Here is a 72,089-nt window from a genome sequence, read left to right as displayed (position 1 = left end):
TTCATATAAAAGAAACAACATTACAGCATTCTTTCAATAACTAAACAAAACTATCACACTGAAGATGAATATAAATTGTATTCGAAATGTGCATATGTGATGTGACGTTTATTATACAAGATTTATAGTGTCGTGAGATACATAGTGAATTTGTATAGTGACGTGATATACTTATAACAGAATTAAATGGTAATATTTGAAAAATTTATCCTTGCCATAATACGGACAAAAAGTTTAGAGATCAACTGTACCTGATTCATCTGGAGAAGGGCTCCATCACCATGAGTCAACTGAAAACGATTAAATCGTTATTTCACATAATCATCGAATGGCAAAAGTATAAACCGGTACATCGGGATGTCACACAGTGCACGAACTGTTTGAACTACGGCCATGGAGCGAGGAATTGCCACATGAAAAGTCGGTGCGGGAAATGTGCCGAACCACACAATACCAACGATTGCCTACTAGATGACATCGCTGTAAAATGTGATGGGGACCATCCATCTACTAGCAAATCGTGTCCCAAACGTGCTGAGTTCACAAAAATTCGACAACAGGCGTCCCGCAAACAATCAACGCGCAAGAATGTTCCACAGAAGGATGAAGTTAATTTCCCACGGCTCCCATCGAAGAGGGATATTCCGAATTTGCCGCCACTTCCTCGCAGCAATTCAAAAGATTCAGCCGCTGGATCACAAAAAGAATCTTCCTCAAAAATCCCTCCTGGATGGGGCAATAATCAATCACAAGCGAAGGATGACACTGGTGATTTATTTTCTGCTGAACAACTGATCGTCATTTTTGAAACAATGACAACAAAACTACGAAACTGCAGAACGCGGTTAGATCAAATCAACGCCTTAGGCAAATTCATCATCGAATATGCAATATAATGAGTTGGTTATAGTAAATTGGAATGCTTGCTCACTCAGGAGCAAAACTGCTGAATTTTTTTATAAATACGTTTATTTCTTAAGGCAGTTTACATAAGTTTTTCTTCGCCGTAGCATCACTTTTACATAATATTCTTATCCTAATTTAATTCTAACATAGTCACAACGTTTTGAATTTATTAAAACATATTCTCTTATAGCTTAAATATCATCTTAGGTAACTCGTCATTAATTATGAAATCTACTCGGAAATATTATTTGAACCAAACGATTAACTTCTATAAATTATAAAATAAGCTGTTATTTTCAGACATTTTGTTGATAATTTCATAAACTGTTTCGAGTTTGTTTGTATCATTACATAATTTTTATTCTAATTTAGCTATTGGTTGAACTCATGGACGCAGCTGGGATCAGAACTAAGTCTTAAAAGGGGCCTTTATTAAATTGAAACTCCAATTTTCTTTATGAAATGATAAATAAGTTTCATGTATGAAAGGTCACGACAAGCAAGAATGTCTCGAACTGGGATATTGGATAGTCTACCTTGGGTACGCAAAGAATTTATTAGTTGAGATCTGACATCACGATACTCCACGCATGTCCATACGACATGATCAATATCCCGATAACCTTCTCCGCAAGCACAATGATTAGTCTCGGAGAGCCCAATTCGAAGGAGATGTGCATCTAACGTGTAGTGATTGGACATGAGTCTGGACATCACACGAATGAAATCCCTACTCACATCCAGTCCCCTGAACCATGCCTTTGTCGATATTTTCGGAATAATTGAGTGCATCCACCGACCCAGATCATCTCTATCCCAAGATGCTTGCCAGCTGGCAAGTGTTCTTTGGCGAGACGAGCTATAGAATTCGTTGAAAGCAATCGGTCGCTCATAAATTTCACCCTCAATAGCACCACGTTTGGCTAAAATATCGGCTCTTTCATTGCCAGGAATGGAGCAATGAGCCGGGAGCCAGACTATAGTGATTAGATAATTATTGTTCAATATGTCGTTCAGGCACTGTTTTATTTTGCCCAGGAAAAACGGTTCATTTTTGCCAGCAGCGTTTGAGCGAATGGCTTCAATTGCACTCAGACTATCTGTGAAGAGGAAATAATGGTTTGGAGATAATGTGACGATTACACTCAAACTATAATGAACTGCTGCTAGCTCTGCTATATAAACAGATGCAGGTTCTTGAAGCCTAAATGAGGCCGAAACATTATTGTTGAACATACCAAACCCTGTCGCTTCTTCAATTCGCGATCCGTCCGTGTAAAACATTTTCTCAGAGTCAATATGCCTGAACTTACTTGAAAATATTTTTGGGATTTCCGTCGAGCGTAGATGATCCGGGATTCCACGCACTTCACGCTGCATGGATGTATCAAAAAATAAAGTTGAGTCAGGGGCACTTAGGATGCTGACACGGATAGGAATATATCTTGAAGGGTTGATTTCCTGTGACATATGGTTAAAATATACTGTTATAAATTTTGTTTGAGATCGAAGCTCGACTAGTCGTTCGAAATTATTAATTACCATGGGATTCAGCACCTCACATCTTATTAGCAGGCGTGATGAAAGCTCCCAAAATCGATCTTTTAATGGAAGAACTCCCGCCAGAACTTCAAGACTCATTGTATGTGTCGAGTGCATGCAGCCTAAGGCAATTCGCAAACAACGGTACTGAATTCGCTCAAGTTTGATAAAATGAGAGTTTGCAGCGGAACGAAAACAAACGCATCCATATTCCATCACTGAAAGTATCGTTGTTTGATACAATTTTATTAGATCTTGCGGATGAGAACCCCACCAAGATCCTGTTATTGTTCGAAGAAAATTTACTCTTTGTTGGCATTTCGTTATCTGATACCTAATGTGTCCTCCCCACGTGCATTTGGAATCGAACCACACCCCGAGGTATTTAAAAGTTAAAACCTGTTGGATCATTCTTCCCATCATATGGAGCTGAAGCTGCGCGGGGTCATGTTTTCTTGAAAAGACGACTAACTCTGTTTTCTCCGCAGAGAATTCGATACCAAGATGAACAGCCCAAACGGACAAGTTATCTAAGGTATCTTGCAATGGTTTATGCAGATCAATAGCTTTGGGCCCAGTAACTGAAACCACGCCATCATCTGCCAATTGCCTTAGTGTACATGGGGTTACTAGACAGCTGTCAATGTCATTCACGTAAAAATTATAGAGGAGCGGACTGAGGCATGAGCCTTGCGGGAGACCCATGTAGCTAATTCTGAATGTTGCCAAATCGCCATGTGAAAAATACATGCACTTCTCTGACAAAAGGTTGTGCAAATAATTATTTATAACCGCTGGAAGTCCATGTTGGTGGAGCTTGTCTGAAAGAACATCAATGGAAACTGAATCAAATGCTCCTTTAATGTCTAAAAATACAGATGCCATTTGTTGCTTTTGAGCGAAGGCAATTTGGATGTCAGACGAAAGTAATGCAAGGCAATCATTCGTCCCTTTATTTCTACGGAAGCCAAACTGAGTATCTGACAACAAACCGTTCGTCTCGACCCAATTGTCGAGACGTCGCAGAATAATTTTTTCGAACAATTTTCTGATGCAGGACAACATCGCAATGGGTCTATATGAGTTGTGATTGGAAGCTGGTTTCCCCGGCTTTTGAATGGCGATAACTTTCACTTGTCTCCAGTCAGGTGGAACAATATTTTGCTCAAGAAACTTGTTGAACAATTCCAACAAACGTCTTTTTGCGAGGTCGGGCAGATTCTTCACCAAGTTGAATTTAATTCTGTCCAACCCAGGGGCGTTATTGTTACAAGACAAGAGTGCTATAGAAAATTCCATCATTGAAAATGGGTTATTAATAAAACCATTATTTGGAGGAGATTCACGTATAATGCTCTGCGTAGGAACAGAATCTGGGCAAACTTTCCTAGCAAAGTCAAATATCCATCGGTTCGAGTATTCATCACTCTCATTGCCCACGTTACGATTCCTCATTCGTCTGGCCGTATTCCAAAGAGTGCTCATTGAGGTTTCTCTTGACAAACCTTCGACAAAATGTCTCCAATAGCTACATTTTTTGGCTCGAAGTATGCTCTTGTACTTGGTTTCTAAAACCATAAGTTTTTCAAAATTCTGAGGAGTTCCTCCTCCCCGTTTTAGAAACGTCTTGCAAGCATTTTGTTTTGCGAGTTTAGCCTCTGAGCACTCTTTGTCCCACCAGGGGTTGGGAGGCCTTCTGTTAGTCGTTGGCCCAGGAAAGCGTTTAGTTTGGGATTGTTCTGCGGCCTCCAGAATCGAACAAACGAGGAAGTCATATTCTTCAAGTGGAGGGAGCTCTTCCATTGAATTCAAAATACTAGAGATTCTACTTTGGTATTTAATCCAGTCGATATTTTTTGTCAAATCATATGGAATACTAGCTGAATTAGCAATACATTTGTTACAGCTAATTGAGATGATGATTGGTAAATGATCGCTACCGTGTAAATCAGGCAATATTTTCCAGGTGCAATCTAGTCGAATTGATGTTGAGCAAAGAGATAGATCTAATGCACTTGGGCGTGCAGGAGGTCTTGGGATCCGTGTCATGCTACCCATATTTAATACCGTCATGCTAAAATTGTCACAAATGTTTTGTATTAAAGATGATCTGCTATCATTGTAAACGGAACCCCACATCATTCCGTGCGAATTTAAATCCCCCAGAATCAATCGTGGAGCAGGAAGGGCTTCAACCATTTCATTAAGCTGTCGCTGTCCAACTTGTGCTTTTGGAGGAATATAAACCGAAGCTATGCAAATATCTTTGCCTTTAATGTTTATTTGGCAAGCAACAACTTCTATACTAGAAGTTGAAGGGATGTTTAATCTATAAAAGGAACAGCATTTCTTAATTCCCAAAAGCACTCCACCATACGGAGAATCTCTATCGAGACGTATAATGTTAAAATCATTAAAATTTAAGGCTATGTTTGAAGTAAGCCATGTTTCGCATAAAGCAAATACATCACATTTTTGACTATGCAATAAAATTTTAAATGAATCAAGTTTTGGCATGATGCTTCGACAATTCCACTGCAGGACAGTGATTGTAACATTTGCGGCGGGTGATAAATTATCCATCAAAAGATACAAAACCTGAGACAATTGGCCATTGAGCTGATAACTGCTTCAAAAAATTTCTAGCTATTGGAAGGAATGCCATTATGAGGGTCTTTAAGGGTTCAGATATATTGAATGCTGAGAAAATCCATTCAACAATTTCCGAAAACTTCAGTAATCCTGTTGGTGGCTGTGAAATGGAGCCCACAGGATTATTACCTTTTTCTGTGCTAGATCCTGGATTGGTTTGTGAATTTGACAAACCAGGAGGCACAGTCTTTGGTTTTGACTTTTTTTGTTTAACACGGGGATCTTTTTTTGAAGATGAAACTTTAGGTGTCTTTTTTGGTAATTTGGAAGAAGACTTCTTTCTCTTAACTGACCCTTGGGTAGTGATAAACGAATTATCTTCACTATTTTCGTCAGAGTCAGAGTCCTCTGGTTCCTCTAGATTTGAAAACCTGTTTTCGGTTTCCAAAGGGGGGACATCAATGACCGTTTTAAGCATTTCTGCATATGTGCGCTTAGACCGTGCTTTTAAAGAAAGCTTAATTTTGTCTTTGTGCACTTTAAATGCAGTGCATACTGAAATATCCTCATGAGGACTTTCCCCACAATAAATACATTTTTCAATTTCCTTGTTGCAATCATTATCTTTATGAGGTCCTTCACACTTAATACATTTTGGTTTATTACTACAGTAAGTAGCTGTGTGTCCGAATTTTTTGCAGTTCGTACAATTTATTACATTTGGAACAAAAAGCCGAACAGGGAGGCGAATTTTATCGACATAGACATAGGACGGCAACGCAGATCCGGCAAATGTCACTCGAAACGAGTCTGATGGGCGATAAACTTTTTTTCCCTCTTCATAAACTACTGAGTACAGTTGTTTGCACTCCAGTATTTTCACACCCTCAAGCATAGAGTTCTTGAAACGACCAACACCATGCTTGAGTAAATCATCTACCGAAAGACTCGCTTCGGTAACAACACCGTCAATTTCGACATCTTTGGAGGGTATGTAAACTTTATACTCTTTATTGAAATGTTCCGAAGAGACAATATCATTCGCGTGTTTCAAATTATTTACCACAACACGAATTTTATCGTTATTTACTTTTATGATCTCTTTGATTGAAGAGAATCGTGATGTCAAACCTTTAGAAATTTGGTAAATGTTTAATGGCTTTGATATACGTCTAAAAAAGACTATCCAAGGCCCAGAAGAGCTCTCCTGATATTTTTTCGTTCGTGGGGGTATCGGATTCATGCTAGGATTTACGTCCATGGATTCATCCATCACATTAAAATTTTTAATCAAACATTAAAATAAAAAATGAAACCAACACTATACAGTACTCAATCAAAAGGAAAAGAAAAAACTTCTACCTTGAAATTGTTGTCTATCTCCGTTGCACTGCCGTGTAGATCCTCGTTGCTCTAGATGTTCTTGTTGGATGCTGATTGTTGGATGTGATGCTACTGCTACCTGACATCCAGCACCACTCGATTTCCGATATACTTTTGTCTTCGCCAGCTGCAACCAGCGCAGGTCACCGGTGTATACCTGCGTGTTGTATGGCAGTGGAAAGACCGAGTTGTCTTGTCTCCTTCTTCCTTGTGCTCCGCACCGATATGCTTCTGCACCGAAGTGCCTTCGCACCGGTGTGCCTTTGCACTCTCCTGCTTCTGTGTGCCTTTGCACTCTTCTTCTTCAATATGCCTTTGCACTCTCCTGCTCAGCACTTGTGGCTGTATATTGTGGCCTGGGTAGAGCTTGGGAAACGCCCTTTGTTGTTTCCTTCACCAGCTTGGCCCAGCACTAGGGCTCTCTTATGCAGCACGATTTTACGTTTTAACGGCTGCTGCCAACAGGTCTCTACCTGTAGTTCAACCGTTGTCGTATTTAACGCGTGTAAACTAACCAGCGTTATTAAACTGTACGCTTCTATACACAACCTTCTCGGTTGAACGGCTATTACTGAATGAAAACTGCTGAATTGTCCGACTTTCTTCAAGAGAAGAATGCCGATATTGCTATTTTAACTGAAACTCATCTTAAACCTGAAATTTCTATTTTTATTTCCAATTACAGGATTCACAGGCTCGACAGGATAACTACCAGAGGAGGGAGAGTTGCCATTGCCGTTAAACGATCCATTCAGCACAGGCTTCTGTCAGCCTTTAAATTGCAACTCATAGAAGCCATCGGAATTGAGATTACAACGACGATGGGACCCATCATCATCATTGCAGCGTACTGCCCCAAACAAACAAATCTTCGAGATGGTACGTGTGCGACATTGCAGCGAGGTTTGGCTATGCTCACTCGACGACAGAACAAATTCATCATTGCTGGGGACCTGAACGCACGGCACGAGCTGTGGGGAAACAAAAGACAGAATCGAAACGGATTCGTACTTGCCGAAAATTACGAAGCTGGACAATACAACATCTTCGCTCCGGATCAACCAACGCGACTTTCCAAATCGGGAGTTCATTCAATTTTGGATATATTCATCAGCAACATCGCCATAGACAGCTCTCCGGTTGTCTTCTACGAGCTCTCTTCTGACCACTTTCCAGTAATATTGACGTTGGGATCTTCACCAGAAACGGTGCCTATTCACCCTCGGAGGAACTATTATCGCACCGATTGGGTCCAATTTCAACATATCGCCGATAAACTTATTAATATCGATTTACCACTTGATGGAAATCGATGCAGCCCTATCTTCCTTCCAGCATTCAATCACAGTCGCTCGTGATAGGACGGTTCCAGTACAACATATGCCGAGTTCCTCTCTTCAAATCGACAGTGTCACCAAGAAACTCATCCGACTTCGGAATATCTACCGGAGGCAGTATCAACGAACTGGCATCCTAGATAGGAGGACTACTTATAACAACTTAACTAGGATAATCCAGGAACGGATATCTGAGCTTCGCAACAGGAACTTCCAGCAAAAGCTTCGAGAAATTCTCCCACATTCAAAGCCCTTCTGGTCCTTAACGAAGGTGCTTAAGAAAAAACCGAAGCCTATTCCTCCTCTGATGTCACCCCAGGACGCAGCTGAAGGAATACCTTTAATCACACCAGTAGAGAAGGCAAATGCGCTAGGCCAGCAGTTTGTGTGTTCTCACAATTTAGGACTCAACATTGTTAGTCCATATCAAAGAGCCGTTGCTGATAGCGTAGCTGAGGTTGACCAATCAGACAGCTTGGTTCCTGAGGAAAGTAGAGTCACTGCGAATGAGCTGATGGCTTTTGTGAAAAAATCCAAAAATATGAAGGCCCCCGGTTTCGACAACACATTCAACATTGAGCTGAAACATTTGAGTATTCGCTCATTTGTCTTCTTAGCTAAAATTTTTAACAGGTGCTGGGAGCTTGGTTACTTCCCTTCAATGTGGAAGTTAGCTAAAGTTATCCCAGTTTTGAAACCGGGGAAAGATCCTTCCATTTTCAAGAGCTATCGACCCATCAGCTTACTCTCTGCCCTATCCAAGCTGTTTGAAAAGTCAATACAAAGGCGAATTCTTGCTTTCGCAGATGAACAGGATATATTTCTGGAAGAACAGTTTGGGTTCCGGAAAGGAAGATCCACCATCCACCAACTCACAAGGGTTAACAACGTCATCCAGCAAAACAAATCAGTGTCCAAAACGACTGCCATGGCAATATTGGATATTGAAAAGGCATTCGATAATGTGTGGCACGATGGACTGGTGTTCAAACTGCATCGGTATAATTTTCCCATGTATCTTATTAAAATTATCAAAAATTATCTTGCAGATAGAGCATTCCAGGTTTCTCTGAATAATGCACTTTCAGAAAGATTTACTATTCCTGCTGGTGTACCCCAGGGAAGTATCCTAGGTCCCATTCTATACAACATTTTCACATCAGACATCCCACCTCTTCCAGGTGGTGGTGTTCTGTCACAATTTGCTGATGATACTGCCATTCTTTACAAAGGTCGTGTCATTAATGCTCTGAAGAATAAACTACAGACAGGTCTGGACGCTTTAACGGAATATTTTACAAGCTGGAAAATTGTGATCAATGCAGCAAAAACTCAGGTCATCTTGTTTCCACATTCAAGATCTCCAAAACTTGTTCCATCAGACGAATGCAGAATACGATTCGGTGATGAGGTCATTCAATGGTCCGACGAAGTTATCTATCTAGGACTCACCTTTGACAGACATCTGATATTCAGATCACATGTTGACAAAATCGTTCAAAAATGCAGCATACTCATTAGGTCTCTGTATCCGCTGATTTGTAGAATATCTAAACTGTGCCTGAAGAATCAGATGGCTGTCTATAAACAAATCATCTACCCCGCAATTGAATACGCAGTCCCTGTTTGGCGGGGCTGTGCACGAACACACAAACTTAGGCTTCAGCGCATTCAAAGTAAGATCTTAATGATGATTCTAAATCTACCCCCTTGGACAAGGACTAGTGAAGTACATGAGATGGCCTCACTGGATATACTAGAACAAAAATTCGAACAATACTGCACGAAATTTGAAGAGAGGTGCTCAATCTCTGAAATACAAATAATTCAAAATTTGTACGTATTAGGTTAGGGATAGTTATAAGTAGGTAGACATTTTATAAATAATTAAAATAAATATTATGATTAAACATTAGTATGTAAAACAAGAGTAACTAACACACCTAATATTAATAACGAATCGTATGAACAACAAAGATGAAAGGCCAAAGGGTCAAAACACTTGTACTGTAAAATGTTGATGTAATACACAAAAATAAAATCAATAAACAGATATTTATGCAAAAAAAAATAGTTCGTGCTTTCATTTGGACTTGGAGTCTGTTCTTTTTAGAACCATTAACATAATACCAAAGAACTATGCGAAATTTTACTTTTCTGTACTCTATACGGTCCTTTTTTCAACCAGTAGGAGGAAAGCTGGCATAATGATGTGATGTGATGTGAAGTGAAGCCACCATCAGTTCAAGGACTTGCCAGTGGATGCGGGTAGACTTACAGTAGCCCCGATATGACTCATCCATTCACCTTCTTACTATAGCTGTTACCGAAAAGCGAACAAAAAGGGTTGGGCGGATATGTAAGTAGAGTCACTTACTCGTATTCCGCGGGAAAAAAGATGCTTTTCCAACCATAATATCCAGTGCGTGGATGAAGCATATCGCTTACATGCTTGAACCCGCCTGATGGTTTGTTTGAGAAGGGCGCGTCGGACTCATGTCTAACCTTCAGAAGGAAACAAGTTTCCTTCAAGTGACTTGGGCTGGCTATCCACAATCCCTCGTCCAGTCATCGATTCGCCCGATGCCCTGATGCTCCTTCCCTTTACGCCCACATGATAAATGATTTATATTAATAAATACAATGAAACATAGTGTGATGAAATTAATATAACATAAAATCATATAATATAATGCGGTATAATATAATAAAATGTAATATAGTATAATATAATATTTGATAAAATAATATACAAATAATATATAACAGTTAATGTAGAGTGTCAGTTATGCTCTTCTATCTTCGCAACACTGCAGGAAGTAAAGTATTTCTTTTCTAATAACAATAATATCCACATCAATACAAATAATATATAATAAAGGGTGATTTTTTAAGAGCTTGAGAACTTTTTTAAACAATAAAACGCATAAAATTTGCAAAATCTCATCGGTTCTTTATTTTAAACGTTAGATTGGTACATGACATTTACTTTTTGAAGATAATTTCATTTAAATGTTGACCGCGGCTGCGTCTTAGGTGGTCCATTCGGAAAATCCGCTTTTTTATCGACAAATTTTGTTCAGCGATGAGGCTCATTTCTGGTTGAATGGCTACGTAAATAAGCAAAATTGCCGCATTTGGAGTGAAGAGCAACCAGAAGCCGTTCAAGAACTGCCCATGCATCCCGAAAAATGCACTGTTTGGTGTGGTTTGTACGCTGGTGGAATCATTGGACCGTATTTTTTCAAAGATGCTGTTGGACGCAACGTTACAGTGAATGGCGATCGCTATCGTTCGATGCTAACAAACTTTTTGTTGCCAAAAATGGAAGAACTGAACTTGGTTGACATGTGGTTTCAACAAGATGGCGCTACATGCCACACAGCTCGCGATTCTATGGCCATTTTGAGGGAAAACTTCGGAGAACAATTCATCTCAAGAAATGGACCGGTAAGTTGGCCACCAAGATCATGCGATTTGACGCCTTTAGACTATTTTTTGTGGGGCTACGTCAAGTCTAAAGTCTACAGAAATAAGCCAGTAACTATTCCAGCTTTGGAAGACAACATTTCCGAAGAAATTCGGGCTATTCCGGCCGAAATGCTCGAAAAAGTTGCCCAAAATTGGACTTTCCGAATGGACCACCTAAGACGCAGCCGCGGTCAACATTTAAATGAAATTATCTTCAAAAAGTAAATGTCATGTACCAATCTAACGTTTAAAATAAAGAACCGATGAGATTTTGCAAATTTTATGCGTTTTATTGTTTAAAAAAGTTCTCAAGCTCTTAAAAAATCACCCTTTATTATTAATCATAGCAAAATGATAGTAATAACTATGAATGTAATAGTGAAAATAATGTTATAAATAATAATATATAATACAATGAAAAAATGACATGTTGCGATATGCTATGATATATATTACTATGTATAATGGGCTTGAGTTTATAAGCCATTTCGCCCCCTCTCCTACTGCCACCAACACCTTCCATCGACCAATTGTCACCACAGACACACGTGTAGGCATGAGTCAGGAACCTGTGAGTAGCAAGCTCACCTTGTGACGACCTTGATGTTTAGTTGAAGGATTACTTTAAAAGTGATGACTTATAAGGAAAACAATTGTATATGTTGAGCAGTGGTACATGGTACTACTCATAATGAACTTCACAACTAATGACTCGTCGTGAGTGAAACTTCAATTCGATTCGACCTAAGTATATGATAACAGCAAATATCCTTCTACCTAAAAGCATCGAGCAGAGCTCAGTACGAACAAAAAAGTATATCAATTCCCTAATCCAGTCTTCAATTCGTCTGATGCCCTGATGCTTCCTCCCCTTACGTACCCACAACAAATGTTTTTAAAATAATTCAATAGAAGTATATGGTATAATACAACATAATATAATATAATACAATATAATATAACATAATATAATGTAATATAATATAACACAATTCAATATACGATAACATAATTGCTTACAGTGTCACACACACCAGATGGCCTGTCTAGTTGCTCTCGCTCGAATTAATTTAATCTTGCAAAATTTTCATATAATATAATAGTCATGTATATAATATAAACTAGTATACTTAGAAATCTCTTGAAAAGATTCCTAGTTGATCATATAGGGAAAGCTTGTTTAGTTAGAAAACGTGTGTAGTTGATTTGCCAAAAATTTCCATAAAATATCGAATGGCTAAAACACTATCTTAGAAATGCGAATCCACATTTGCTATATTAAATGTGAAAATGTTTAATTTTCAATTTTCAGATGAACCATTGATTTCACGAGAAAATGAAAAGATAATACAGTCTAATGAAAACAAATAAAAATACATCGGTTAAACATATTTCGAATAGACGGCGGTATTTAGTCTAGTGTGTTATGTTTTGATTTCGCGATACGTAAGCATCGTTGATTCAACAAAATATGAAAATTTGGAATGATCTTCACACTCGCAGTTCGTCCGACAACGTAATTATAACACCGTGATCGAACGTCGATTCTGCTGCCTACATTGGAAGATGTCACCGAAAATTTGTTATAGCCACAACTTCAGCTATTTACCGCGAGACGGCGCATCACTACCAAAAAAGCAAAAAGTTTAGCACTCGCGCTTTTGATGGTCAGAAACACGATGGTTATTGTCCCGTATTAAATTTTCGAAATTACGCTAACAAATAAGTAACCTTTGGGACTCCTGACATCTGTCATTAGCACAACACTTTTTCTATCACAATAAGGCCTACCACACTCACTTATTCCTCGGTCAAAAGATTCATCAATCGATTTTGCCAATCGAATAAAACTATAAATAGCACCTGCTTCAATATATCGTACAACTGGTATATTTTTCAGACATTTAGTAGGAGGAAAGCTGGCATAATTAATACAAATGATCAACTAATTGATATTCGAAATTAAAAGGAAAGCGTTTCAGTTATATTCGTATGCACGACACCCATTTATGTCTGTGACATTACACACCCGTACTTTTTTGAAGCAGTTATCAGCTCAATGGTCAATTCTTTCACGATTTGTATCATTTGATGGATAATTTATCATCCACCGCAAATGATTCAATCACTGTCCTGCAGTGGAATTGTCGAAACATCATACCAAAACTTGATTCATTTAATGTTTTATTACATAGTCAAAAATGTGATGTACATATTTACTTTGTGCGAAACATGGCTTACACCAAACATAGCTTGTTTTAACGACTTTAATATTATACGTCTCGATAGAGACTATCCGTATGGTAGAATGCTATTAAGAATTAAGAAATTCTATTCCTTTTATAGATTAAACATTCCTTTGACTTCTAGTATAGAAGTAGTTGCTTGTCAAATAAACAATAAAGGAAAAGACATTTGTATTGCTTCAGTATATATTTCTCCAAGAGCATAAGTTGGACAACGGCTTAATGAAATGGTAGAAGCCCTTCCTGCTCCACGATTCTGGGAGATTTCAATTCTTTAATATATAATATATGCGACAATTTCATCATGACAGTAATAAATATGGGTGTGTCATGATCCCAAGATCTCCTGCACGTAAAAGCGCATTAGATTTATCGCTTTGCTCGACTTTTGTCTGACATCCAAATTGCATTCGCTTAAAAACATCAAATGGCATCTGTATTTTTGGACATAAAAGGAGCATTTGATTCAGTTTTTATCGATGTCCTTTCAGACAAGCTTCACCAACATGGACTTGCAGCGGTTATAAATAATTATTTACACAACCTTTTGTCAGGGAAGCGCATATGTTTTTTACATTAGCTACATGGGACTCCCCCAACAATCAGAATTAGCTACGTGGGTCTCACGCAAGGCTCATGCTTCAGTTCGCTCCTCTATAATTTTCTCGTAAACGACATTGACAGCGTAGTAATCTTGTAACCCCATTCACACTAAGGCAAAGGGCAGATGATGATGGTTTCAGTTACTAGACCCAAAGCTTTAAATCTGCGTAAACCATTCCAAGATACCTTAGATTGTTCTTCTTCCATGAGTTCAACCAATAGCCAGATACTTACTTTGAATGAAAGAGATGAACTGAAAAATTATTTATCAATAAGTTCGGAACATGGACATGTTCATAGCTTATGCGAATCAGTTAGAAACGATAATACAAATAAAGTTTTTTAATTATGTTAAACAATGGAATCTTCAAAGAATTGATATCATTTCATCAAAATTATTCCATAAAATAACATTTATGTACTAGCATTCTGCCAGAGAACAAAAGCAATTGTACCTGATCCTCTATTCAATGAAATGATACATTGTTCGTAAACGTAGATATACCTTATGAAAAAAAAAGATCCCGCGCTTGTCCACTCGATAAACTTTTATTCTCTCAACGTTAGCAACACTTCTATACACATTCTGTCAAATTTTGACGCATATCGTACGATAAGTTTTTGTTTGGCGTCTATACAAAGAAGTTGAAAAATTTTCGTGTGGCGATTTTTATAATGGATGAAAATTTAGAACAACGTGCGTGCATCAAATTTTTTGTTGCAAATGCATTCAAGTGTTCCGAAACGTTGAAAATGTTAGAAAAGGCCTTTGGTGAATCGTGTCTAGAAAAAACACAGGCATACGAGTGGTATAAACGCTTCAAAGGTGGTCGTACAAGCTTGGATCATGATGAGATCCCTGGCCGCCCAACAACATCTGTTACTGAAGAAAACATTGAATCGGGGAAGTAAATCGTGTTGCAAAATCGTTCTGTACCGATTAGAGGGATTGCTGTGTTGTTGGGCATCTCTTATGGATCAGCTGAACACATTTTAACTGATGTTTTGGGTTTGAAACGCGTCGCTTCTCGGCTGGTGACAAAAAAAGCTGAATGTCATTCAAAAACAGCGTCGTGTTGATGTGGCCAAAGAGGCCACATTCATCGAATGCATCATAACTGGTGATGAGGTGTGGATCTATGAATATGACGTCGAAACCGCACAACAATCGACCGAATGGCGCTTCGAAGGCGAGCAGTTGTTCTAAATTTTCATCCATTATAAAAATCGCCTCACGAAAATTTTTCAACTTCTTTGTATAGACGCCAAACAAAAACTAATCGTACGATATGAGTCAAAATTTGACAGAATGGACATTGGACGATTGGACAAGCGCGGGAATTTTAAAATGAAAATTCCGGTTCTTTTTTGATCATAAGGTATTTATATATTTGAATTCTGATTCTAGAACAAGGATATACGGTCCGCCATGTAACTTTTTTTTTCAACAAGCAATAAAACACAAACGGTTCATCCGATTTCAAAATTTATTTTTTCATATTAAAATACAATTCTTCCAGTTAATTGTGGAATATAATTTCATTCAAATGGCTGCCTCGGCATGGCCTTGCAATACGCCATACGGTCGATACAGTTTTTAGTACATTTTCGATTGTGTGCAGCTTTATTTCAGCTATGGCTGCACGAATGTTGTCCTTCAAGGCTTGAATTGTCTCTGGCTTGTCCACATAACATTCATCGTTGACAGTCCCCCAAAGATAATAGTCTAACGGCGTCAAATCACAGCTCCGAGGTGGCCAAACGACATCCGAATTTCGACTAATAATTCGATCTTCGAAGACTGTGCGCAGAAGATCGATCGTAGCGTTGACTGTGTGGCACGGAGCGCCGTCTTGTTGGAACCAAATGGTGTCCAAGACTTTCTCTTCAAGTAACGGGAAGAACCAATCGCTAATCATGGCGCGGATTCTGACGGCGGCTCCTGTCTCATTTTCGAAGAAAAATGGCCCAGTGATGCCGCCAGATGCGACAATTTTGCTTATTAACATACCCGCCGAGATGAAAATGTGCCTCATCCATTTTCATAAGTAATTTTCGCATTCCGCAACATTACCATGATTTTCAAAGTAAAACTGCACTATTTTCACGCGTTTCTCAAGCGTATACACAACCATTTTCATTCATCGGAAGGATAAAACTAAGTTTCTGTCAAATCAGAAGTGACATTAAGGTTACCAATGTCGAAATAAACGCTAGTTCAATGGCGTTAGATGGCGGACCCTGTATATGGGCATTCCACGCAAAATCAGCCACCCAATTTTTTTTTCATTTAACTATTTTTTTAGTTGAAGAACTCGAAAATATTTCACACGTATTTTTTTATTTCAATATGGTACGTGGAATTTTCGAGATATGTAAATTTCACGTTTACAAAAAAGAGCCTTTTTCAACTGCATATACTGTAAAATCTGATAAAGATACAAAAATTCGTCCAAGACATGAAATGTGCGTATTTTCCAATTTCAAATCTTTTAATTCCGAGAACCACTCAAACCACTTCAGCCCAGAAGAACCAAACGATAGGACCAACCAGAAACCGCCCGGATCCCCAGACGCCGGGGATCTCAGAATAATTAATACCACACTAGACGACTTGGTTTTACAGAACAATTAACAAGCAAGGATAAACAACAGACTCGAAGGAATAACGGCAACCGTAAACAAACTCATCGAACAACAGCCGATAGAAATTCGTATAATAGCCCTGACAGTTCAAAATTCCATCGTAACAGACCTTGCCTCTTATTTTATTAAAAGCGGCAACAATCTATACAAAAACAAAAAAAAACCTGTTTTAATCCACCATCCATCCAATGATGCCTTTCTCATATAAATCATACCATCATATATAATACTGTTATAATCTTCAAAATAATTTTCTTCGATTCCTAAAAACAATAACCGAAATCGGTTTGTTTGACCGTCTGCTGATAAAAAACTATTAATTGGAGAAGATTTGAGGTCGATTTAGAAAACTTTTTACGGTTTTTCGTCCTTTTCAGTGATGGTATACAATTTTTAACACACTTTACCCTATATTTCCGGATCCGCATGAAATTCAGGAATTACGTATGGGACCACAGGACCTTTCATTTGAACCTAAGTTTATGAAAATCGGTCGCGCCATCTATGAGAAAAGCTAGAAAACATATTTTCATTTTTTTGCACATTTTACCCCATAACTCCGGAACCGGAAGTCGGATCCAAATAATATTCAGGAATTTTGTATGGGACTACAAGACCTTTCATTTGAACCCAAGTCTGTGAAAATCGGTTCATCCATCTCTGAGAAAAGTTAGTGCACTTATTTTCACAATTTTTTGCACATTTTACCCCATAATTCCCGAACCGGAAGTCGGATTCAAATAATATTCAGGAATTTTGTATGGGACCACAAGACCTTTCATTTGAATCTAAGTTTGTTAAAATCGGTTCAGCCATCTCCAAGAAAAGTTAGTGCAAAAAAACGTTACATACACACATACGCACATACACATACACACACACATACACACACACACACACACACACACACACACACACACACACACACACACACACACACACACACACACACACACACACACACACACACACACACACACACACACACACACACACACATACACACACACATATACACACACACAGACATTTTGCGCACTCGACGAACTGAGTCGAATGGTATATGACACTCGGCCCTCCGGGCCTCGGTTCAAAAGTCGGTTTTCACAGTGATTGCATAACCTTTCTATATGAGAAAGGCAACAAGAGAGGATAATTCAGCAAGATTCCTTTCTGTTACCATTATCAGATCACTTATCGTTGCATATAGTACTATGGAAGGAAAGTCACTGTAACACCAAAGTCGACGATAGCACAAAAATTGCACTTAAAACCAACAACAAAATTTTGATACATTCGTGCCGTAACTATCGGACCGATCGGACGTAAATTCGCGTTTCTCCAATCGTGTATTGAGTTGATTTATTCCGTTATCAAAGTCATTCCATATTCAACTGTGTCTGCATTGGTGCGGTCGAGTGATAATTCGAATCAATCCATTCTCAAGGCCGACTGTGAGCTTGTGTAAAGCCGCACTGCGTCTGGTACCGTTAGCCAGCGCCAGCTGGGGGCTGCGTATATATCGTTTACATATACATTAGAAACAGTGATAAATATATATAGTGATGAAAAGAGAAACGTTTCATTGGAAAGTGCAGAGAGAGAGACAGAAAAAGTGCTTTTTTCTCAAGGAGTTTTTTGTACTTCATCGAAAGGAATATTCACCGAATTCCTAGGACCGGACCTTGACGGCCGTTCGCCGCTTGAGAACTAAAGCTAAGTAATTTTCCCTGTTGTTCACTACCACTACCTTTGACCTTAAATTTCTACCCGCACGGACACTTTTCCGTGCCATGACCACAGGCTTTAAATTGCCTGACCTCCCTCCAGATGACGGAATGGAGTCATCTGACAGCAATAATCTGATACGTATAAAAAATTATCCCGATGGGCTTGCACTTCCGGCCGGTCCGTACGCGGTTTACATCCGGACCAAAGCAAACGGAAAAAATTAAACATCCTTAGATTATCTAAAGACCTGACCTCGCGATATTTTACAATACAAAAGATTGAAAAAGTACGCCCAGACAAGCTTAGGGTCTTGTTGGCCAGTGCAAAACAGGCTAATGAGATCGTTCAATATGAGCTCTTTACGCGGGAGTATCGCGTTTACCGGCGTGATCACCGATCCGCGTCTGACTTTGCGAGGACATTCTTAAGCATGGGGCAGGCGGTTTTAAAAACCCCCTACTCAGGAAGAATATAATTTATATAATATAATGTTAAAATATTGGACTGCAAGCAATTGCGCTCAGTATTGATCACTAAGGATGGGACTAAGTCCTACATCCCATCAGACTCGTGTCGAGTGACTTTCACTGGCTCGGCTTTGCCTAATTACGTCCTCCTGGACCGAGTTCGTTTACCTGTTTGCCTTTTTGTGCGGGTCATGAACTGCACTAATTGCAAACAATTGGGACATACAGCATCCCATTGTTGCAATAAATCCCGTTGTATCAAATGCGGAGGAAGTCATGCGGATAACTCTTGCGGCGGAAACATTGAAAAGTGTCTCTACTGTAAGGAGGGACCGCATGATCTCTCTGATTGTCCCGCGTACAAATTGCGCAAAGACAAGATGAGGCGTTCACTTAAGCAACATTCGAAGCATTCCTTTGCTGAAATGTTGAAGAGTGCTACGCCTCCAGAGAATGTTTTCGCTTGTTTGTCAGCTGACGAGAGCGATGCTGATGATCCCCTTGAAGGTACATCTTCGGCGGTCCCTCATAGCTTCAGAAAGAGAGGAAATAAATATTCCATTAAGCCCCCTAGTAAGTGTTCGAAGGTGGGTCTCAAAAAATTCAAACAACTGGAAGTGATGGCAAAAAACCGGAGAAAAAAGCTCCAGGCCTAGGAAAACTAAATTCCGAGCAAGAATTTCCATCACTTTCTGGGACTTCAAAACCCCTGAAAGTCCCTAAAGATCAGTCAGAAAATTTACCAGATACTGGGTTTGTTAAATTCTCTGATATCGTGGACTGGATTATGACTGCCTTCAATATTTCAGAACCTCTTAAAAGTCTATTAATGGCTTTTATTCCTACAGTTAAAACATTCTTGAAGCAGTTGACTGCAAAATGGCCCCTTCTTTCAGCGATCGTATCCTTCGATGGCTGAGTCACCCACCGAGTTCACGGGTACAATCACTGTTATACAGTGGAATTGGAACGCAAGAACTTCCTCCGGAGGAAGAGTACACGTGTTTAGCTGGCTTGATTCTCGACACCGCGACTCAAGCTCAGACGAAACCTGTACCCGGCGCGAAAACTAACATCCGTCCCCCCCAACCCGTGGTGTGACAAAGAGTGCTCAAAATTAAACGCGGAGAGAGCTTCACCATTTATCGAGTTTAGGAAAAACGGCACACCTGATAATTATAGAAACTACGCGGCATTAGACGCTAAATTGAAAAGCTTGATTAAAGCGAATAAAAGCGGTTATTGGCGTCGATTCGTAGACGGATTATTGAGAGAAACATCAATGAGCACTCTTTGGAACACAGCCCGACGAATGCGCAATAAAAACACCACGAACGAAAGCGAGGAATATTCTAACCGCTGGATATTCGATTTCGCTAAAAAAGTATGTCCTGACTCTGTTCCGGAACAGCCGAAACACCTTTTTCGATGGTCGAGTTCTCACTTGCTCTTTTATCGTGTAACAATAAAGCTCCGGGGTTAGACAAAATCAAATTCAACATGTTGAAAAATTTTCCTGACTCTGCCACAAGACGTTTATTGAATTTATTTAGAAAGCTTCTTGAGGATAATATTGTCCCACATGACTGGAGACAAGTAAGAGTTATTAAACTAGGGAAACCAGCCTCCGATCACAATTCATATCGGCCGATTGCTATGCTTTCCTGTATTCGGAAATTATTCGACAAAATTATTCTGTTTCGTCTAGACAATTGGGTCGAGACTAATGGCTTACTTTGAGATACACAATTCGGCTTCCGCTGAGACAAAGGAACGAACGATTGTCTTGTGTTGCTCTCAACCGAAATTCAAATGGCATTTGCTCGTAAAGAACAAATGACATCAGTTATCCTAGACTTCAAGGGGGCTTTTGAATCAGTTTCCATAAACATCCTAGCTGAGAAGTTGCATCAGCGTGGTCTTTCACCAATTCTGAATAACTTTTTGTATAATCTATTGTCCGAGAAACACATGTATTTCGTGCATGGTGATTTGTCGACAATACGATTCAGTTACATGGGTCTTCCTCAGGGCTCATGCTTAAGCCCCCTTTTATAAAATTTTTACGTGAAAGATATCGAACACATCTTGCACGCTAAGACAACTTGCCGACGACAGCGTTGTGTCTATTATAGGACCCAAAGCTGCAGATCTCCAAGGACCATTACAAGATACCCTCGACAACTTGTCGACATGGGCTCTTCAAATGGGTATCGAGTTCTCTACGGAGAAAACTGAGCTGGTTTTATTTTAAAGGAAGCGAGAACCAGCACAATTACAGCTTCAACTAGGGGGTGGAACCATAGCTCAGGTCTTCATATTTAAATATCTCTGGATTTGATTCGACTCCAAAGGCACCTGGGGATGTCACATTAGATATCTGAAACAAAAATACCAGCATAGAATTAATTTTCTTCGCGCAATAACCCACCCAGGAGGCCTGATCAGGTTTTAGCCAACAACGATATTGACCTAATGGAATATGGATGCATCTGCTTCCGATCCGCCGCGAACACCCATTTCATGAAGCTGTAACGTAAAAACAATAAAAACGGTTATGTGCCCTAGCACAAAATTAGGCTAACCCCTAAATGACCAAACCTGCATCGGCCAGAAATAGTCGAAAACACGTTTTCGTTCGGCACGTCAGGCAAATCCCAGGTCAAAAATTTTACTTGGCAACGGCTCGGGGGGATGTTCCAGCCAAATTTAAATTTGTTTTTGCCGACAAATTTGCAAGAAAATTTATGATTTGACAGGGCATTTGCAGCTGTGGCAAAAAAAACGAATGTTTTCGTTACAAATAAGACAATGACATCGGAACTATACCAAAAAAGTGTCTCCAAAAACGAATTTTACCGTTCATTCGATCCCACGACCATCCCGTAATGTTTTGGCCAGATTTGGCAAGCTGTCATTACAGCAAAGTCGTTCAAGAATGGAATGCAGAGAAAGGGGTCCAGTTTGTTCCGAAAAACCTTAACCCACCCAACTACCCCCAGTTCCGCCCTATTGTGAAATACTGGGCAATCATGAAGAGGAGACTCAAGGCAAAGGGAAAGGTTGTCAAAGACATCAATCAGATGACGACCTGGTGGAATAAGATAGCTAAAACGATGGACGAAGAAGGTGTGCGCCGCCTAATGATCCGTGTTATAGGAAAAATTCGAGAATTCCTTCAAAACCGTGACGAATAATTTCATCCGTATTTTTTCTTAAAAGTATGAAGAAAACGCTACATTTGTATAAAAGAGATCTTGAATTCAATAATAAATAACTGAAATACAGGCAATTGTCTTTGTTCCAATTCTATCTGAAGCAAGCTTCAGCACTCAAATTTTTGCATAAAAATTGCTCCTTTTTTGAGTGTATTAAAATATGAAGTCATTGACACTCAATACTTAAAGTAACATTAATGTGTATATTTATTATTCCGTTTATAATTGATTTCTAACTTCGATACATCATATCAAGTAGCGGTCGCTTGGAGTAGTGTATCAATCGCACATTAACATACATGTTAGTAATGCTCATGCACCAATCAGACCCTAATTTTTTATAAATGACATTTGGGCCAATTCGTTTCCATTCTGAAGCACAATACGGAGCACTCCTGGACACAATATCTGCGTCGATTGCACAACCAAGAGCACAGTTTATCATTCCGGATTTAGCAGACACAACACCGTTTGTGTTAAGCGGCACACCCTTGAAATACGCGATCTCACTAACAATAAATAGACCCTGTTCCTACAAATGTTTATTACAACTTTTAGACTGATCTTGCGAATAGTAACTTAAAAACGAGTTCTTGCGTTAAACTCAAATATAGAGTAGAAGTTATTCAATATCATTGATGGTAACAACTCAATATTTGACTTTTCCATGAATCATTTGAAAATGAGTAATTAGTACTCGAACGTAACTTTTTCTAAGCGTGTAGCTAATGCATAATGTCAAAATTTGGTAAGTCAATGGAGAGTAATTCTCATACAGAAGTACTCAATTTATTTGATTCTGATTTCATGGATAGGAAAACATTTAAAACTTTGTTCTTGAATATTTTATTTCTCTACAATTCAAACAACAAATACTGACTACTGTACTGTTTTTATTTATCACATTATTCGGAATTTAAAGTTTTTACCCACACAACACGTACACAAAATGGAGCTTGAAATGTTCCTCCATATTCATATCACGAGACTTTTGAAGGGTTATTTCATTAATTCGTTCACCAATAAATAGATTATCTATCGTTGTTCATACTCGTTTTAAAAACTTGAGAACTACTTACAGATGCGCTAACCTTTAATAATCGACACAGACTTTACTGATTCGGCATGCAAACTTCCACATGTTTTTTCATCGGTGTAATTTGAGCAAATGCTTTACCGCATACATCACATCGAAACTTTTTCATTCCGCCGCATTCATAACTGAAAAGAAAATAGGTACTAAGATTTTGAGATGAACAGTCAATATCAATGATGCAACTTGTAACAGCATTTGATGTTATATTAATAATGTAACAAACATGTCATTTTCCCAAGTTCCCAAGTGAACACACAAAAATAACTTCAGAAAAAAAATTAAGGAAAAAAACTTTCTCAATCCACCTAGTGGTGTAATGATGCCTTTCTCATATTCTCATATATAAATGTGATGTATTCTACAAAATAATTTTCTTTGATCTTGAAAAACAAAAAGGATTGTCGATAAACTAGTATACAGAGTGAATCAGTACTCAGATCGGTTTGGCCATATCTGAGAAAACGAAGTGAGTCCCACTATTGCAGGTGCTTCCAATACCGGAATCTGAAAACCGGTTTTTTTTTCGAACAGTCATCGGGCGCGGTTCGCTTTGTCGAGCGCTCCGCAAGTAATAATTATATATAGTGTAATCAAATTTAGTGAAAATTAAGGAAAATGAAGTGTGGAGTGAAACCTTGCTCTATCACGCTTATCACGCCGCTTTCATTGGAGTACAGCGACATCAGGAACATTTAATATTGGCATTTATGGTGCCAGTGTGTGCTGACTGTCAGCATTTAATAAAAACAGGAGCAGAGACCCTGAAGTAGCTACACCAACAGGAGCAGAATTTAAAGTATACCAAATCACAAACGGAAACGTTCCACCGAACCGCATCTGACGTCAAAAGTCACAACTTTAAAATTTTCTATAGAGTCGAGCGTTTAGTCATTGACGTAAAGCAGTCATTACTAAATATCAGCAAAAATGGCAATAGCATTTGCGGCAATCTTGGTCAGCGTATACAGTCATGCGAGGCCTCTCTGCATACAGCCATAAACGACGTCTGCAAATCGAACAATTCCAGCAACAAAATTATGAATGAAATGAGTGAGCGTCTTTCTCACCTCGAAAAAGAATTTATGCTTCCTTCGAAAATTGTCGAAACCCCCACCGCTGCATTCAATCCTATCTTGGAAGTATTGAGAGATGAAGTCAAATCAATCTCGACATCAATCTCGAATACCGTCGCTAAAGACGTGGAAAACACTCAGTCTAAAACTCTAGCTGAAGAATTGGAAACAAACAAACCACCAAAACCAATAGAAAAAAATACACTTGCAACGAGCATGGCTGGCGCTTCATCGAGAATAAAAAAAATCTGGAGTAAATACGACCGTAAACAGCGCAATCGCCGGCTTCAAGAGAAACAGAGTAAAACAAATGACAACGTCAACTTCAACACAAACTATAAGAGCAACAGTAACAAAACCAAAAATTGTATCAATAACATCACCTGCAACAACAATAAAATTAGTCAACCTTCACCGTCGGTTATCCAAAATGCCTTACTTTCGGACAAGGAATTACTGGCAGCAGCGCGTATCCAATTTTCTGGACAATGAAGTACAAATGTCAGTATTACCTCAACATTTGTAAACTTCCAAAAGGGCGAAACAATCAACCCTTATTGGAAAATCTCCTGAACATCTCCTGCGCATCTTCACTGAAGTACATCAAGAATATAGACTTAAGCCGGACGAAGCTGTAGCAGACCTCGACGCATATCGAAACTATCTGTCCAGTGAGCGGACCCGTCGCTTACAAAAAGTACGCGAAAGTACGAACAGGAACAAAAGACACCCTTTGACAAAGAAATAGACCCAGAAATTAGTAATGTAAGTATAACAAAATTCTCAAAAATTTCTTCGCCTCTTAAACAAAATGTGGCTGAAATTCTGGTACATTGCCAAAATTTCAATCGCATGAAAAGCCCAGACAAAATGAAAGAAATTCATCAAAAAGCCTCCTCTTTCGAAGTAATTCTAGGAACTGAAACTAGCTAGGATGAAGGTGTCAGAAACGAAGAAGTATTTGGAAATAACTTTAATGTATTTCGGCACGATCGAAATTTATCTCTTTGTCAGAAAAAAATCTGGAGGTGAAGTCCTCATAGCCATTAACTCTTGCTTTACTTCTGCAGAAATTATTACTCCTAAATATAAAGAATTTGAACATGTATGGGTCGAAGCCTCAATATCGGGTGAAGTTCATATTTTCTGCTCCGTCTACTTCCCCCCCGAAAATTCAAACAAATCATCTTTTGAATTATTCTTTCAATCTTTAGACACAATCATTTCGAATATGGAACCTGAAGTAAAGCTTCATATTTTCGGCGACTTCAACCAACGTCATGCGGACTTCATTTCTGACATTGAAAATAAATCCATCTTACTTCCAGTCGTAGGAGAAAGCGCTGCATTGCATTACTTTTTCAACAAAATTTCTAATTTTGGCCTGCATCAAGTAAACTCCGTAAAAATTCGACAAAATGCATATTTAGATCTTTTGCACAGAAGACTTTTGTGTGAATGCTTCAAATCTACCATTATGGAAAAATGAAGCATTTTACACCGCAATTGAATATCCATTATTTTCATACAATGCATCCCTTCCCTACGACTTGAAATATGAGGAAGTGCTGGATTACAATAAAATTGACTTTGAAGAAGTCAAGCGTAGACTAAATATAATTACCTGGTGAAATGTATTGAGTATAGAAGGAAATGTCGACGACGAGGTAGACAAATTTTATCAAATTGTAAATAATATATTAGAAGAAACTTTACCGAAGAAAAGAAGAAAAAATTATAATAGCAAATTACATGTATGGTTCAATTCACAACTGAAACACCTGAAAAATAGAAAGCAAAAAGCACACAAAATTTACAAACAAGAAAAAAGTGACACTCATCTCCAAAATTACATAGACCTCTGCAATCAACTCAAAATAGCCATAAATGCAGCATATAGAATATAAACGCAAAATTGAAAACGAAATTAAGACTTGTCCTAAGAATTAATTTAACTGCACGAAAACTAAACTAAAATGCAACAATTTTCCATCTCAAATGCATCTCGACGGACACGTAGGAAAAAATAGTACAGAAATCTACCAACAATTTCCAAACTTTTTTTCAGGAAGTATATATATATATCGTATTCAGAAACTGACCGTGACCGTGAATACTTTTCTTTCATACATGCATATTCCAACTTCATCTCTGTAAACTATCTATCAGAACATGACATTTCGACAGCACTGAAAAACTTATACGCCTCAAAAGGGCCTGGACCGGACAGTATACCACAAATATTCTTACAAAATCTTGCTAAGAACTCACACTACCACAACTACTTTTTAACTTATCACTAATAAATATACTTTTCCTAAAGTATGGAAATCTTCTTTTCTTGTACCAATATTTAAATCTGGTTCAAAATCTAACATTCGGAACCTCCGTGGAATAGCCATTATCTCTTGCATTCCAAAATTATTTGAAAAAATTGTAAACGAAAAACTTTTTCAACAACTGAAGAACGTAACAACTAACAAGCAGTATGGTTTTTTAAAGGCCGTTCAACTACAACAAATCTCCTTGAATTTTAGAAACTCTTTACACCGACTTTAGTAAAGCTTTCGACCGTACTGACACACCATTATTTCTATACAAACTATAAAAATATGGCATAGAACATAGCCTTCTGGAGTGGCTTGAAGCATACTTAACGAATTGTGTAGTTCGCTTTCAAAACATAAACTCTGAACCAATTAATGTAACATCTGGCGTACCTCAGGGCTCTCACCTAGGGCCTCTTCTTTTCATTTTAAATATAAGCGACATTTCCTTCATACTCAAGGATCTAACAGCGCTTATATATGCAGACGACATGAAACTCTTCATGGAAATTAAAAATATCAACGACGCTGTAATATTTCAGAACGAAATCAACCTATTCCACATTTGATGCTTCAAAAGTCTACTTCAACTCAATGTAAAAAACGCAACTCAATAACTTTCAGTAGGAAAAAGGAAACCCATTCTGTAGATATATTTTTAGGAAATCAAATAGTAGAAAAAAGTAAAATTGTACGAGATTTAGGTGTAATCATGGACTCCAAACTAACATTTGTGGAACATTATAACAATAATCAATTTGTGGAACATTATAATAATAATCAATAAAGCAAACAGTATGCTGGGCTTTATCAAACGCTTCAGTCATAATTTCCAAGACCAATATACTATAAAATTGCTATATAGTACATATGTCAAACCCATTTTGGAATACGCAGCCTAGCATGGAATCCATATAACATTATTCACGAAGAACGCATTGAATTGATACAAAAACAATTTCTTTGATATTCACTTCGTAAATTAAACTGGACAACATTTCCTCTATGAAGCACGATGCTTGCTCATCAATATACACTGAGGTCTTTTTTTATGCGGTTTTTATGCGACTTTTTTTATGCGAATTTTCAGAGTTATGCATTTTTTTGTTATGCGAAGTTTCAGATTTATGCGGTTTTTTTTTATGCGAGTTATGCGGTTTCCCTTCTGCGGTTTTTTATGCGAAGTTTCAGAGTTATGCGGTTTTTTTTATGCAGTTTCAGAGTTATGCGGTTTTTTATGCGAATTTTCAGAGTTATGCGGTTTTGTATGCGTTTTTTTATGCAGTATGTAAACTCGCATAAAAAAAGACTTCAGTGTACAAACACTTAAATAACGCCACAACTTTGCAATGCTTTGTTTTATCAGCGACATTATTTCTCAACGCATTCAATCAGCTCCATTATGATCGCAATTAAATTTTTAAATACCTAGCCGTCAACTACGTTCCTGGAAATTATTCTTAGAAAAACATGCTAGAAAAAATTATGTAAAATACAGTCCAGTCAATCGAATAATGCGCCATTACAATCAATACTGCGAACATCTTAACCTTACATTGTAAACAATTTATATGTAGTCTACATTTGCTTGACGAAATAAATAAATAAATAAATTAAGTCGGATCGAGAAAAGGGACTAGGATCCATTTTTAAGTCTATGGTTACAATTTTCGGTCGGTAATAGAAAATTGGGAACCAGATAAGCCGCAATTTATTTGTTTGGCCGGCTACTGACCATGACTACCGATTGGAATAATTTTGAGGCGAGCTTAGAAATTATTTTCCGTTTTTTACTTCGCCGCTTTTAGTGGCGGTATAAATATTTTAACAATCTTCACCCTGTAATTCCGGAACCGGAAGTCGGATCCGGACTAAAATCAGGAATTCAATCCCATATTATATTGAATATAAGACCGATATATAAGATTTTAACTTTTTTATGCAAATCGGCCGAGCAATCGCTTAGAAAGTGAGTGAGATACATTTTGGAATATATGACCACTATTTCCGGTGCTTCCTGAATCGGAAAACTGAAACCAGGATAGCCTAAATCGATTTATTTGGTTGTCTACTGATAATAGCTACCAATTGGAGTAGTTTCGAAGCCAGATTAGAAATAGATTTCCGTGTTTTGTTTCACCGATTGACGGTATCATATTTTTAACTTTTTAACCGAGTGACGGTATCATATTTTTTACTCATTTTTCTCTATAATTCCGGAACCGGAAGTCAGATCCTGATGAAATTTGGGAGCTGTGTTTGGGACTATTTGACCTTTCATTTGAATCTAAGGTTGGTCAAATCAGTTACGCCATCTCTAAGCAAAGTGAGAAAGTAATTTGAAATATGAATTTTCCCTAATCACCCTGTAATTCCAGAACCGGTAGTCGGATTGAAATAAAATTCAGGAACTTTGTATGTAACCCCAATAACCTTTAATTTGAATCTAAGTTTATGAAAATCGGTTCAGCCATCTGCGATAAAAGTAAGTTCAAACAAATGTTACATACGGATCAGTTTAATTTCGCCGAATGCCATTCCGCTGAAAGGGTTATTACTTCGCCGAATGCCATTTCGCCGAAAGTCATTTCGCCGAAAGTCATTTCGTCGAATCCTGTCATTCCGATGATTGATTAAAAGAGAATAGAGTGTAATTTTTACAGATATTGGTGCGCAACAATCAAAACGCATTTATTTATAATAAAAATGTAATTGATTGGCGATTTTCTATTCTCAAATAGATGAACGATCAATAAAATATTTTGAATTGGCATTCATTCATTTATAGAAAGTTTTCATAGTTCATGTTCGTGAAATAAGCAGTTTCGAAAATTAAACGTGAAACTTATTCATTAGAAATTATGTTTATTATGTTTTGGTAAACGTCAATTCAATTCAAAGCCACTATTCAAATTGACCAGCTTCAAACAAACGTTGAACCGATGATCGCCAATTTATACAATCCCCTTATTCTGAATAACGTCGTATCAATTTTACGATTGTTTTTCATTTATATTCTTAGGCTGTGAACCATTTCGCGGTTAATTTTAACTTTTGGTTAAAATCTGACACTTGAGTGGTTATTTGGTGTCGAGTAGTTAAATTTGACTTAAACTGTGGCCCATTTCAAAATTTGACGGACGGAAAGTGCTTTGGGTTTATTTTCCACTGGAAATAATTTCAACTAAAGAATTTGTATTAGAATTTTCATACTCATATTCATATTTTCATTTTCATTTTCTTTAACCAAAAGTTAAAATTAATCGCGAAATGGTTCACAGCCTTAATAACGCTAGCAAAATCAAAGGTAGCTAGGATTCGATCGAAAAATCAATACGTCGTTATTCAGAATACCCAGTAAATTCGAACATCGGACGCATCGTGCACGAAAGCTTTTGATTGCGTTTCGAGCTTACATAGTGTATCGGTAGAACAAAAGAGTGGAGATATACCAAAGCAGAGAGCGGATGTCTGATTACTCAGGTGATGAGATATATCGGGGTTGGATTTCCAACCTCGAACATAGGGTCAGAGTTTTTCTGGCCCTAAGAGGCGAATGACCTAAAGGTTAAAGCCTTTATGATCGAAACAAAGGAATGTTTAACACTCTTTCACACCCTATCGGGAAGATGTCGGCTCGAAAATGCCTTGTTTGATATTCCTTCGCTCTGTTTCTCTAGCGATGCATAATGTAAACATAAAGCTTTTTTTATGTCGACGCGGTTGATGCAAATGGTGCAGAATTGTCCGATGACGGGCCGATCGAAGCGCTACAATCGGCCCTATATCGTGCTCAATCGGTCCGATAATCGGACCGATGATCGGACTTATGCGGGTCTACAAATTTCACTGGGTAAGGGTGGTTCTACACACAAAAAATGACCATCAGATAAAATTTCATCAACTTCTGCTCTTTTCTCTACAACCTGCTCATTTTCTTTTTCTCTGAGAGATGGTTTAGTAACAGTTAGTACATCAAGATACTGTATACTGTAACGTGTTTTTAAGTGCTGACATGTAAAGTTCGTTTGGCAAAAGTAGCAGTCTTTTGGTTTGTGAATTACTCGATGATGCCAAATCATTCGGCTCGAAAACGACAAACAATTCTTATGACTCTGATTTGATTGCCACTTTTTTAGTGAAATTGTGCACGTCGAACAGATATATTCTGGTTCGTACCAACGACTTTCGCTGTACTTGCGATTAAAGTGAAGGTTGTGTAACGTTAGATTAAATTAATTAGCTTAAGTGGGAAACATTACCCAGTAACGTGGAAAAAACGAATAAACGAGCACTCGCGATGAGTGCTGAAACGACATCCGACACATTCAGTTTGCACCGCACGTTATAAAAACGCCAAAATGGGACGATCAGAGTCATTTCCGCTAAAGGGAAAATCATATTTGGATATTCATTTGGATCCAGAACTGGAACTCGGGTGCACGTGCAACGTTCTGCCTGCTGGTCAAAGCATCTGAAGCCAGTTACACGAGAAGGGACAGAGAGTACTTTATGCGTCACACATCAGCCACGCGCATTTGCAACAAAAAATTAGCAAGGTTAGTTCACACCACAGACAGTCAACGTGTCCCAACAAACTTAGTAAAACTTAGGACGCTCTCAATAATATAGTTTCCATACGATTAACTTTTCGTCATTAGCAGAAAAATAAAGGAAACGCTATCGCATTCGAAGAATCTTTCAGCGCCCTTCGCCAGAAAACAAAGTTTAGTTTTCGAATCAGCAAAAGCGACTGATCTAACACCATCCGCAAATCCTCCAGCTTGGCAAGCAGCCGGCTGTAAGACATAAGTCTTAGGTGACGAAGCCACTTACTAACATAGCTCGCTGGGTCGGGTATGTACAGGCCATAAGAAAATCCACCTATTATGAATCGAATCCAACAGTTGTAAGTTTCCGGGAAAAACAGGTTAGTTCTCTGACTGTCCGATAAGCATTCGCCAACAGTATCTCTGTCGCAGTTCAGCAACCAACAGAACGAGCAGGCGGTTATATCATTCGTCATCCAATAGTTGACACACGATACAACGATACAACGGGGATCAAATAGTAAGTAACATCTGCGTGTGGTGAGGCAATAATGCTTAAACGTCCTTCCTTGGCAGGATCCCCGTTTTATACATCAAGCAGAACCTTTCATACCTTGAGAAAAGGAAATCAGACTGCAAGCAAAGGAAACAACACGAAGAAACTGGTATCACAGTCGTGATTTTCTCAAGTTTTCGCGCCATTCGAGAAACGGCTACGGTTGGAAGAACGAGATCCTTGAAATCTCGAGCCCCGCTCGTACCATTTGTGAGTAGCTAGTATTAAGAGAAGAAGAAAAAGGTAGATTAAGACAGATGATGAAATGGGACAGAGAGATTAAGAGTTAGAATAAATGTGTTATTTTGAAACTCCTTTGGTGATTTGTTGGCGTATCCATTTCTTTCCTTTTGGTGCTACCGCATGACGGAGCTGATCTTGAGTCTCTGAGTAAAGTTACAATTGTATGCTTGAACCACGATATTATTTACCTTTAATTCACGACGATGCTGCTTTTCAACAAACAAGTTGCATACATAACAAAAACTATTGAATTTGTCACACAGAACTTCAGAACAAATTGGCTCAAATGGCACGTTCCCCTTGATATTTGGAGATTTGTGCCTGTGCCTGTGCCTGTGCCTGTGCCTGTGCCTGTGCCTGTGATGAATTTCACCATCAACACATACATGGCTCACTGACGCACTGACTGAGCAGCACATAGTTCTTCATTCATTCCATTCTCAATTGAAACTTAGTTCAATCGTTGTCAGTGTTCTTCGAAAAAACAGCATACCTTCCGCAATTTTTGTACGATTTTAACAAATGAAACATCAATTTGTTCGTCACTAAATACACTCTCCAAATATTACTAAAAGTTAAAAATATTTGCTTGAACAATACACAATGGTCAAAAATGAAATAAAATGGCATCTTTTCTAGCTTTACTCGATGAAAACTCACATCTAGATAGTTTAAACAATATATTTACATCATTTTAAAGGCCAGACAATATCTTTTCCAAAACGTATTAGAATTTAAAAATCCTGCACTATGTTATTTGTCAGGTGTGTTTTCAGTATCGCACCGTGTAATTGATGTTGAAACTGACTTTAGAGTCTTTATTGAAGACTATTTGATGGTTTCGCTACATATAATGAACGTTTTGCATTCTCTATAGAAAGGTATTAGAATTGCTGGAAAAACCGACTTTCGAACGGAGCCTCGGAGACCCATAGTGTTATATACCATCCGAGTCAGTTCGACGAGATCGAAAATTGTCCGTGTGTGTGTGTGTGTGTGTGTGTGTGTGTGTGTGTGTGTGTGTGTGTGTGTGTGTGTGTGTGTGTGTGTGTGTGTGTGTGTGTGTGTGTGTGTGCACTGTTCGAAGATATTTTTACCGCTCAATTTTCTCAGAGATGACTGAAACGATTTTAACAAATTTAGGCTCGTTTGAAAGCTACTGTCAGGCCATTGACCAAGTTCAAAGATCAAATGGCAGTGATATATGATTGTATAAGTGACGTAACCGACAAAACACGTTGCTTTTGAACGCTCTAATATATATATAAATGTGCCAATATTTCGGGATCGCCTCTAATTTCGTAAAGCGCTATGGGTACGGGGTGCTGTCAGGCGGTTAAGGTTTGAAAATTTCCGATCTTGAAAAATGACCATCAGGGGGAAGTACACGAAATTTTCGAAATCGACAATTTTTTTTTATGCCGAAGATCATGATTGCATGAAACGTCGACATTTTTTTTTTTGAAAAAAAATAACTTTCTGGGAAAAAATCTCAAAATTTTCCCAGAAAGTCGAGTACAACAAAAATATAGAAAACAGCAGAGGTCTATTAAATATGGCCCATATTCAAAAGAGTGTGTATTTTTTTTTTCAAATGGAAGCTTTGCAGCACGTCCCAAAGATCGATACTAGACAATTTAATTGTGTGTGAATACACTCATAGTAGTAGTTCAAAACTGCTCGTTGAGGAACATATAATCGCACTCTCCACATGATACCGCATGCTCTAGACTTGTGAGCGGCAGTGTTAATTCACCTCGTAAAAGTAGCGAGTTTAATTTAATCAGTAAATATTTATAACCGATTAGTATGTTTTTAGTTCTGTTGCATTGGTCGGAATAATTATTTCGCGCAGCGTAAAAGATGATAATTCATTCGTAATCCATCTCCAAATACTGACATCATCTATTTTCGTAATAGATAGAACGTTGTCGATGTTTTTTTCTCAATCACTGTCAAAGATTTTTTTTCATCGTCATTTGGAATTAAGAATTCATCGTTATTAGGAAACCGGTAGAGACACTTCACAAAAACTATGGGAGAGGTGTCACCTTTTCAATATTCAATATATATATTAAATATAAAACGCGTGATGTAAAATGCGCATATTCTTGATCGAAGAATATTTTGTTTCTTATTTACAGCATGCAGAATGCCTACGCAATATAAAAGAAAGGCTAGTATAATGCGAAATCTGTGGTCACCAGCAAATTTAGAAGCAGCAGAAATGTGTCAAAGAAGAACAGTAGAAATTTTTAATTACTCCACTTCTCGATTTTCGATCCTACATTCTGTGAAAATGGTTAAAGAATAACTAAAAAAATCAAAGTCTTATTTTTTCAGTCGAGAACGAGAACTTCTTTTTTGTCTTAGCCACATCGAATTAATTCACAACAAGCGGCATCTCACCCTGCAGAACAGTATCTCTCCCAAAAAAATCCAGAATTGTGCACCGTTACAATCTATACTAGAGTACGACTTTTTGACGACAAACATATTCTATCAAACAATTAAATAATATGGAACAAATTAGAGTAGAAAATTACTACAAACAATGTTTCAGTAATCGATTTGTGTTTTAGCCTATTAAAACGTAGAGTCGTCTTCAGCAAATTTTAAATATGATCAGTATCTAACGGGGAAAACAAATTGGAAAATTGACATGTGAATGCAATTATGTAATGAAAACCACGAAAATGTTACCGCAGAGATGGGACTCGAATTCGTAGCTAACTCCTAACCGGAAAATTGTTCTACCAATTAAACTACCCTGCATATGAAAACACATGAGAAGATGAAACCAAGTATGCTTCGCTGTACTTGGTCACTACGGCATGCACTTTACAGTCCTATATCTACGAAAACAAATTCAACAGAACACACGCACTGATCACTGATCAGGTTATGGATTAGCTACTGGTTTGAGTCCCGTCTCTGCGGTAACATTTCATTTTCCAATCTGTTTTACCCGTTAGATACTGATCGTATTTAATGTTTTAATAGTTTTTGTGAATTTACATACACAGTAGTAGGAAACTTCACATAATCCTTTGAGAATATTTGAATAGTTCTAAAAAGAATGAATTTGCGCAATTTTTCTGATATTTACAACTGCTGAGTACTTTTCAACATAATTTATTTATTAATTTCAGAAACGAAATTCTGGACCAGGATTCAGGAACTAAAACTGAATTCAAGAGCTCCAGTTGCAAAATTCTTATTCGGAATCCAGATAGAGGATTCTGTTCATGATTTCATGTTTGAAATTCCACAATTCATTTTTGAAGTTCAGATCTAATATTTAGTTCCTGAATACCTATCTAAAATTCATATCCTGAATTTTGTTCCAGATGTTGAAATTCTGCATTCAAATTCCGAATATAAATGAATTAAGGAATTTAATCCAGTTCCAAAATCTAGTCAAGAAAACAGTTGCAGAATTAGAACTCAGTTCCAAAGTCATACTTTAAATTTCTGAACCTGTAATCTGGAAATTAATTCTGAAACAGATTTTTGAAACAAAGTTCTAAACCTGAAATTAGGTTCAGAATTCAGATGGCTTAGAATCCAGGTTCTGAATTCAGTTTTAGTATTTTGTTTCCAGCATCCAATTTAAAATTCTGTTCCCGAATCCAGATTCAGTATTCAGAAACTGAATACGATTACTGATAATCTGTTGTCGCTGCTGTTGGTGGAAGGTCCTCACCACGACGTCCAGTTCCGTATTAAAACAATAAAAAAATTATCGATATTCGACCATAATTTTCTTTTTATATACTGCTGGTTATTCACGATTGAGTTCCATCCATTCTTCCACTAAGCGAATTTTGAAAAGGCGCCCCACCGTAGCTACGTCAATATGGCAGTTTGAGAAAGTTTGATAAAATTGTCTCCAGTTTTGGTATAACCAAAATCCCTTCCAAATTTAGTATAATAATAAACATTCTTTATGGTTATGGTTATGGTTAAAGGTTGTGCTAAGAACAAGTCAAATGAATTGTTAATAATTCAATTGTTCAGTGCATATAAATAAGCCTGACGTACACTACCTGAATTATTGGAATTATCAGGTGTACAACTTTGCTTCCGTCGTTTTCTGATAGATGGCTGTACCGGCTGAGGCTGGTTAAAATACATAGATGATAATGCCTTTGAAGTGAGTGTGTACAGTGCCTAACGAATTGTCATCGCCGTTTCAGTGACAGTTGTTCTTGTTTTCGTATTATTCACGCTCGAAAATGTCTGTTTATGTGCCCAATTCTCGCCATTTGCGGGAAGTTTTACTTTTCTGTTACAATTTGAAAAAAAAAAATGCAACTGAAGCGCATCGAATGCTTTCAGAAACTGCTGATGCTGCTCTGAGTAAAAGACCGTGTCGGGAGTGGTTTCAACGTATAAAAAATGGTGATTTCGATGCCGAAGACAAACATGATGGTGGAAGAGAAAAAACCTTCAAAGATAAATCACAATTTACTACGAGCTCTTAAAACCGGGTGAAACCATCACAGGAGATCGCTACCGAACGCAACTGATGCGCCTTAGTCGCGCGCTAAAAGAAAAGCGGCCACAGTATCAAGAGCGACATGGCAAAGTCATCCTCCAACACGACAATGCTCGGCCTCACGTAGCAAAAGTGGTCAAAAAGTACCTGGAAACGCTGAAATGGGAAGTCTTGCCCCACCCGCCGTATTCCCCAGATGTCGCCCCTTCTGAATTCTATCTATTCCGTTTGATGGCACACGGCCTGTCAGTTCAACATTTTCAATCCTTCGAAGAGTTGGAAAAATGGATTGCTTTATGGATAGCGTCAAAAAAGGACTCCTTTTTTCGAGCCGGGATCCGAAAATTTCCGGAAAGATGGGAGGAAGTTGTCGCTAGCGACGGACAACCCAGAGATCCACAAATCGCATAAGGTAGCACGAATTAGATCGTTTAAAACGCTGTTCATAATCACTATCGCATAATCATATAACTGAAGTTTATATTTTTCCCCATATGATGCTATCGCACAAGCTTATTGCGACGATGAGCACACAATCGCATAATTGTTTGAACAACCTCGCCGTATACAGAATTGAACTCGCATTACTTCCATAAACGTTTGGCTGTACATGATATCCAAAATTTGTCTGAATTATATCGCATTGTACGTAAAACCCCTCGCACAAGATGATAATTCCTAGCATCCAATGCGATTGGCTCACAATTCTGACTTTACTGGCTGAATATAAAAATATTTGGTTGCATTCTAATACGGAGTGTTTCACTGAAAATTTAAGAACACTTGTTTGAAAAATGGTTGGGATAATTGAAAATTATCAGTATCATGGAACATTTATGTAAACAACAGACTTGTTCGTGAAACAATACGAACTTCCTCACAATAAGAAATTCTATAAACCTTCTCTTCTACGATATATTGTGAACACATATGTGTGAATGTGAATGATAGTTTACATCATAAAACGTAATGAGTTATTTCGCACTGTAAGATTTTAGTTATGCTTAGATATGCGATGTGACTCAGTCATCTGTAAGATAAAAGAAGAATGTATTCGTCTGAAATCGTGCTTATCAACAGCTATGGTATGGATGAGAGTAGAAAAACTCGGTACACGATCCACAAGTTTCAGGTTCGAGCCTCGATCCATAAAAGCTCGTTGTTATTTTTTGCTTATTAGTAGCATGTATGGTTAGAATCGCATAGACACTTGAATAAACTCTCAAAACAATATACCTACGATCGCATATATTACAAAAGAAAATCACTGAAGCTGATAAACTGAATCACATTAAATGCTTTACTACATCGCATCTAGCTTTTGATTTTTCGAAATTGCATGTATATCGCCTCCACTTTTGCACGCATAGGCCATATTTGCAGTATGCTCTGCGATTCTATTATAATATATAACAGAACGCATAATGCGATTATAGCTTGCGATATAGGTACGAAATGGTTCTCTGGGAATACTTTGAATAATACATCTGTAAGCACTTTTTCGCAATAAAGCTTTAAATTTTGGAAAAAAACGGCGGAAGCAAAGTTGTACACCTAATAGGATACGTTGAATATTTCAAAGATTCTAGTTTTGACGATTGAATGTGCTCACAACGAAAAAATCATGCAGACAATATTTTACTTTATAATATCATGATCACTGTTCATGATATCATGATTGAAAAGGCTAATATCATGAAAAATAAAGAGCGCGATCATGCGCAACTTACATGGTTATTACAAGCGTTACAAATACTTGTCAAGTCATGTTTAAACTATTTCTTCGCAAAGCGGATTATCATATTAATTTTCTTCCTTGGCTTTTCCAGCGCTCAGTACGTAGAAATTAACATTAGATATCGTTCTGATGCGTGGCATCTCCGTATCCATTGTTCTTTTTCTTTATTTATAACGGTAATTAACTCAAGGACCAGGTAATTAGGTCCCGTGTTGGACTTCCGTTGAACGATTAATTGGACCAACGATCCAACGTATTGGACTAACGAAGGACCACCGTTGAACTTTTTTTCTAAGAGGGCAATGATTAAAAATGGGCTCCAGAACAACCAGTTCGAACAGCTTGGGAATTGCACTAAGTAAGTTAATGCCGCGATAGTTGTCGATATTCTCTTTGTCTTCTTTTTGTGCACTGGGAACATATAAGAAGATTTCCAGATATCAGGAAATACTCCAATCTTGAGTGGCTGTTGAAACAGTTGACATAAGGGCGTTGCAATACCACTGGAACATCTCTTCAATACGACTGCGAGGATGCCATCGGGTCCAACAGAATAAGAAGACTTCATTTTAGCGATAGCCTTTCATACAGAGTTAACATTGATGAAATATAACGAGTGATTCAAAACAAAAGCGTTACGTGCTGCCTGGGAGATTTCATCCGTTGTTAAAATATCTCTAGAAAAAAAACAAACCCCAGAGAATTTCTTCATAAACATGTCGCAAATTTTTTGAAAGCTAGAAGTCGGTTGATCTTTGTAGTACATAAACGAAGGAAGATCTGGCTTTTTCCTTTGCTCGTTAATGTGCTTCCAGAACGATTTTAATCTCCTCTGCATTATATTTTAATCTCCTCTGCACACTGCGTTTACAGTTGGTATAACAACGTTTGGCTGTCTATTCATAAACTTTGTTTATTTCCAGATAGTTTTGCCTAAGAAAAAAACACCTTTCTTGGAACAATTGTCATGATTTCGACTTACTTTACTATGGGGTGCCTTTGCAAAATTTACCCTCAGAGAGAGTGATAAGTTTTTGGTCGTGAATATCTCTTGTTGTATCTAACATATCAACATAATTTTTGCTACATGCCATCGGAAATATGATCATAATTTTATGATAAAATTTTCAGTTGTATAACATAATCCCAAATAATTCAAAATTGAACTTTTCTAAAATGTTCCTTATCCACGAATATCAAAGAGGAAAGCTCATGACGCGTGTTTGCCTTTCTCATATTTTGAAAGCTCATAGCTCAGCGATCTGTAGAAGGATTTATATAATCTAACTACCAATAGAATCGAAATTTTTCAACTTGAACGTGTATTGCAACAACATTGAGGTGTTTGAATAGTTCACTATTTGAAAACCTGTCCGATTTGACCTATGCCAGCACCAGCCAATCACAATGCGTTTTGAGGAAGAGAACAAAACATCTGCTACTGTACAACTGCATCGGTATAAAAGATTAACATTTCACTTTTTCTCATCAGAAGCCGAACTAAAGCAGGCACTACCGGCGGCTAGACTAAATCCTGTGATGGTGTATAAAATGAAACGACACAACACGGAAAATCGGAACTAACGAGATCGACTTTACTTGATTCATCTGTAGAAGGGCTCCATCACCATGAGTTACATGAAAATGATCAAACCGCTGTTTTTATATAATCATCGAATGGCAAAAGTATAAACTGGTACATCGGAAGTCACACAGTGCACGAACTGTTTGAACTACGGCAATGGAGCGAGGAATTGCCATGGCGACAATTCAACTACTATCAAATCGTGTCTCAAACGTGATGAGTTCACAAAAAAATCAACAACAATCAACGCGCTTTTGCGTTGTTCCCCAGAAAGATGAAACTAACTTCCCACGGCTCCCACCGAAGAGGGATATTTCAAATTTGCCGCCACCTTCTCACAGCAATAGAAAAGATCCAGCCGCTAATTTAAGAGTATTCGAAATAATTTCCATCCAAAGATAATTTTTGAGCTGTGAAAAATTCACAGGGACAACTACAGGTACAACAATAAAAGGAACAAGTACAGAAGCTAAGTTCAGGATAAAATAAAGAAGGTACAGTAACAAGTGCAAAAAGTACAAAACCAAGTACAGAAATGAGGGAAACAAGTATAGGAAGTACTGGCACAATTGAGTGCAGAAAAAGGTACAGAATGTGCAGATGGTATAGATATAAGTACAGAAGTTACAGGGCCAAATACAGAGAATACTAGAGCAGGTACAGAAAGTACAGGAACAAATGTTGAAACAAGCACAGAAAATACAGGAACAAACACACAAATTACAGAAACAAGCACACAAAGTACAAAATAAAGTGCAGACAATAGAGGAACAAGTACAGAAAAATGTTTGAAGCTCAAAAGTTAATCGCAAATGTTGTCGAGACAACAATTTTGAATGGCAAATGAGAAGAAGAAAAAGAATGCCACTGCTATGCCATTTCAATATGAACGTCATTTTCTCATCCGTTTAACGTTTCTATTACCGTCAATAATCGTTATGAGTCTGTACCGTGAATTTAGAGTTTTTTTCGGATGGTAAATTGTACGCTGCCTGTTTGCGTTTCGGCAAACCATCGGTTTTACCTTATGATCAAAAAAGAATCGGAATTTTCATTTTAAAATTCCCGCGCTTGTCCAATCGGTAAACTTTTATTCTCTCAACGTTGGCAACACTTTTATACACATTCTGTCAAATTTTGACGCATATCGTACGATTAGTTTTTGTTTGGCGTCTATACAAAAAAGTTGAAAAATTTTCGTGTGGCGATTTTTATAATGGATAAACATTTAGAACAACGTTTGAGTTTAAAAAAAGTTTGCCGATTAGACAAGCGCGGGTATTTTAAAATGAAAATTCCGGTTCTTTTTTGATCATAAGGTATATATTTTGTCCTGTTGTTCGCGATATAAAAAGGTTGATTATTCTTCAATAATCATTAAAATTGATAAGTAGTTTTGATTTTCTACATCTAATCTAATACTATTGTGCTACGAAGTGTGCAGGGGTCCACTAGTCCAGTATAAAATAATATTACATCAAACAGCAAATACCCGGGTTGGTGGTTCACTACATGCAGCGCTAGTAATATAATATAATGCAATGTAATATAATACAATATAATATTATATAATATAATATAACATAATATAGTATAATACAACACAGCAATGGGTTTATTACTGTTCTCACTTTCATTTCCACATTCACTTCACTTACATGTCACTTCACTTGATTTTCCCTGTTACCAGTGTCACGCACAGTGATGTAATCACTATAGTGAAAATCATTTTGACAACAAAATTTTGGTGATGTGATGCTCATTTAAGTAATTATTTTTTTCTCTGAAGCGACTTCCATAATAAGAACCTACATTCACTTCACTTGGTTTTCACCGTGTAATGATACCGGTAATAAGGGTCAATATAATATAATACAATATAATAAAATATGATATAATATAATATATCATAATATAATACAACATAATATAATATTAAATAATATAATACAATATACTACAATATAATTAAACATATTTTCATTTATTGCGTAGTGAAATTATTTGAAATGTCATGATTTGTAGGCATCCTGAATATTGTGAAAAAAATCGGAAAATAATAAACATACTAATTATAAATAATAATGATGAATATTCGTCAAACAAGGAAAACAGTAATACAATTATAATCGCTAAACAGGAAACCATTAACATTTTGAATAAATAAATAAATAAATAAATAAAATATTATGAAACGATCTAACCAGTATCTAACATTTTCATCAGTGCGCTCGAGTACTTGCAGTACGTTAGACAAATTTGCATCAGTTCAACCAAACTCATGTCACCGAAAAATTAATCGGCAACAGCTACTACCCACTAAATGGCGCACTACACCCGAAAAGGATTTTTCACTCGCGATTATCTTTTCTAATTTTGTAGGTAGAATACCTGCCTGCATTTGCAAAAAAATAAACACACGAACGTAAAAGAATTCAAGTCATTCTGCTATCAGCGAAGCTATTTCTCTTTCCAAACACTATCCGCTTCGTTCAACTGATCAAAATTGCTACCTCACTGAAAATCTCCAATACTCGGAAAGTAAGGACCGAGTACAAATTGTAGTCCGGATGGCGTAGCCCGAACAAAACATACAATGAAGGAGCGATAGAGAAAAGCAATCGCCCGCTATTAGAATTCTTTGCAAACTGCATCTGATATTCAGGTCACATGTTTACAAAATCGTACAAAAATGCAGCATACTCATTAGGTCTCTGTATCCGCTGATTTGTAGAATATCCAAACTGTACCTGAAGAATCACATGGCTGTATATAAACAAAATATCTACCCCGCAATTGAATACGCAGTGCCTTTTTGGTGGGGCTGTGTACTTAGGCTCCAGCGCATTCAAAGTAAGATCTTAAAGATGATTCTGAATCAGCCCCCTTGGACAAGGACTAGTGAAGTACATGAGTTGGTCTCCCTGGATTTACTAGAACAAAAATACTGCACGAAATTTGAAGAGAGGTGCTAAATTTCTGAAATACAAATATTTCAAAATTTGTACGTATTAGGTTAGGGATAGTTATAAGTAGGTAGATATTTCAATGATAATTAAAATAAATGTTATGATTAAACATTAGTATGTAAAACAAGAGTAACTAAAATATTTATTATTAATAACGAATCGTATAAACAATAAAGATGAAAGGCCAAAGGGTCAAAACAAATAAGATTAATAAACAGATACTTATGTAAAAAATGCTTTTTTCCATCATTTTCTGAGCAACGCTTGTCGGAGCGAGACATACGGGAGTCGCAGCCGGGCACACACCAAAAACCTGCCAGTGGAATTCGTCAGTCGTCATGTGAGCGCTGCTTTGTTAAGTTGTCCGGAATTTGCCCTTTGTGTATTTTTTATATAAAATGCGATAATCGAAGAAATTTGTGTAATTGATTACAAAAGAATTCCAACCTTATCACAAATATTCCAGGAATCATGAACAATCTCAATCAAGTTTCAGAAATAATTCTAGTTTTCATGATTTATGATCATGATATCAGTCGGAATTATTAATGATCTTCGTTAGAGAAAAACTTAACGCTTATACAGCGTTACCGGGGAAAAATCATGATTTCATGGTGTAATTTCATAACATGAAAATACAGTACTGATTTAGCTCATTTACGAGATCGATTTTACGAGATTCAATAGATACACATACACAATTAACTCAAATTTACATCAAATATGTAAATATGTATCATCTCATTACATCTTATTCAGCTGAATTTAAGAGCGAAATTGACACCTAAGAACATACGGCATGCTTGAATCTACGTCATGCATAGAGTTACCACCTCATCTTCAGTCTGCGCCCGGAGATTTCTTCCTGCTAGTTCATTTTACTCGTGAATAAAGAAATAGTTCTTTCATCTTTTTTATTATACTTTGTACTCATGTAATATAAACATAAACCTATAATTGCTTATATTTTCAGGGTTACTCGAATTTTTAAAATAATTGCATTCGATCAATTCTTTACCACGTTTGGAAGTCCTTTTAAAATCTCACTTAACTTTCTTTTTTTCATTTATAACTTTTTCCTTCTTATAATCAAACAATGCAATCAATAATAGCCCTTTTTTATAGTTTTCTTTTTTTGCATAACCATTTTAGTAAAGGGTTTAATCGGAATGGGACAGACATTTTTCGAATTCGTTGTACGTCATGTAAAATTTCAGTTTTGTGAACAGCTAGTGTTCGCCCGGAGAACCAAAGATTGTCTGCCAGGCCCGAAGGCTCCGAGCGAAACCCGGAGAGGTGGTAATCCTAGTCCTACGTGATTTTCTTTTTTTTTCTAGAAGTGTGTATCATTCCTTAGAATTAATTTGCCTATGATCAAAATTAGTATGAACAACTCACTTGATATGCCTTTGTAGTGAGCGTGCGTGTTTATAAATCCTATTGCAGTGGTATCGTGGGCACACGAAACGCCCAAGTCTATCTCTAAGCGTCGCCAGTTTATTGAAGGATGCTCGAGTCCATTCATCATCAAACATGAAAAGCGGCTCAGCTGAAAAGCAGCATTAAAAAACACCGTTAATGAGTGACTACTATACCCACAAATAAAGGAATGAAAATAATGTTCAATACAAAAAGATTATAATTGGTCAACGAATGCTCGATAACAAATTGACACGAAATAAATGAATGTGTTTTTTGTTTATATTTCTGTTGATTGTTTTTTAAACCACTGTATCCTTATTATTATCAGCCTTTAATGTCGTATACATTAAATGTTCTTAACGAACGTCTTACGGACGTTACAGTCCAAACTGCTGGTGATGCTTGGAATGGAGAGATAGTTGCGAGGCATAATAAAACTTCTTGTCACAAAGTGGACAAGCTATTTGTGGTTCCTTTTGGCATTCAACTCGTTTATGGCGCATTAAGTTCTCCTTCATTGTGTAAGAACGATTGGGGCACACGTCACAGTAGAAACGATCTCCTAGATTACTACGCGGTAAACGACCTCGATTTGGTGGCCTCCACAGAATTGAAACCGGGGGAGGCTCCGTTGCATTGAAAAAACTGCTACCAAAACCTAGAACAAAATATGATAGATGAGGTGGATCATTAAACAACAAAGTTTTAGTCAGTTCAATTAAACGCAATCCTTTGTCTACTTAGTTCCCTATTCATACAACCGATGCTTGACGCAAGATAAGACAGTAACAGTCATTAATGGGAAATGTTTCAAATTGTATCAGTCTAATCCGCTAAGCAAAACTTCACCTATCAGTGTAATTATGTCTTCCTCACAGACCTATTACATTGTTTAAAGACAGGGGAGTGCTACACTGAGCTAAATTATCTTTTTCACATTATATGATATTCTAATGATTTTGCACTATTAGCATTTCCAATCATAGTTACAAGATGGGTTCAACATCATGTCAAATATATGAGATAATCTTATGAAACATAAAACTCTTCTTAACGTTATTTTTACAGGATTGCCATATAACGAATGAAATTTCCAGTCTGAGTCAAATTTATTGGCGCGTCTTATAACCATTACTAGATATCCGCACAACATACATTGGAACAATTTACGAAGCGCATGTTATATTCACTTCGAATTTATTTATATAGGTTCATATATACCATATGACTAGTTTTATAAAATTTATTTATATATATATATATATATATATATATATATATATATATATATATATATATATATAACTTTCAATATAGGTCATACGAATAGCAGATAATTACCAACTACTACTTTTCTTTGAGGATTCAAGCTATACTAGTATTCCATTCGGTAAGGGAGCACCTCATGATATTTGCGAAAGAGAAGTGAGATCCCGAGACTGAAAATAAAACAATGAATCTTACTAGACAGATAGAGTAATGAAATGTACCGGATATATATTTCATGGTCCGTTAACGCATATCCTTGAACGAAGTTGGATGAGCTATCTTGTCAGCGATTTAAAATTACATTGAGATGCGAAACTTCCTGAAAAAATGGTCTGGAGCAGTTGATGACGACACCACTATTCACGACTTTCATCGAATTTCCATATAAATTATATGGGATATTTTTTTAACTTTCATTATGATAACGTCCATTTAGATTTGACGTACACATTAAATAAAGATTATAAGTTTCCATATAATGTCTATGAATTATATTCTGCATATGATTCATATGACAAATCTAATGAATATAAATAAGATTTTCATTTCAGTGTAGTGTGACGGCTGTTTTAAGTAAAATAATTGTTGCATTTCAATTCTTTATTGAATACATTTAAACAATCTTTGGAAATATTTTGAAGTCATTACACAAAACATTTTCGAAGAACAGAAACACATATAAAAAGAGGTGCTCCACTGCTGCCATAATTCTGAATGTTTTGTTCATCTGAAACCCATAAACCATATACCCTTTTATTCGTGGTACTTGAAACTCTGTTCGGAATTAGAACAAAGAGAAATTGAAAAAACAATTCTCAGAAAGCTTTAAACAAAAAACAGAATTAAATGTTTTCCTTTTTTTGGGTATATATAAGTTCTAATACCAAATCTAATGAAATAATCGGATTTTTTTAATTCAATTCGAAATTTCACATGGACTGAAGAAGTTGTAGAAATTCGAGCTGAAACAATCAAATCGTTTTCGAGATATCATAACAGCAGTTTAACAAAATTGCTGTCGAAAGGTAAGCGGGCTAAGCACTAAGCACTACTATTCTAGCGAGTGGAACTTTTCAATCACTTCAAAAATCCTCACAACCACCTTATATATATATATATATATATACATATATATATATATATATATATATATATATATATATATATATATATATATATATATATATATATATATATATATATATATATATATATATATATATATATATATATATATATATATATATATATATATATATATATATATATATATATATATATATATATATTTGAAAAACGCAAAATCAATTTATTTTATCTAACACACTAGCTGACTCCCTCAAGTACTCCTCATTAAGCATATGTCCCTTTTATAGAAAATTGATGTAATCTGGAGAGAGGTATCAATGATAAATTTAATAAAATTTCGTGGCATTATGAGCCTGAATTTGTAAAATTCGATCAGATTTGGTCTAGTGATATGAATTTCAATTCGGAGCGCTTCTTTTACCTTTTTTTATAAATGTGTGTGTGTTGTAAACAAAGAGGCGAGATCTCAGATATGGCTAGCCGATATTGATCAAACCAGACGCAAATGAAAGGTCTCCCCGTCACCCAGAATGCTATTGAATGGTTTTATGTCGAAATTTTGTTTTTTGACAATATCTCTCATAATTGACCATGAAAATAGAATATCTTTTTATACTTGGATTCCGCACGGTAATAGCTATCCAAAACGCCATAAATTGTTAAAATCTGTCTATTTTCAACGGATTTTCAAACATTTTGAAACAAATGTGAACTATACAGCTACTCAAGTGAATTTATCTAACTTCGGTTACACCGATTTTCTAATTCCGGTTCCAGTATCGAATCGTTTCTCAAAGATCAATCGTTTTCTCAAAAAAAGCCAAACGGAATTTCAAAAACAAAAATTCAACTTAAAGAATTTATGGTCCCATACAAAATTAATGAATTTTATCCAATTCTGGAATTACAGGATGATGAATTTGTAAAATTCAAACCGATATAGAAGATGACAATCCCGAAAAACTTTAAAGTTGGACTCAATACTATTCCAATTTATTCGCCATATGGCCATACGAATCAAACCGATGTTGGTTCCTGAATACCGGCTCTGGAAGTACCTAAAATTACCGTAAACTGTAAAGTGGAACTTACTTCGACATATCATGGAATGTTTAATTGATTGTCACACTTTTAGATTAAAATTCAATCCGATTTGAAACACCGAAGAATATTCATGCAAAAAACACATGCGGATTGATAAAAAAAGGTATCATCTCACTGCTAGGAGTATTAAGCACGTTTATTTATATAACCAGTTTATAACCAACTTTGTGAAAATAGTTCCACTTCATTTCTGAATATTTTATATTTGAAGCCTGAAATCGGGAACCAATGTAGTCAATTGGATTTTAGATAACCGTCACAAGATAAAATAATTATCCTGTTAACCAGCATAAAAACTACTTACCTAATTGATAAACCTCTTCTTCTAACAAACTGAGGGGATTTCGGCCATAGGAATCATTACCGTAATTGCTATGAAATGGCAGCTCTGAAAGTGAAAATGTTAAAAACATCAATTAGTGATGTGTCATAACCTACAGACAGGACCTATAAATGCCGTATCGAATTGCATTTAAACTAGATATAAAACTAAAAATTATTCCCTTTGGTGAAATACTATTTTTATGATATTTTTGAATGAACACTGCGCATTGTGATGCTAACAGGTACAAACATAAGATTTTACTTTTTATCGTTCAAGGTGTTGAGAATTGATGAGACAAACTTTGAAAATTGTCAATATTTTAATTGGTTTGAAACAATGATTGTTCTCCTGTTGTAGAAATTTGATTAAAATCAATTGTGCTCTTCATTATATCGCAAAATGTATTCTATTTCACGGAATTCTAGTCATAGGTTGGAAAAAATACTTTTAATTTTTAGCGATAACTGTATCAAATCTCTTTGACTGTCTTTATATAATAAGCTATGTGCAATACAAACATTGAAAAAAATGGAATTGTGCTATCAAAGGCTATAGTCGGGTATGCATCTGGAATCTGCCTGCCAAGGGAATTCATATCGTTATATCACATTTGAAAAAGCTTGAACTGGAGACAGTTTTCCAAAAAATTTAAATAATTATATTATTATTATATTAAATAGCACCATGAGCAAAATTGTACACTCGTTACAAATAACATATATAACATCAATCCGCATTTGAATATAAATTTCTGTCTGCTTTGATGTCATATTCAGTGAAATTTGAGTGCCTATAACCAGAGTACCGACAACTGCGTAAATCTTGTTTTAAGGCACTCTAAGTGAAATTAGCTGAGAAGTTAATGACATGACGTATTTTTACGCTCCTTCTATGTGCATCTATCGATACGTAATTGTACATGATTTTTTCGTGCTTTGTAGGATTTAAAATAAAATTCTAAAAATTATATTTAAATGTAGAAGAATTGAGTTACACACACTCACAAATAAAAAACTTTCGAATGTAACGTCGCATAGCGTGTAAGTAAATTCGAAACAAATGGAAATGTAATCGACTATTGCAATTATGCGCTGTTTATATAATTAGTTATAAAACTGCTTAAGTTCCCCACTACTCGTTCACAAGACTTGCGATTTTCCTGAAACTGAATGATATTCTTATACCACTTATGACTGAACACCAAATGTGTAAATTGACTCTCGTCGGAAACTCCTAGGTGTTAATTACTTTATTGAGCGTTCCAAATGCTTGATTTTCTGGGTAAGTTATATACAACTCTCATATCAGTATCCAGCAAAGGTAATAGAAAAATTGAACACCGCATCGGCTGGGCACATCGTGCAGGCCGATTGGGTGAGATTTTCAAAACATTGAACATCTTACTCTCGCTCTATTTAATAACCGGCCGAAACACGAACTTAATTTAAATTTGGCTATTGAGAAATATTTATTGGGATTTTAATACACGGAAGCCGATTCTGACCTCAGCAGCGACGTCACATGTGATGTCTTACACGAAACTCGAGAAACTGACTTTTGATTTTAATACATAGTACAGAATACTTTTTCAAACAGAACCAGTAATTTAACATATTTAAAAAAAACTGACTATTTTATTTACTATTTCATAGAAATTTGCCATGTATGCAAACAAAAATGTGCACAGTTAATATTAAAACTAACAAACACATGTCACACGAACTCTTGTAGAAGAAGATATTACTACATAAAAACGAAAAAAAATATGATCAGTTCTTTTCCAAGGTATAGACAATGTGTACAAAAATTGGCCACCAGCCTTCATAACGATATTTATAATTTACTGCTTTTTTAAATAATGTTCGATAAAACATTTTAATTCTTATGTCCTGACCTGATGTTTTTTATAGGTTTTGAGTCCTCACGTAGAGGGTGGATTAAAAAAAGGAAAATTTGTTATTATTTTCTCTATTTTAAACAATTAGAATTGATATAGAAAATCTAGTTTAATAATGCCAAAATAATTGCCCAATTACTGTTATAGTATTTTGGATTTATCGATTGAACTAGTGTGTTCTTTTGGTAACGTCATTTAATAATAATAAAACTAACTACGAAATCGACAAAGCGGCTTTTTCATCCGTACAGATAAATGAAAAAAATGCATATTTATTGCATTTATGCATACATCAATTATAATATTTATCCTTTTTACACAGAAGTTGTGTACATATTATTATATTACAACGATAATTGTGCAGCAAATAAAGAGTGAGCTACTACACAACAAGGATTGTGAGACAAGTTGTGAAAAATCTTCGGTAGGTTTGTGTAGCATCATTACTTAATTTATTAAACTCGTCGACTGCAACAAGTTTGCCTATACGCAACCAATTATTACAATAAAATAAGGTATATTATGTTCTATCTCTATAATAAATGCGACTGAAAGGCAATCAACAAATTCATATCAACACTGAATGCTCTTTTCTCATATGTTCGTTGAGGAAAGCCTGTGTACGATAAATAAGTGAGCATAGCGGGCACTTGAATGGTATAAAATCTCTATTGCTGGCATTTGCAATACTTGCATTGGTACTACAGTTACTGATGCTGACACTATTTGAACGTCTTAAATCACTTGAAATGGTTCCACGCGAAGGCACATTAGTCATTGAAGTTTTGTAGTTCACTGAAGATTTGTTACTACCAGTTACAGCTGCCTGTGCAGTACTACTACTCGATTTCTTCGTAGCAGGCACTTGATATAGATTTGATTTAAAAGTTTTCGATAATATGACATCAAGATTTTGCTGATGCTGCTGAAGGTACTGATTGAACAGATCGAGTTGAACTGGAGACTGCTGAGTGTTGGAAGGTAAGTATACTACCCGGTCGGGTACTTTAGATCCCGTTACCCGCTCAATCGTGGCTGCAGGTACGATATCTATCGGAGATTTTGAGAAACACGCTCCTCCGGAATTGCTTTTTTCGCCTAAACTGTACAAAACAGTCTCTGGAACGATAGATATGCGCTGATTTGAGGGGTTATGTAGTGGATTTGTTACATGCTGATCTGAAACGAGAACAGATAAGGCAACGTTAGTATACGGAGCCCCAAATTCCATCTGCTTGCATCATTAGGAAAGTAAAAGTTGAGAGAGTTCCGAAGTCCAAAACCAATGCTTTCTAATAACATCACTGTACAATGGACAGATCTAATCGATAACAAGAAACATTCTCTCCGAAATAAAAGCTTCATGGCTAATTTCTAGTATACATATGTTGTTTATTTGAAGTAATAAATATTTAATTTAGATTGTACTGCATTGTTAAACTAAAGTAAATTGGTTGATAGATATTGTAGCCTAAGTCTATTTCTTTACTTATTAAAACTCCTTGAGCTCCGATTGGTTTTTGGTACAACGCTTTATATATATATATATATATATATATATATATATATATATATATATATATATATATATATATATATATATATATATATATATATATATATATATATATATATATATATATATATATATATATATATATATATAAACTTTCGATAGCAAAATGCATCCCGTAAATTACTTTTCAGTCATTAATTGTTATTATATTTTAGAAGGTACTTAGTTGAAAACTGTGGAATGAATACGGCGACAAGCCGAAAGACTAAAGTTTAGTTTTGCTATGGTTTAATGTACAACATGGCTCAATTCTTTCATATTGCAGCAGATTAAAAATCTACCGCTAATCTGGTGAAACAAGCGAATCTCCGTCTTGAATAAAAGGATTTTAGGATCCACTTAACTTACTTTTTTTGCATGAAAACGCCATCTACTTCAATCTACTACTTTCAAATTAATATTTCAACAAAATTTGAGATTTCATGCCTAGTGCTGGTTTAATGACAAACATCGGTTGAAAGACATTTTTTTCTTAAAGACAGAAACAGAAAATTTTATCTTATGTAGGGGTGAATTAAAACGAAACTTCATTTGAATCAGAACAAAATTTCATTCAAAAAGTACTTAACTATTTTCGATCAACAAACAAAAAAGCATTCTGATCTATAGGTTATTATTAAAGGGGGCTTCTACCTTGTGGGTCGATATTTTGTCATTTGTTGCATGGACACTGCTGAAATCTTGCAAATACATATATGTATATATATATATATATATATATATATATATATATATATATATATATATATATATATATATATATATATATATATATATATATATATATATATATATATATATATATATATATATATATATATATATATATATATATATATATATATATATATATATATGTGTGTGTGTGTGTGTGTGTGTGTGTGTGTGTGTGTACATTTCTATAGATATATACATGTTTTTACAGTCGAATATAAAAAAAAACAGGAGAGGGAAGGCATCTCTGAATGGCGGTCCTCAACTTCAAATGTTTCATGGCCGAATCACCCGAATCATACAGTGTATCCAATTTATACCATACCTGCATCGGCCAGAAATAGTCGAAAACGCGTTTTCGTTCGGCACGTCAGAAAAGACATTGCACTCCGTTGCAAAACAAAAAGTGTTCTGTAAGTAGCAGAAACTTTACGTCTGCTTAGCGATTCAAATTGAACTGCCGAGTTTAGCACTAAGCAGTTCAATTTGAACTGCTCTGCACTGATGAGTCAAAGACGAAACGTAAAAATAATAAAAACGGTTATGTGCCCTAGCACAAAATTTGGCTAACCCCTAAATGACCATACCTGCATCGGCCAGAAACAGTCGAAAACACGTTTTCGTTCAGCACGTCAGAAAAGACATTGCACTCCGTTGCAAAACAAAAAGTGTTCTGTAAGTAGCAGAAACTTTACGTCTGCTTAGCGGTTCAAATTGAACTGCCGAGTTTAGCACTAAGCAGTTCAATTTGAACTGCTCTGCACTGATGAGTCAAAGACGAAACGTAAAAATAATAAAAACGGTTCGAGGTTCGAAATCTCTCGTCTTCTCTGCAATTTTTATATATCCAATAGGATCGAGATCATTAGATTTCTCACCATCGAATCTGCATCTTTTGCTTGCATATAGTGTAATATGAAAATCCATTCCAAACCTTCTAATACATCCAAGACCACACACACTCAACAAAAATCCATAAATTCATCCCTCCACAAAAATCCAGCAAACTTACATTGCCTCCATGAAATTATCATAAAGAAAACTATTTACATTTTCTTTACAAACTAACAAGTAACCAGACCTCCCAACATTTCCGTACAAACCCAGTAAGAAATCAGCGGGGTCATAAAAGTTAACACAGCAAGGATGAAATCGAGTGCAGCAACAATAAAGACTCATATTTCAAACATGCAATGCAGTGCAATCTTTATAAAACCCAACTTTTTAACCGAATGTCATTCGACTCAGTTTGTCGAGCTCGCGAAATGTCTGTGTGTAACAAAACTATGCACTCAATTTTCTCCGAGACGCTTAACCAATTAGATTGAAATGATATGTGTTTAATGATCTAATTCCTCGAGACTAATCAGAAAATTCTGCTATTTAACAGGTCTTGCTAGTTAATAACCCTACTAACTCATTTTGGCTATGCTGGACCCCGGCTCCCGGATCCGGAAGCATAATAAGTAGCGATTAAAAACTGTAACATGAAATTCACATCGATTTTTCAGAGACTCAAATGAAAGATCCCACGATACCAAACAATTTTGTTAAATTTTATCCGAACGTGACTTTCGGTTCCGAAAATTTAAAAAGATGATGCAAACCTATTCCAATTGGTAGGTCTTGTGCATCAAGGCATACAATCTCACTTCGGTTATACCCGTTCCCGCAAACACTAAAAGTAGTGATCAAAAACTTCAAAATATATCTTATTTACCGTTACCTTATATAAGGTAATGAGGCATCATCACACCAATAGATGATTTAAAGTAGGATTTTTTGTATTTCGTTTTACAATGTTTTGGATTCCTTCTTCAGTAAGTTATGTACTCTGCACCAACTTTGTATACCTCTAAGCATGTCTATTTTACATGTATGTTGTCATACTCAATAGTTTACAAACTTTGATTCAGACTGATAACTCATCCGAAATACGTAATTATTCAAAATTGTAGAAATGAAGATTACACTTGAAGCAAAATGCTACCGCTTTAGGATTCGCCAAATCAAATCATTTGAATTTGTTTCAAAGTTAGAATTTTAAAAATAAACAATTATCTCATTTTGAAAAATCGTGGGGAATTACTAAGCAACTTGCAAATTGAGACAATTTAAACAAATATTCATGTAAAACGTTCGCTAAGAAAAAACATAGAACTTTAACGAAAAATATAGATGAAACATAGTTTTTTGGATCCGCAGTTTGTGGTGGTTCGTGTTTTGCTACCTAACGCGGTACTACTTTTTTGTCGACGATTCGTCGTTATTTCGCATTCAAATTATTTGCGATGCATGAGGAATCAATAACGGAGCATAAAAATATGTAGCGGTGCGACATTCCCTGCAAGCGTTCTACAAAATAGCTGCCAAATGTCGTGCAAACACCAAATGTCATGCAAACATGTTTTTAGGTGTGTAAATAGTATTCACAGATAACGATTTTATTGATATCAACCGGTTAGGGTTTTTGCAAAAGTTTGAAATCTCAATGTAGTTATTACAACACAAAACACTTTTGGAACCTCAAAAATCACTTGATTATTCACTCGGTTGTCAATAGAAAACTAATTGAAGCTGCATTTCAGTAACATTGAAATATTTATAACTAGATTTTTGTAAATTTCATAATTCAGAACATAAATTTACTGAAATTTCCTTGAACTTCTTATAAAAAATCAAATTCGACTTTTAAACAACCGAAATTCGATAAATCTTCATAATAACAATTTGTTTATGTTAAAATATGTTGCTTTGTTTTTTTTCTTCTGGCTGTAAAATTTGATATACTACTACTGTAAGTTGTTAGATATGTTGACGACTCGTAACGTAATGATTAGATTCCGGAAAATATTTCGGTGTTGTTTGGTATCTCAAATGATAACATGCAGACAAGTAGTGAAAATAAAATTATTTCAGGACACGTTTTGTTGTTTTACGTAGTCTAGTGGGTTTGGGTTTAGGTGCAAAATAGAGCTAGCATTTAACGGTACATTACACTGGTTAAGCAACGAACACACACGCTTCAGAGTAGACTTTAAGTTTGTTGTAATCATTGATGGCAGGTAAAAATTTCAAATAACTTCAGACAGAATTGAAAAATTCCAAAAATGTCTACAGTTATGAATTCGAAAAAACATCTACGATGTTCTCTACAAAGTATGATATACCGAATTGAGTTAGAGAGTAAATAAAAGCGCGCAGCAATTTTAAATCTTTAAACTCTGACGAATGTCTACGAAAAAATAAATTTTTAAAAGTCTGCAAATTTGGCATCTCAGATTGTCATATCCTGGCTAGATTCCAATTCCTTTTCTACGTTGTATGTCTGAGAGCTATAAACATCTAGGCTTAAAAACACTCATTTATTTTGGTATAAAATCCATTGTTCCTATCATTAAATTTGTAAACTCTCATATCATGATTGTTTTATTACTCGATTAAGCGTAATTCACATGTTTCAAAAAACAACAACATGACGTACGGTGCGAGTAAATACGCTCATGAGGAAAGTAGTAAACTATTGTATTTTTCGCTTGAAAGCTGCAGATGTGGTGTTAATGAACCCAATTTTAGAATCAGATACGAAATTGGCCTTCATATCAGTTAAATGGCGTAAAAACTAGATTCGAAAGTGGTTTTTCAACAAACAAATTCGGCATCAAGCGGGAACAACATAACGGCAACGTTCCGTCGATGTTGACGAACCGCTTGAATTGTAATAAACACAGTCAATTTGGAGTGAAATTTACCATCTCACGGCATCACATTCAAGATATCGTGTGAATGCACGAGTTTTATACGGACTCTACTGAGAATGTATAATGTATGCATATTTATTCTTGAAATTAGGGAATTGAATATCTGGTAGTATAAGGTCTTTGATTGTTCCTTAGAGTCGTTGCGGATCTATTGGAGATCTTGAGATCGAAGTCTAATATTTCATTTTCTAGGAGTGTGACATCTAATATTATCGACGTTTTCATGTAAATAGGATTTTCAATCAACTTATAGTGAATTTAAAGCCGTATGAGAACTAAACCGATTTTAAAGAACTTTGTCTTATGAAAAGAATGTAACTACGTGCAAACAGACTAAAAACTATAAACACGTTCACCTTCTACTTCAAAGGTCAGTTCAATTATATATTAATGCTTTGTTATTTAACTTTATGGGCGAACTTCAATCCGTTTCTACAAATATTTAATTGGGATACTTAAATGCTCGGTAAAATGGAGTTTTTTTCTGATTATTGTGATTTTTTCTGATTATTGTGATGAAAGATTAAAGGCGTAGTTGAGTTGTTTCGTTTTTGTTTGAAGCCAAAACCAACTTCGTTCAAAACCTAACTGCTGTCAAAACCATACATTTGACAGCAGTTGGGGTCGGGTTGGATGTTCAGTTGTCCTATGTTCGAGGCCCGATATGGAAGAATTCGTAGTATCAGTAGGATCGTATTACTAGCCATGCAATTATTCTGTACGCTATGAATGGGCTGTGAAGTCTGTTGAAACAGGACAAATGCCACTAAAGGAATGTTATGTCAAGTCTTTGATTTGGGGTCAAAACTCATTATGGTTTGATTATGCTTCAAGTGAATTGGTTATTATTAGAACATAAATTAGTTATTATTAGAACATAAAATAAAGACAAACTGTCAAGGGGTGTTGTGGTCTTTTGAAAAATCCACCGAGCATTGTGAAAAAAACCCATATGACTCATACAAAAGTATCCGCATATCTAATGTTAGTCTGAACAAACTTAAAATTACTAAATTACTATCGAGATTGAGTATAGTAAGTGTAAACTAAGTGTTGGTCTTCTATGCAACATATTTCTCGTCTAATCCATTCGAGGGAAGCACTATTGTTTTCAACAGTACATGTGCGAAACCCCGATTTAAGTTTTTCTTAGAAATCACTGTATTTTGAGTTAATTGTTGGCCTACTTATGATTTTCATTACGCATCCTCGGCAGTGACCAAGAGCTCCTGTCTTTCATCTAAAATAGTCAATAAAAAAGATATCGCATTAGATACAATCGGTAATCGTTCTTTACCCTTTTAATCAGCTGCTTACCCACATTAAGCTCATCGACAGTAAAATTTCGCGATTTTTGCGTTCGGAAAAAGTGCGTTCGATAATGTCGATTTAAGTGGTACTTCCTCTTGAATGTTTTGAAGCATAAATCGCAAGTGAACCGATGTTCACTACCGCAGTCTAATCTCATGTGCCGCGTCATAGTTGCGTAGGTGTTGTATACTTTTCCACATCCATTCATACAACGAAACACTTCCAAATCATTCAAACGATCAATCGGTTGGTTCCAGCAAGGGTTGTCGAACTCGAATGTTGAGGATTTATCTATGAAAGTGAATTCTTTAAAATAAAGAAACGTCTATTAGAAATGCTCAAAAATGATAGTCTGCGAAAAAAAAACTACAACAGCACGGATCCTACTCAAAATATTCAACACTCAGAATTAACTTATGAAATGATTCTTAAAAGTACCACACACTGCAGATGTGTGTCTCCTATAAACAAAAAAAAATCTACTACTCAATCTGAGTCACACTTCTGCCGTCTGTGCAACCGTTCAAATATTTCAAAAGATTTATTTATTGTGGCAATCAGAGTGTTTATTTTGACTGTCAAATTTTAGTAAAACACTTTATAAAATATTATATGTATCCGCATCTCAAATATAATATTATTAATACGTTTATATAAAAATAGTTTTTATTCTGCGGCTTTTTCCAGTATTTTTTGTTATGTTAATAAAAATATATTTTCGTATAATAGAAAATACATACGTTTTACACTGCGCGTCACACAAAAATGTTCGCTAGCAGTAATTTGGCCTCGTTTTTTATACATGCATCTTGCATTCAAGTTATTTGCTTTGCTCTTGATTCATAACAACTGTTAAAATATGCATACATTTTCTTTTGATTTTCTTCTGAGGTTGTCCTGTGTTTTGTTTTGTTTTTTTTCTAAACCTATAAATCTGTTTATCGACTAAGTCACAATGATTTTAGTTTGCTGTTTTTGTCAAGCTCACGTCGTACTTAGTTATCAAGTTTCTACGAATACACACGCAACAAATGATGTTTCTGGTTTTGCACTGCGTTTTACTTGAAAAATAAACTTATTTGCTTTTGGCTCTATATACTAAGATTAGTTCAATAAATACAATCGTAATATTAGTCCTTAGTGATGAATAACGCATTAAATAAATTTTGTTCAAATTACACTGATTTTTGATGTTGTTCTATTGTTTAGCAAATCGAGACTAAGCGATAATGTTGAATCTAGATGCAGATGTGCAAATGTAGGATAAACTCACGAATCAATCAAATGTTTAGGAATTTATAGTATTTTTTGATTGAATTGACAACAATAAAATGATAGTACATATCACACGAAAGATTCCCATATCGAGTTCACTACAAATGTACGAAAGTTATCTTCTACATTCCAATAACCATTAGTCATAAACTACAATTGAATACTAGACACCCAAAGGTAGTAACTCAAAAAAGGTCGATTTTGACATTGAATTTTTAAAGAAGTTTATGTTTCCATTCGTTTCCATCATGATGCAGAATGCGACCTTTCAATGAATTCATTCTAACCAGTATTATCGATGTTTTCGATAGGCACTACTATAACAACTATAACATTTCCTTTCGAGTTACACAAAGCGACCCCAGAAGTCAAGCGTACCACCGAGTGCTTTTCTATCCACATTTTAAAAAACTAAATGCCAAGGATAATCTACAAACGATAATGTATTGAAAAGTTGATTTTTTCAGCTGAACGAAATGATCAACTTAACTCTAGAACTAGATTTTCTTTTGTTAGTTAAACAATTTCATATTATTTATCCCATATTTGCACATCACAGTCTTCATGAAATAAAAAAAAAACAATTAAAATGCACATAAAACCGACTGCAGAATGGCCTTATTAAAGTGTTCAACAATGTGTTAAACCCCATAATAATAATAAAATTTATAATAATGATAATAATAATAATAATAATAAAATTCCGGACACTTGCGGATTTTAAAAAGAGGTAAATGTGCTACTACTATTTACTGTCTAGTGTTTCCTGCCGACTATCATGTTGATTTATTTTAATTTTTCCTTGATTGAGAACCTTCGCTTTCCTTAATTAAAAAAAAATAAACGACTTGTGTGATGGCTTTGGCAAAATGTTAAAAACTGGTATTAGAAAGATTAGTATAGCTAACTGACTTTTAAAAGCTAAATTAGGCGGACGTATGCCGTTTCTTTCTAACTAGTTTGCGGTTGCATTTTTTGGATTATGTTCATTTAGTTTGACTAAATTAATGATCAAGCACACTGTTATAGTTACGATTCAATAGTATTTTTTAGAAGGAAACCCAAAATTTCAAGAAAAACAATTATTATTCTCATTAAATGCGAAACTAATGGCGCAATTAAATGTCAAAGCATCCTGAACTTTACTTGCGTTATATATAAAAATAATAAAAAAAAACTTGAGTCTTCGGCACTGTTAAAAAATGTGCTAACCATACATGAAGATTTGGCTGACATGAGAAGATTCATTGGAAATACCTATTTTTATCCATTCTAAAATTGGGGTATGGCAACTTTCAATTTTTGATATTGTTTTGTATATTCTTTGCGACTAGTATTCAAATTTGGCCTGAACTTAATCCTTATGGCATTGATCCGCGAAATGTGATAACGAAGAGTAAAATGATTTTGTAAATCAATTTCATTGTATATGGCAAATGTTTTTTTTTTCAACTGTATTCAATGTGTGTATAACTCCATTAGTTTCACTTAATTCTATTTCGTGAAAAATCTAGTACGACAGTAATGTTCCATATCTATGATTTCTTTGGCTTTGGCACTGATTGGTGTATATGTATGTATATGTTCTCTGAACATTTCCTTTGAACCCGCTCATGCTCGCTAATGTTAACTCGTTTCCGTGGTAGTACTTTATCTTATGATACTTTACATGCTAAACGATCTATACTAGAGTTTCAAGAATGATGCTCGAAAATACAAGGACATTTCCAAAATACAAGTAGAACTAAACATAAAAAGAAAACACTGGGTTTTAAGTATCTACACAAAAGGAGAAAATTGCATCAACCAACTTAGCGCTGGCATCATGGGACCAGAATGTGAGAGATTACGTTAACAATCTAGGTTGGTGAATCATTAATATTTGGTTAGCCAACTAACAGAGAGATTTCTGCAGTGTTTGAGTTGTTTGGTCCCACTTTGCCGTTAAACTGCTTATCTACTAGAACAAATTATAAATAAATTTTACTAGATTCTGCTCATTCAAAATAAATAGATTTAAATGGTTAGTTTGGTATAACTTAGGATGAGTTTGATTGATTGGTTGGTTGGATGACGAACATGGGGAAGTACTGGTTCCAATATGGCAGCTAACTGTTTTGTTTTCTAAATCTAGTACTACTATTGGTACTTCGAAATCAAACCAACCATTTGTTTAAAACGCTTCTCTTTGAAACCAAAACTTCAATTAGTGTGTTTGTGTGTTTGTGTTTCATTTCCGGAAGGCTAGCTTCCTCTTCAGGCGTGATTAACACTACCCTGTAGTTAAAACTAGGTTAACAGATCCTCGATGATTATTTCGTACGCAAAAGAGTATCAATTTCTATTCGTCACTGGTTGCTGAGATTGTTGCTCTCGCTGTTGCTCACGCTGCTGTTCACGCAGCTCACGTTGCTGTTGTAGCAGCTCGCGTTGTTGTTGTTGATGTTTTCGTTTTTCGCTGAGATGCAGTCGTTTAATGTGCTGCTCTAGATTCCATTTGCGGCGGAATTTTTTGTAGCAGAATTTGCACTGTATCTTTTTTTCAACTCCGCATTCGTGATTCATATGACGCAGCATGATACTTCGCGTCGAGTACCACTTACCACATTTCAAGCAGGGAAAGTTTTGCCCATTTTTGCGAGCAAGAAATCGGGCATGACTTAGCTGACGCTGGGAATCCGATGATCGTCCATATAGATCGTCGGTCAGTGAGCCGAAATTGTAGTAGTCGGTCCACAGTTCTGTGATTTGAAAGAAAAGCATGATAATAGGTTAGTGATAATACAATTTTTCAACAGGATTAGTCAAACAAATAGCACAAACTCTTGCACGTTAGTTTTGATTGTATGTACAGGTGATTACACTTAACTGATGATTTGAACGCCGATTGAAGGCTAAGTATTATCAAATAGGATTACAATTGCCAGATGAAAAATATAATTTATTTCCCTGTACTGCTATAAAATACACCCAGTCACAGTTAAACTTTGATTAAGAACTCGTAGAGAACTTCTTTGACATACTCAATACATCCTGCCCAGTGTCATCGCATACCGATTTAATCGACAAAGTAAAGGAAGTGACAAAAGGGAAACAATAATTTTATGTAATTTTATTACTATTTTTTTTTCCTTTTTTATTGATCACGCAACTGAACTTTTCGTACCAATACCAGTGTGCCTATGGTACAAAAACGTAGAGAAATGGAGCTAAATATCAGACTAAGGAAACGGTCGTTTGTGTCGCAGCTGGACGTGCTTTTTCAGATCATGCCTATGCTTGGTTACGTAAAAACAATAGGGACACGTTTGCTGAGGAAACTTGTTGCACTCGTACTGTCTATGTCTTTGTAATGAGCCTTTAATTTTGTACTGTTTGTGACAGTCCGCACACTCGTACACTGTCGGTGGTCTATCACAGCAAAATAGGAAACGCTTTGAAATCGGCAAAATGGCACTTCTTTCATCACCGAATAATGAAACGGGCAGGATCGTATCCTGACAATAACGATCTTTTCCCTCCAGTATAGCGTCAATAACTTTGCCTCCGGCATTGGTCCGCTGCCACAACACATCTGAAAATTTAAATGAAATTTTCGTTAGAAGAAATGTTTTTCATTTTACATATGTTAGGATAAATAGTCACCGTAACTTAAACATCGACGGACGTACAAAAATGCTTTGACTAACAATAAATAATTTAAACACGATCGATACCGCACTACTTATCTTTATTAGACTTATATGAATTTATTCGATCAACAGTACAAATAATCTCACGTTTATGCATTTCCAAACTTATTCAACTACTGGGTAATTCAGTCATTCAAGTTGCTCACATGGAATGTATAAAAGCCTACAGAGTAATCTCTCTGAAGAATTGAATATCGTCGATGTGCAATCACTCTTCGAGCGTTTAAGTAGATATGATTATTCTAATGTTTGACCATCCAATTGTCCAGAAATCGTGTTCACATTCTTTAGTATGCTCAATTTTTTCACACATAGATAATATACTAGTTTAATAGCGAAAATATGTTCAACCAGGATTTGCAAACACTATTTATCAAAACAAATGTTCCTATGATGCACATTTCATGTGAAACTCCTCTATCATAATATATCTGAACATGATACTAAAGCTGATTATAATGACCATAATGATAATAAGTGCAGTGAACTTGAATAAACTGATTAAAAATACACAGAAAAGCTACATATATCACAACCAAAAAATCCTTTCTGAAATTAGTAATTGTCATTATCTTCTTCGCTATTGCGAATCGTTGTGACGATATCTCCATTGTAGTCAAACTTATCATTGGTCGATGATAAATCCTCAGAGAAATTTACGCTCAGGAATTCTGTCGACCCATCGGCCCCACAAATTAGGTCCGATTGATCTAACTGCAAGAACGCATCGCTCGAGTATTTTATAGCACCTTGTTGAAGTTGAACCCTCAACTGGGATGGATGCATTCGATCCGTGTGACGGACAATGTGATCTTTACGCTTCGAGCGATACTGACAGAACATACACTGAAACTTTTTCTCCTTCAGGCAATATTTTTTGATGTGCTGTCGAACTTTCTCCCGACTAGGGTAGATGCGTTTGCAATTCGGACATTGCATTGGTTGATCCATACCGTCGTCTTGAGTTTCACCGTCCGATGTGTTTTCGTCGATATCGTTGCCATCGAGTGTCAACTCATTTGCATATGGGTTCTGAGGATAATCTAGCTTTTTCGGCTCACTCAGCAGTGTGTGGAGCATACTATACGGCTCTGAAAATGTAAGGCGGATTTATCTGGTCAATAGGATACATTCGGCCTGGTTCGACTGAAGCGAATGAGATTCGCGCTAATTACAGCATTTGGGGCGAAGGAGAGAGCGTTGCATTCGTGCCTATATATAGATAGAGTTATTGGAAGCGGATAGCTGATACAAATTATAAATACTATAAAAATACTCCAACCACGTGTTAAGAACCCATTCTATCACAAGTAAAATGCATATGAATAATCAGGACAAATAACGACAGCAAGGAAAATATTCACCCCTATTCTGTACGTCGATCGATTCGAAATATTCCGATCGAATGTGCAATTTCCATTCTGCATTCCGTTCGAGTTGAGTATGAACTCGAATATCATTCGTTCGAGTTGTTAAATTCTCGAACATTAATCGATAGACTTGCGTACATACGTATTATTTCTGTTCGGTTTGAAATCGTTCTAATTTGTTTATACAAGTGTGACGGTTTCGTTTACTAAGAAATGAATAATATAAATAATATAGAACGTGTAAGTAGTGTTGACAGCTTTGATGGTTAGTGTTCGAAATTTCAAGTGCTCCCGAACGAGAGTCGATCGAATCATACAAGTCGAACGGAATAAAGAATGCAAAATTCGAACTCGAACGAAAGTGTAGATTCATTCGTATCACAAATCCGTCGGATTGCAGAATCGGGGTGATTGGCATACAAACTACACATATAAGTCGATGCTCAGGTTCATTGAAGTCACGTTAATCTCATGTTTTTTTTTATTGGAGGAAGTAGTTGTAAGTATTTTACACTTATTTTTTTATCACATTAAATCCTATTTGCTGATAAATGCTAATTATTTGTAAAACAGGAATGGTATTTCTCGTATCCCTTAACAGTACCCTTAGCGAGGGATCTTTTCTTTATTTTACAGTTGACACTATTTTGATCACGTCCGGTATCGCAATAGCTTTATCAATCAATCAAACATCGATATGCGTCCATTGTAACAAAGACATCCACAGTTTGTCTCATTTATAGCGTTGAGTCGTGTAATATTTTAAACAAGGAAAAACTATAAATTTTGGCAACCAAACTCATGAAAAAGGATTCTTTGATTTCATTATTTTCATTTATAAGAACGGAACAGTAAAAAGTTGTAATTCGAACCAAAATTGTGATTCCAAATAAATATTATGCGACAAATTGTTTGTAAATAGATTGTTGTGACGAAGTTTTCATTGTACAAATATTAGTATCTTTCCGTTAAATGTGTTTTTGGCATGGTTTATAAATACTAAAACAACGGAATGTAATGTTACCACATGGTACTCTAGAGTATTATAATTTGTAAGATTATCTGTGAATTACTTCGGTTTACAGTTGTATTTATCAAACACAATGTCACAAATATGTTAACTATCAATATCAAATCAAACGATAAACAAAAACGCTATTTTGCACATTTGTAGTTGAACGGTAAAGCAGTTCTACGAATTAGTGTTGGTCGTAGGTCCTACATTATTCACAAATTTTTACTCTCACTATTTCATTTAGTTACACGAATAAATCAGATAGATATTATTATGAATTATATTTTGAAATGACCTATACTGTTAAAATATATGTGTAAAAAGTGTGTTATTCTTATTGATCCTCTAATCACTTCCATGAATTGTGAATTTAAATTTATGTTGTGACGAATGTGTTTCTATATATGAACTTTCTACTAAAATGTATGCAATTTTGAGAACATTTGAAAAAATGTGCACGACTAAATTCATTTAAAAAATTCACTATTCAACTATTCTCCAGATTGTACAAAAATGTGTCTAAAACGAATCGATGGTCGTTAAAACTGAACGATGAATGGTCAATGAGTTATAACAATCAAATTTCATTTGGCAAACTGTTCAAACATATATTGTTGCACATCTGCTACAACGTTAAAAAAATGTGCAGCTTCGTCAATTGCAGTTGCAGTCCCATGGCTTTGGTTCGAGACATAAGTGTAGTCATTGCATTTAGGTTTATGTTGAAGCGCGATTTGGCATTAGCAGTTCTACATAAAGTGTTAATGTGCTGATGAGTTGAATACGAAACAAACACTTTGTCATTTAAGTATTTCGTGAAGGCTTTCAAGACTTTAATCACACAAAAACGTTCAATGTTGAGAAGGACTTCCGGAGAGGGTCTTAAAGTGTGAGTAATAACTTCCAACAGTTCGTCTCATTTCGAAGATTCGGTATCTAACATAAGTTAGATTAAATAAAGAAAACGGCAAATTGGCAAACCTCGTCTGATGTTTTATATAATAATCTACACAAACTGAATGCACCAGGATAACTACATAAATTGTTTGCCACACATAAAAGACATTTTAAAATTTCTGTGCATTACAAACAATAACTAAATCTGAAATCATTTGGTTGTGCCAAGAAATATTAGGTCACAGGTTCGAATACTGCATGGCAGCAAAGTATATCCCCAACCATATTGAAGTGTAATTTAGCGATATGCAACAACAAAAAACGCACCAATGCCATATCACATGTCGTTACATTTACACGAATCCCGAACGTGATCACTTGTCGCACTAGTTATCTTAAATTTACCTACATACGAATCGATTAAAATAGTAACTCTTCAGACCTATTCGTTTTGCTTCTCGATAGAGGTAGATTAAATGAAAAATCTTTGCGCAGAAATATTAGCCGTGTCAGTCCTTAACCCTAACTCACTGCTACAGGTTTTGAAAAACTGGTTTGCGAGAACATTACTGAACACTATGAATAATAATAAAATTTCGCACAAAATATCACTGTTGATAATACTTGCAAATTTTGTTTGGCCGCTCCTAACATCACGTATCTCGAAAACAGAACTAAAGGAAATCAAAATACCAATCATGCATGTCACTTCACTACACTTTTTAAAATGTGGAGTTCATCAAATTGATAGTTGGAAAACTATCAATAAAGTTGTGAAAATCCATCAGACCATCGCGTCGATGTCGCTCCATGTGCTTCGGAAGATTTCGTCGTTGGGTAACAATCTTCGGACATAATGGACACTGTGCCCCCTTTCCGCATTCCTTCATGTGGCCACGAAGAGCGCTTAGTTTTTTATACTTGACACCACACTGTGGGCACACATAGCGTGCCAATCCATCGTCCATTATTACAACCTTCGGTTCCAACATTTCAATACAGTCTGAAAAAAAATAGCAGAAGACAGAAACAAGAAGAAAAAGACAAAAATATCACTGATTAATAGTGGCTGTCCAGGATTTATTACAAAGGAAAACAAACTCAAAAGTAAACACATAAAACATAATTTTGACGGAGTTTTCCGTGTCGATTAAACAAACATACAATAAATAACAAAAAAAATTGCCAATCGTGGTTGCTAAATACTAGATAAAAAATGTGTAATAATTACCTTGTAAAAAAGGAGCAAGTAGAAATGAAATAGTAGTAGGAAATTAAGTTCAGTTCGATACGATTAATCTAGCTAGAAAAATCTATAAAAGAGATGATAATCAAAATATACTGGTAAATGTTTAAAACTAATACCCAACGTAGAAGATGGAACCGAACGCTACTTAACAATAACAAAGAAAAAGTTTCTTAATCATTTCGCTAATGATAAAAGAAATCAGCAATCGAATTCTACACTACTACCACCACCAGAGCAATAAAACACTCGAAACACGTTCGATGAGTTTCTGATTTCTTGAAGGCTGCCGTTCATATATCCCTTTATTTTCAAATTTCATAACTTATTTTGGTAAACGTACACAACCTAGGAACTGCTCTCGTCAGTCTAAAAAAGCATTTTAAGTAACAGTGAAAATATATTTTCCTCGTCTTCGTTAATTTTTTCTTAAGCTAAAATTTGGAATGCCACAATTGCGTGGATACAGTATGTTCATGTGATCGTTTCTTAGCTGTGCAGGTTGATCTTATGCACTTTCTGCAAATGCCTGTTCAAGATAAAAGAGTATGAAAACTTTTTCTTACAAGACGGGCACGGGAATCGTCGATTGTCGATGCATTCGTTGCGTAGATGACGCACGAGAGAGTACTTGATCTTGTACCTGCAAACAGAAAAGAACAGGTCATTAAACTACCAATAATGAACGGTAAACTTGGCGCAATCTTGCAATACAATTATTCCAATGAACCACTTTTGATAGAGTGTTAAATGGGCAGTTTGAACGAAAAACTTTTATTAAACTTTGGCGTAAAGGCAAAGTTGCACCCAATCAACCATTTGATCGTCGCTTTATTTATGCCGTCAGACAACGGACAATGTAACCATACTTACTTACGCTCACAGGTGCCGTTCGGGCACCGATAGTAACCGTATACATCTGGATTTCCAATCCACGAAGTCCCAAGCACCTGCTCATCTTCTGCCATCGATTCGATTGGTAGGGCCAAGCGTGTTCCATCCCAAGTTATCTGCATCCTTGTGAGGTCAAATTTAGCTAAAATAAAATAAAACGCACAATGCATTAGTAAGATGCAGTAAATATTGATCTACTGTAGCTGCAAAGTACACGTGGAATATCAACAAAGGAGCATAAAAGCGAACATATCGTTTGCTAATACCGAAACAATGGTAATCGTGCATTTGGCTAGAATTCCCGTAACACTTATTTCTTTTGAATTAAAACAGTTTCATCGTTATTTTCATCAGAATTTTTACAAATTATATTTCCATTTATCCTTAGTTTGCAAAATATTATCCGTTTTCACATAATTAGACTTTCTTTTCAAATTTTGATTAATCTTTGACATCGCGTATAGAAGCGAGCTGCCTTAAATCAATATATTAATAAACAATTATTAGTTTTGGTATATTTATTCTTCGTTTATTCTTTCGCGTTACAACTTCTCTAGATCATTTGTGTGAATAGTTTTTAAATGTATCTCTTCTATTCGTATGTTCCTCTGCGTGCGTAGATGTTTCGCGTTCGTCATAACATTCCAAGCTCTTGGTTTATTTCATTTATGTTGCTTTTGTAAATTGACAAAACATTTTCAGCGAATTTAAAGTGAAGACGGGCTTCAACTGATGGTTATTTAAAAAAAAAGATTGTGAAAAAAACATATGGCCTATTTCATCATTTTGGTAACTCTTATTGGTAACTCTGCTTACTTACGTTGCGGATCAACGAACTGAAATGTTATGGCGATTTAAAAAACTTAACAGTAAACTGCCTAGTAATTCTGGTAACTTTTGTTTGCTTCAATATCGATCAAACGCTGTGTGAAGATGGCAAACACGTTGAGCATTGACTATTCTCATTTCGATAAAATCAATGGAAAGCAAAATGATTCTATCACGGACAGTTTCATTCTATTCTCATGCGGTGCACAGAAAAATATCTGCAGATCGAATTCGACAAAGGTAAATTAAAGCATATGTTATTCTGAACAATATGTATGTGTAAATGTATGATCTGCGCTTCGTCGCTTGATCATAATCATTAGACGAACATATCTTAGCATTTAACGACTAACAAAATGTATAAATCATCGTATCTGTATGTTAATTTAACATATAGCAATAACTCTTGTTTCAAACTGCAATCAAAATTAAATTGTTATATCTAGAAGCTATCCGAAACATACATGCCATTGCGTTTCTTAGCAGCATAATTGAATGCATTAGATGCTAGTTACCGTAACTCCTGAAAGCAAAAGTTTTTACTTCAATCTTGGTGGACGAATAAACATTTTGCTCTGCCACCTTCATAATTGTTTCAGTTACACTGACATTCATTTAAACCGAATTACACCACAGTAAGATTGCTTAAAACTAATGATTAGAATATATTTTAAAGGTTTGCTTCCTTTTGTAAACCAATATTAAAATATATGTATAATATACATCAGCCAAGCAACTGGCGACAACTCTCGCTGGTGATTTTTCATTCTATCTATCCACTCTATTTCTCTTGGTTACAGTACATTGCACAATTAGAACGGATCAAGACAGTAGTAGTACATTGTTGTTTCACAGAGTAGAATACTATTCGATCGGTTCCTGACTTTTTCTTTTCTTTATACGAGCAAAACGGAAGTTCTATTCTCCAGTGCAAACTAGAACGACGCTTATCTTTCAGTCACCGGCTGTTACTCAGACCCGCCAAAAGTTTCTCCCGCACACTTATAAATATTTTTTTTGCGTAATTATATATTCATATGTATATGCATCCCTATTCCTCTACCATTTTTATCCGTTTCTTTACACATTCGTTTTAGATGGTTAGTTATATTCAAATCACTTATTATTACCATCAATAAATAAACCACTGAACATTTGAAATTCGTTTTCTCGTCTATTGTATTGAAACTGCCAAAATTTTCAAACTTTCAAACTTTTCGCTGAATTGCTCGATTTCTGTTACTATGTATTCTTTGTTTCTGTGATCCTTTTTTACTGTGTAAAATTATTCCGCTATGCGATTATTGTATTGTATGTATAATATAGAATATATAATTTTAATTTACTTTGTTAATAACAATAACAATCACAAAAAATCACATCAATATTATCGTTCACAGCTCCTTGTTTTTCTTTAATTAATTTATAACTTCTGGTTTCGTACATGACAACATTTGTTCCACTTTTGCCCTTATATTGATTCTTAGGAAAGCTTCCCTGAAGGGAGATTTATAGAATCAGTTCCACCTTCAACTTGCTTAGAGTCGCGTTGGCTGGTTTCGTTTCATCCAATATAATGTTGAATGTTCTAGCCAATTTCATTCTAGTGAAACCATGGGGATCAAACAGCAACGAATCGCTTTTTGATTCCCATGTTTTGCAATAATCGATTGCTTTGAGCAATCAGATTTTGAGTTTGATTTAAGTCTAACCATACTTGACCGTAATTTTATGATCAATTTATGACCGAGAGTCACAGGACGATTGCATGACTAGTGCTAAGATCATACTGACACTGAGAGCCGTTCCTGATCGAGACTCGAACAAATAACAACGATCTGGATCACTATCTAGTAATGTATGCCTAAAATTTGCGTTTTGGCAACGCATAGCTTTCGAAAAAACAGTAAAATTGATTTGATTTGTTTTTCTTCTAAGCGTTGAAGGTGAGAAGCGATACGACGAATTTGAATATTGCATTGGAAGCAGAAATTTGAGTTACGTTTGTAACTTTGATGATAATCAGGCTAGTTTCGATCACTTTAAAACGTCTCAAATTCTTTGCTGTACCAACTACAAAACTGGGGATCAACGTCCAGAGAGTTTGAAATATAACTCCGATTGTTAGTTTTCCTACTTTTTAATGCTAGTTTCTGCAGTTTGTAGACCGATAATGTTAAAATACATGAACATAACATGAACGCATGGTTCAAAGTAGTTCGGCTAGATGGAGCTATAAATCTTTCATACGGTATTTTTTCCATCGCCTTTACAGGTATTAGGGAAACTAAACCGACCTGGATTTTTTGCACTACAAGAATCGGTTCATGGACATGTCTAATCATCGCTATGTTAAGTAAAACATATTTCCGGTCAGCTATTCGGGGCGTTGTGTGTACCACGGTTCGAAAAACCTGGCTAGAACATAAAATGTTGTGCGAGGACTAACCAAAAGCAACAATGAAATCGAAAACAGGTTTCCGGGGATTTGCTCGAAGATGTGTTTCTCTGGTTCGTTTTTTTTTGTGGTCTTTTCGATATGCGATTCTTGCCATTCTTACAAACTACTATTAACCTATCCATTTTTATTAGTTTTTGTTGTTTTTTTGCCGTTCACACGCTTACTACCTACTAACCATTATTTTAGCAGTTAAAAATAGCTATGTACAACACATCCATTAAATGAAAAATATATCATCTATAATCCGTTTCGTTTTTGCTTAGCTTAGTAACATAGTTCCTTCGCGGAGTTAAATAAAACGACTATACTTTTTATATCACAATCCAATTGATTTTCCTTTTTGCGTAATTTTAATAAATAAACCTTCTTTCTTATATTTTACATCCGACAGTTCACGCTCAGCAGAAAACGAATAGTTGAGAATGATCAACAGTTAAACCTTTTACGTTCCTCTCTGAACCTGTAGAATTGAATTGAATTTGTTATTCTCTGACCTAGATGCGTGCACCAGCCCACGAGTACTACCAAAGGTTTAACGAACTTAAAAACGTCTATCAACTGATAGACTCGCCAGCGTGCCGATTCCTATGTCAGTTGTGTCGAGTCAATATTTACAGACATTTACGAGAAAACCCAGCGTGAAGAATAATCATTAATCTTACTTCATCATATTGCACTGCAATTTATTCGTGATTTTAAATATTTTCCTTCTTTATTGCGGAAAAATTTTTCGAATTCAACTGATTTTGCACAAAATTGAGGATTCTACATTCACATTGTTTACAATCATACTTATTCGTAAAACGACAAAAGTATATTTGTTTTGTTGTTTGCTTTCGGCTTTAGTTTATTTGTCGTTCGAATCATAGATATCGATGCGAGTTTTTGTTATTAAAGGTGTATAAGCATAGATCGATGTTGAACTTAAGTCGTCTATGCAGCTGTTTTTTCATTTGTTTATCTTAGCTTATCCTTCTAAGAAAAAAAAAACAAACATAACGTAATTTAGTCCAAACCCTTTACTATCATAAAAATTATAAACCAAAATTCCATCGATTCTCACGCAATGCGACGTGTTTTTCCTCTGAACAATTATTCAGCTGCCGTATGTAGAATGTTTAAATTGAAAGAATGTTAAGTAACTGACCCACCTTATCCATACT

The 72,089-nt window shown here is 35.9% G+C and overlaps 1 protein-coding gene and 1 long non-coding RNA gene across 2 annotated transcripts; one reads left to right on the top strand and one right to left on the bottom strand.

Annotated features, from left to right (window-relative positions):
* Positions 1 to 30,091: 30,091 nt before the first annotated feature.
* On the top strand, positions 30,092 to 32,473 carry LOC131439403 (uncharacterized). Its single transcript, XR_009231119.1, has 4 exons — positions 30,092 to 31,197; positions 31,300 to 31,568; positions 31,621 to 31,708; positions 31,765 to 32,473. It is a non-coding gene; the product is annotated as an uncharacterized LOC131439403 (long non-coding RNA).
* A 12,106-nt stretch (positions 32,474 to 44,579) lies between these two features.
* LOC131434060 (uncharacterized) lies at positions 44,580 to 61,286 on the bottom strand. The gene is made up of 4 exons (XM_058600709.1): positions 60,911 to 61,286; positions 50,577 to 51,005; positions 47,969 to 48,052; positions 44,580 to 44,860 (listed from the first exon to the last, which is right to left on the bottom strand). The coding sequence occupies exons 1-4, from the start codon at positions 61,284 to 61,286 to the stop codon at positions 44,580 to 44,582; spliced, it is 1,170 nt and encodes a 389-aa protein (XP_058456692.1).
* Positions 61,287 to 72,089: the final 10,803 nt, after the last annotated feature.

The sequence above is a fragment of the Malaya genurostris genome, chromosome 3, assembly GCF_030247185.1.
Source record: "Malaya genurostris strain Urasoe2022 chromosome 3, Malgen_1.1, whole genome shotgun sequence".
Lineage (NCBI taxonomy): Eukaryota > Metazoa > Arthropoda > Insecta > Diptera > Culicidae > Malaya > Malaya genurostris.
Note: the sequence above shows the minus strand (reverse complement) of the source record. Positions and strands in the feature narration are given on the sequence as shown.

Excerpts from the sequence above, each read along its gene's own strand:
- LOC131434060 (XM_058600709.1), bottom strand. The coding sequence starts at position 61,286 with ATGCTTTTCTTTCAAATCACAGAACTGTGGACCGACTACTACAATTTC. Across the intron at positions 48,053-50,576 it reads TAACTGTAGTACCAATGCAA|AGCTGCCATTTCATAGCAAT; the intron begins GTATTGCAAATG and ends TTTCACTTTCAG. Across the intron at positions 44,861-47,968 it reads AGAAGAGGTTTATCAATTAG|GTTTTGGTAGCAGTTTTTTC; the intron begins GTAAGTAGTTTT and ends ATTTTGTTCTAG.